General features: G+C 41.2%; 1 protein-coding gene across 2 annotated transcripts; it reads left to right on the forward strand.

The window, feature by feature from the left end:
• Window positions 1-15,168: 15,168 nt before the first annotated feature.
• Window positions 15,169-49,424, forward strand: hs3st1l1 (heparan sulfate (glucosamine) 3-O-sulfotransferase 1-like1). Of its 2 annotated transcripts, XM_052080326.1 has the most exons (3): window positions 15,169-15,409; window positions 43,006-43,186; window positions 48,011-49,424. In XM_052080326.1, exon 3 carries the CDS (start codon window positions 48,196-48,198, stop codon window positions 49,099-49,101), a length of 906 nt encoding a protein of 301 aa, XP_051936286.1. In that variant the 5' UTR covers window positions 15,169-15,409; window positions 43,006-43,186; window positions 48,011-48,195; the 3' UTR covers window positions 49,102-49,424. The 2 variants fall into 2 exon arrangements, with proteins under 2 accessions (XP_051936286.1, XP_051936285.1); XM_052080325.1 differs by lacking the exon at window positions 43,006-43,186.
• The last annotated feature ends 14,095 nt before the right edge of the window (window positions 49,425-63,519 follow it).

Here is a 63,519-nt window from a genome sequence, read left to right on the forward strand (position 1 = left end):
GGTACCTGCTCATTTGATTGTGACTGTGTCAGTGTTTTGCATACGAATAGCCTGCCAGTTTTGCTTGGATTAACGTGCTGTTGTTGTTGTTGTTTCTTTAAAAAAAAATCATGTTGGTTATTTTACAAACCGTGCTCAATGCACATTTCCCCTTTTCAGATTCCCAAATGCAAAAGAGGAACATTTTGCATGAACTTTATTTCTGAGCACAAGATGGAGTATTGTGATTTTGTTTGGAAATGACATCTTTTGACATCCTCCTAGTGTATGCATGAAAGTTCACATTTACATTGTTGTGCCGACTAAGATGCTGGAATAGAAGATAAGTATTTTTACTCCTGCCTGACAGGCAACCACATTGATGTGAAAAAGTATACCTTTGTGAAATCGAAAAAGACAGTGGATCATCTATATCTACAAAAACAGTCATTGAATTTTACAAAAGAAGACCTTGCAGTAAGATAGTATGTTTTTAAAGACGCAAAAGCAACATCGTTGATCAAGAGCATCCAGATGAGGCGGTGTGACTATTTAATCTCTTGATTTAAAAGATGAAGACATGTCATTAGATCATTTACCCATTGTACCAGTACTTCTTTTCATCAAAAGCCTTCTTAGTTCCAGTTTAAATTATGTCCCACTCCACACTGAATTATTTCGTCAGTCCTAAGACTGACGACACTGAATCAGGAACTTTTACATGGAACAAAACCGCTTTGAAGGAACTCTATAGTATGTGTGTTCTCACTTGAAACTGTTCCCTTAGAGCAGGTTCCGCAGCGCCAAAGATGAATACTGTGCAGTTAACGTGAGCTGCTGTCATAGAACCCATTGTCTGCCTGTTGTAATTGTGTTGCTGAGTATATCTTTACAAACAGATAGTGCTTGGATAGTGGTTTAAAAAAGACAGCGGGGAGCAGCATTCCAGATTTTAGCAGGTAAGGAGTTCCAGCAATGGTGGCTTACAGACCCTAAGCAAGGGCTTTATAACCACACAGCCAGCAGAGATGTGTTCCTCGAGCCGGTCCTTGGCCTCAAGGACCGAGGGCCTCAAGGACCGGCTCAAGGACCGAGGGCCTCAAGGACCGGTCATTGGTCCTTGGCCTCAAGGACCGGCTCGAGGACCGAGGGGCGGTCCTTGGCCTCGTAGTCAAGTCCTTGGTCCTTGGCCCGAGGTGCGGTCCTTGGCCTCGTAGTCAAGTCCTTGGTCCTTGGCCTCGTAGTTAAGTCCTTGGTCCTTGGCCTCGTAGTCAAGTCCTTGGTCTCGGGAGTCAAGCCCTTGGCCTTGGATTGCCAGTCCTCGAACACAATGAGGGATTAGAGCCTCGAATCCCTTGCATAAGGACCGCAAAAATCATGAAAGAATCGAATAAATTCCATCGAAGGAAACCCATATTGATCGATTAACTCTGTCGCTTGAAAAGGGGCGGGTCTGTCACTGACTGGTTACAGTTACCGCAACGTGTAAAGAGCGGCATCACCGTTAGTTTCAATCACGGTTTGTTGCGTTCGCGATCGGCAGTTTAAATAGCGTGTAAACCTTTCTGTCACAGTCGTGTCTTTTATTTAGTTATTTTTGCACAGTCGGCACGTTTGTGCGGTCGCACTAGAATGTTTGTTTGAACCAAGTAATTTGCGTTACAGCTGGAGTCAATAATGTCGGCACTTCACTTCCGTTGGCCGTTGGGATTTGGAGTCCTTTTGCTCGATGCCACTTATGTTTGCTGAATGCTTTCTCATGTTTGGAATAATGCATATTGATAATACATAATATAAAATCTTGGTTGATTTAATTATTTATTAGTATTATTATTGTGAAGTTGAAGGTATTAAAGTACAGTGCACTCCGCTTAATAGAACACCATTGGGCCGAAGCGCTTCTGTTCTACTAAGCGGGGTTTCTATTAACCGGAGACACTTTATTAGGTACACCTTCAGACACGTCGACGACCAAGTTATGCACGCAGAAAAACCCCTGCTGACGAGTTAGAAGAGATATTTCGACTGTGGATGTCCATATCTTTAATCAAACAACAAAACAACAACTTTAATCAACTTCAGTCAAACATCTCAAATCACGAGAAAAATTTCGTTACTTTTGTCTGGAAACAGGAGTCCGTAATTTTGCGGTTGACTTCCCTCTCAATGCGCTGGATAAGAGGGAAGTCCTGGAAACCGCGGGCGTACCTTCTGAGAATCCGGCAATGCATCGTATCGTCTGAGTATGTCCTTCTTATCCGCAGGTGATAGCCCTCGTCTCTTGAATGAAGTTGAAGCCATTGTGACGTGCGTGTGTCTATGTGTGGAGTGACGCGTGCTACCTGTTACTGTATACGGCTAGAACTACCGTGTTTTCTCGCGATAGTGGTACAGTATCGCGATAGCTACACTTCGTCTCTCTCTCGTCTCTTACAATGTTCATTGCTTACGGCCTGTTCTATTAAGCGGAGATCTGTTCTACTAAGCGGAGTATCTTTATAGGAAATTGCATTAGGCAAATCCTTTCCAGAGCCTTTTGCTCTACTAAGCGGATTACTCTATTAACCGGTGTTCTATTAAGCGGAGTGCACTGTAGTATTAGTGGTAGTGGTAATAATAGTAGTACTCAGAGAATGGTTAGAGATTCAGCCATCTCGTTACCTCTACATCCCGCTTTCTAGACGCATAATTTTCCCACGGGACGCACAGTTCCAAACAATGTGCGTTTTTTGGGACGCAAGGAAATTTCTCAGGCAAACAAACAAAAAAACTACGGCAAGCCTGAGGATTTCACAGTAACAATTGTTACCGGTAGTGTGTCGTTTCCGTGGCGTCATTTTCACGGTACGAAAAATAGTTTAATTATAAAAGTCACCGCACTTGAATTGACTGTGTGATTCACGCGATTTCACTGCGCCTGTATGTGTGTTTGTGATGTGGTGGGTGAGTGTGTTTCTTCTAATTTTCTTTCGTTTTGTTTTGTTTTCAGTGTTGGGGGGGGGGGGGGGGGGACACAACAGATGACGTTATGTACGCATGCGGGTTGTTATTTTAGTCCGCAAACTGAGGAATCACGCAGATGAAAGTTTGAGATGGCGGCGAAAAAAAACTCTCCAAGGTCTACTAATTACGATACAGTATTTAAGAAATGGGAATGCTTGTCTGATTTTTCGTATGAATCGTCCAAAGGGCGTATCACTAAACTCACCTGTGACGTATGCACAGAACGCGAGAGCGAAATACGACGCGAGGCACGATTACCAGGCAAAAAATACTCTGATGATGCCACATGAGTACAACAGTTTTTGATCCATTTGTTTTTTGGAATAAACCTGGAGTACACAGCTGCTGATGTAATGTTCATTGTTAATGCATCGTTTTCAAACATTGACCCTTGAAACATTATACTTTTGAGTTTCAGAATTCTTGATTACAGTGTATGTACTGTTTCCTGCTTAATAGAACACCGGTTAATAGAGTAATCCGCTTAATAGAGCAAAAGGCTCTGGAACGGATTTGCCTAATGCAATTTCCTATAAACATACTCCGCTTAGTAGAACAGATCTCCGCTTAATAGAACAGGCCGTAAGCAATGAACATTGTAAACTAGTGGTTTTCGAAGTGTAGCTATCGCGATACTGTACCACTATCGCGAGAAAACGCGGTAGTTCTAGCCGTATACAGTAACAGGTACCACGCGTCACTCCACACATAGACACACGCACGTCACAATGGCTTCAACTTCATTCAAGAGACGAGAGAGAGACGAAGTGTAGCTATCGCGATACTGTACCACTATCGCGAGAAAACGCGGTAGTTCTAGCCGTATACAGTAACAGGTAGCACGCGTCACTCCACACATAGACACACGCACGTCACAATGGCTTCAACTTCATTCAAGAGACGAGGGTAGTGATGGGTCCAGCGACACCGATGCATTGACACATGCGCCGGGCTCACAGAGCAAACCACGTGTCGATGCATGTGCTGGCTCATTACGTCACGTGATTGACACGTGAACTGCGTTGACACAGTCCAGGCTTCTAATTGACACACCGGCTGCGTTGACACAGTCCAGGCTGCTAATTGACACATCGACTGTGTTGACACAGTCCAGGCTGCTAATTGACACATCGGCTGCGTTGACACAGTCCAGGCTGCTAATTGACACGTGAACTGCACCTGCATCGGCTGCTTGGCACAGTACAGGCTGCGCCACTTAGTCCAGGGGGCGTCGACTCGGTGCAGAGGGCGTTGACGCAGCAAAAGCCCGCCACCCAGTGTTTATAAGGAACACCTGCCGAAACAAGCCAGACCTCACTCACGCTCGCTTGTCGAAGCTCGTGTCAGTGCAGACTTCGTGTTCGTGCCTTGCCTTCCTTGCCGATTATGGAGCAGAGACGCAAATCATCCGCCGTGTGGGACAATTTTGATGTCCTGGAGAATAAGGTATTATTTATTTATTTATTCAAATCGCCTTCTGTCGCCGAGAGCCTCTCGGCGAGAGGCACTCGCCGAATGCCTCTCAGATTATTGACATGTGTTGTACCATTCTAATCCGAATACATTTCAAGGTAACTCTTAGTTACTTCTTATTCACATTTCATTACAGGTGAAATGTCGAATTTGCCAAGTCAATTCGCCAACAGAAGCACCTCCACCATGTTGAGGCATTATCGGGCCAAGCATGAGAATGAAGTTCGCGATACACCCGGTATTACGCCAGGTATACAAACGTTCACTCATCTTTTCACGGTTGCTATGTTGATGATTAATTGACAATCAGTAATTATTGGTTGACTCTCCACTCCATGTTTGACAATCAAGGTTCCAGGAAGCAGCTGTACTGGAAGGACCAACACACTTCTTTCCCAAACCTCTCCCACCTCGCAAAGGAGTTCCTTTGTACGCCAGCCACATCCATCCCTTGTGAGCGTGTGTTCTTCACAGCAGGAGAAATTGCTTGTAAAAGACTCAACAGGCTGAAGTTTAAAACATTGGAGCATCTTATTTTTCACAATAAACATGTGAAATCAAAGCCCGCAAGCATCCTCATTCAAATGATCTTCACATTATTTGAACACATTGAATGTTGCAAAATGAATGAATGCATGGATGTGAATGATATAGTATACACTTCATCAAATCGATGAATGACCTTATGAAAATGTCTTGGAACAGTTGTAGATGCAAAACCGTGCTGGCAGCTACATAATAGATAATAAAAGAAAAATATCCCAAACCATAGGGATCCTCCCAAAACTAAGGATGTGCTGAATAAGAAATCCTTGTACACACTTTTATTACTTCCATATTTGACCTATTGTGTGGAAATATGGGGAAATGCCAGTAAAACACTGTTCTGATTGCTTTGTATTGTAGTTTTAAAACAATCACTGGGTCCAAATAGACGGAACCCACAAATCCACTGTTTATCAAATTAAACAATGAAATCTCATGACCTGGTTGACTTCAAAATCGCCCAATCAATGTACAAAGCACACAATAACCTCCTTTGCCAAAACATCCAGAAGCTTTTTAAAATTCGAGAAAGTTGTCATAATTTAAGGGGTACTAACCTATACAGAAGAATCCAAAACACGAACAAACATCACGCAAAGGAGTGTATCTGTAATAGGTGTAAATCTGTGGAATGATTCTGAAAAGGACCAGTAAAATGAGTAACTCTCTTGCTGAGATTAAAAATGAATTTGAGAGTAGTACAAGACAACTACACAAATCAGAATTAAGCTAATAAATTCGATACACCCATGAAATATAGCAATACATTGATGAGATTATTTAATATATTAATGAAATGTAGCATCCATTATGAATATGAGAAAATCGACATATACTTGTGCTCCAATGAGTATGTACTGTATATACAAACCTAAAGTTGTAAAAATGTATAAGTACAGCATACATAAGGGTAAAAGCATTTGTTGATATGTAGACTTTCTTTTCTATTTTGAAAAATGATCAATTCATATATAAGAAGGGGTAGGACTCTAGTTTTTTTTTTACTTCTTTCTACTCCTTTGAACACATATTTGTGATGATGACTATTTTCTTTTCCTTTTTTTATATCTTACATTCACTTTTTGCCAATTTATTACCGAATTGTATATTATATTATATGTTCAATATACAAAAAAATTATCAGTCAGTTCAGTCTGTTGAGTGGGTTGGATGCAGGGATCTTGAAGGTCCAGCAGGTGGCAGTGGTCAGTGACACAGTATCAGCACAGTATCAACACAGTGTGTCAGTGTGTCGACACGCCTCATGAGGCCTCATGGACCCATCACTAGACGAGGGCTATCACCTGCGGATAAGAAGGACATACTCAGACGATACGATGCATTGCCGGATTCTCAGAAGGTACGCCCGCGGTTTCCAGGACTTCCCTCTTATCCAGCGCATTGAGAGGGAAGTCAACCGCAAAATTACGGACTCCTGTTTCCAGACAAAAGTAACGAAATTTTTCTCGTGATTGGGGATGTTTGAAGTTGATTAAAGTTGTTGTTTTGTTGTTTGATTAAAGATATGGACGTCCACAGTCGAAATATCTCTTCTAACTCGTCAGCAGGGGTTTTTCTGCGTGCATAACTTGGTCGTCGATGTGTCTGAAGGTGTACCTAATAAAGTGTCTCCAGTTAATAGAAACTCCGCTTAGTAGAACAGAAGCGCTTCGACCCAATGGTGTTCTATTAAGCGGAGTGCACTGTATTAATATCAGTTAAAATAGAAAAATGGGTTCCCATGATGAACGTTTACGGAACCCAACATTTGTAATTGTGGTTTCCCATTGGGTAATCCGACGGAACCGAAAAACGGTTACCATGAATTTCCGAAATCCTCAGGCCGGCTCCTGAATTATTTAAATTTTTGCAGCATTTGTTTATCATTGTATGTATATGTTGTTGTTTGTGTTATTATCATATGCAATTGAATAAGTAGACCCTTTCAGAATTCGAAATTTGGGACTCTCTCAATCCATAATGGCACTCGTACTTTTCTGATCAGAGAGTCCCTGGGACTCGCTGCCGATAAACTGTGAAATTATCACTGAGAGATTACCGCTTTTTCTGCAATCAGTGATTGACTTCTATGCAAAGTCATTTCTCAACTTGTGTTACGTGCCACGTCATGCCTGTTGATTGTTGATTTACTTCATATTAAGAAAACTACTGCACCAAAACATTAATTCATAAATGTATACCATATGATTTTTTCTCAGTATAAATAACACGTACCCTGACTGTTCTACTCTTTGAATAAAAACACTTCATTCAAGCGTTAGGGAGTGCAAAGGGTTATGATGGAGTGGTGTTACAAATCATGAAGACCTGCCAAGTGGTATGATAGCATTGTTTTATACATGTCCTTGGCTAGGCTTTGTTTCAAAATCAGTCCTTGGTCCTTGGCCTTGGCCTCGGAGGCAAGTCCTTGGTCCATGGCCTTGGCCTCGGAAAATTTCTCAAGTCCTTGGCCTCAAAGTCAAGTCCTTGGCCTTGGCCTCGGGTTGCCGGTCCTTGGACACAACACTGACAGCCAGACTTGGGTGTTCGGGATAAAGAGTAGGTCTTCATCCGGGCAGGGCTGTAGGGACATGGACGTATGGTGGTGCATCGGCGTACAGGGTTTTACAAGTCATTCGGTTAAGTTTGACGACACAACTTGAAGGTGGATGAGGGACGGGGGAATTTCCTGCCACAATTTTGAGTAGGTGAGAACCTCATCAACGTTTTAGACATAATTAAGATTTTCCAGGACCTTGCGAGACAGCCCTTGCAGGACTCTACTGCGTCAATCCAGGTGAGAAGTGATTGGGGAATAGAATAGGGTGTCTGCGAAAGAGACCTTGAGTGAGAGTCTGGAAATACTATATTTTTAAGGTAAAAGAAAGCTAACTTCTAAATTAATTAAATGTGGAATTGGAATGATAAATTGGAGAACAGATGAGATCCCCAGGTTGCGGACTTCAGCAAAAGGTTGGATGACACAGCCGTCAATGTTAATGAGATTTCGCGCCGGTACCTTACTTGTGACATATCTCTGACCCCTGGGAATTCCATCAACTACAAATGCCTCTTTACTGCCCTTTCTGTCCATTTTAACAACTTGTGCAGTGTTTGCTGCCATAATGCATCATCACTCTCGCATGATGTCCTTTTTTAGACTCTTATTCTGCACAGATCTGTCAAAACTTTGTCGCACAAATGGATGTGGCACACACCTGGAGCAAAAAAAATTGATTTGAAATGCCTGGGGAAGGGTTCCATCTTGTCTCAAACTCTAGTATGTTCTGTGAGTTGGTCTCGACAAACATTGGCCTTGTGCACCTTCTGGTTGTCGTCAGACAATAGCTTCACCATTGCAGCAAAATATAATAAATACTATTTGCCAGGATGTGACTTTTCTCAAATTATCATCCCCCTTACCCCCAGCTTTAACATTAAAGATGAACAACAACATGTAAATTTCAGACAAAGGATACCCAAGTAAAAATGATAAAATACTGTTTATATTTGTGAAAGAAAAAAATGCAAAACTATCTATCAGTGTGTGAAAAAAGTACTTTCCCTTCCAAACCTCATAACTGGTATTCAAGACAAGTCTGGTCATAAAACAAAAAGTTCGTACAGTATTTGATCCTGAACAGTAATGTCAGCCCCAAAGCTAGCTGTTAAGATCAGACAGTTTTTGGATCCAGGTGGCAGAAAGCGATCCAAGCATCAAACTGATGCAATAGACAAGTTCAAGTAGTATCAGCAGATCAGGTAGACTGGGAAGTTTCAGATGAGCAGGAAAGTCTTTTGGTGAGGGAGCGGGCAAGGTAGTTATCTCCAACCGTCTATTTTGTCCCAGAGCTGGAAGAAACAGAGCAGACTTGAATCGAATTTTGTGAATTCAGCTTGAGCTTGAAGGGGTTTCTGTGACTCTTCATTCACGATGCACTGGCAAACCGCAGTGCGCAGCTCAGTTATTTGTAGTGAAGGTTTACATTGGTGCAGCTGATCATCCTGACTGGCCACCACCAAACCAGCCTGAGGGAGGGAGAAATCAATTCAGACTTGATTGGCAGATCACCACGGTAGCACTGGAATTACAATTGGTGTATTTTAAGGTATTACAACAAATTAGAATTTGAGGAAAGACAGGACACGAACGGCATTTTCATTCATATATTAAACTGTAAGGATAAAACACAACGTGAAATTATTTATCAGCCTACATTGACAACTGTTTCGTATGCAGCGAGACCTTAAGGATGTCCCAACTGCATGTTAATGCATTGTGTTCGTTAATAAGAATGCAACGTGAGGTGCATGGGATTTAAAGATGCAGTTTCAGTAGCATAATTCAGCAAGGACAGATTCTCTACTAAAGCAGGTTAGAATCTGCGTCGACACTACTTAGCATAGCGTTGTGGCTATTTATACTTTAAGACACAATTAAATTCACCATGGGCCACAAAAACACTTGTTGTAGTACTGTACCTCTAATTTTATGAAATAAAATGTAACTTAGTTTTCTATGTGCATGTTTCAGTAACCATCTGCCCTCACGGAGTACACGACGGAGGGCAACGGCGATGGCCCAGTGACTCTGACAGGTCCATTACAGATGTCATATTACTATAAATGAATAAAGCATGAGAAGCTAAATGGCTCCATAGGAGTTCAAGTATAAATATTTAACGGACACAAGCTGTAGTTTTTCAGCAAGTTTCAGCAAGTTTTGTACATAGTGTACAGACCTGATGGGTCAGACCTTGATGGTGAGATGAAGAGATTCCCATGGATATGATTTGAGCGCTGATAACATTGAATAAATACTGTATATTATAAAGTAAAGTTACTTAACCATCCACACACACACGTCAAAATCAATTGGATCAGCCCACTTGCTTCATACTCAGTAAATTTTACATTGCCTAGTGATCTGAAGATCAAAATGCAGGTATGTCATATTGGGACAGAGTGTTGAGTAAATGTGATATGTTAAACCCTTATGCAATATTGTTCGTACTTACTGCATTGACAGCATCAAGTCAGAATCTTTTCCAATGAGGGTTGGATTTGTCCAAGGCTGCCCTTTGTCACAGATTCTGTTGATAATAATTTATGGACCGAATTTCCCGGTACAGCCAAAGTGTTGAGGACAAGAGATTTGAACCACTCCTTCGGTACGAATGTTACTCAGCGCCGGCTGAAGTAACAGCGTAAGAAAAATGCATTTCTTTGTTTCCATTCAAACTCGGCGTACACCAAAACTGTGTTATAACTTTGGTTGTTGTTTAAGTTCTCTATGCAGCAAAAACGGGTGCATTACAAAAAAGGGTTATCATGAACAATGCTGGACTTCCAGCGCAAAATCACCTTTTTGTGGCAATCCTGGCCTTCCAGCAGCCGAAATAATTAGGACTTTGCCGGCATGTAATAACATAAGTCTGTCAATGGCCTCTGCTCTGTATATGCGCTTTTGCATTATGAGATTTAAGCGGCTGTGCTAAATTACAGGCTCTAGGGTGCATGAATGGGTGATGAATGTCCGAGTCCATTTGTAGAAGTCTGTGCTTTCCCATAATCATAGCTTGAATTGAATCCACTGTTGAGCCATGAACGCAGTTATTTGTCAAGTCTTAAAAGCTAATAAATATGCAAACACATGCCCATATTCACAGCATATCCCGAAAAAAAAGCCTTTACAACTCATCAAATATTTGGAGGCATGATTGTGGATTATTTAAACAAACACACAGGTACATGAATCATTGCCAGTCAATATTTATTTCACAATTTCATGAGATGGAAATTAGGACCAGTGATGGATGAATGAATGACCGGAAAGAGAGGCGGGCAGAAATAGTTTCATAAGGTACATATACAATTTTAAAATGGGAAAGTATTAGGTTATTAGAAAAAATATATATACGTTCCCTGCCTATCACAGTGTGTACTATGTGAATAACTTTCATTGATGGGTGAGTAATAACTGGTTGAACTCAGGTCATCTGATAAATGCAGCCATCTATCCATCATTTACACTTCTGAATTGGGTTTGAAGCCTGGTTGTTTGCACTCTTGGCCAGCAGCAGGCAATGAACAGAATAATGAACTCCTACAGCTAGGTCAGATTTCACATAGCAATAAGGTGAGATAGTCCTACACAGAAAGAAAAAAAACTCAATTTTCACATGCCAGACAAACTGCCTATTACGTGCATGTGTTTGACACGGCAATATGTGCCACATTGTCAACTCTGAATGTATGAACAAAACATTGGCATGTCAATGCAGGCAAGTGCTGTTCAGGCAAGTTGAAGGCCATTGTGGAGTCTTGGGGGCCTATTCTTGTTACTGATGCAAATCTAGCGCAAAGTGCAGTCTAACTGTGCACATGAGAGTTTTTTTCTCATCAAATTGTGAGATGGGCTTTGGGGCACGAAAATAAGGCCCAGGGAGGCGTAGCAAGTCTACCCAATTCACAAACACACAGAACCATTGCCCCGGCACGAAACAGAAGATGCGCACAATTTTACGCTGACCGCAGACTACAAAGTACTTTCTGTCACCAAATTAGCAGAAGCGTAGGGGGTGAGGCAGCATCGTGCGCTGGCACTCCCAGGCAGGCACAACTCGGCCTCAAACACACTAGACGCCGGCACGAAAATTAAATTACGTCTGTTTTTACACCATTATGTTTATTTAATATGTATTATTCGTACATCCATCCTTTGTGGAAGTGAAGCCCATCCTAGCTAACTGAGTGAAAGGCGGACTACACTCTAGACTAGTCAGCTGTCAATTGCTGGGTACCAATGGAGAAAGAAAACCATTCACTCACATTCCAACCATTATTTCATAGAAACTGAACCCATGCTGCCTGCACAAAAGTTAATCGCTACCACAGTATGTACAATATTTATTTTGATATTCATTAATTACACCTTTTAGAGCATTGAATAGTCATATGAATAGACAGTTTATCAATCCATCCATCTGTTCTCCGTACAGCCTCTCACTAGAGTCGCGAGTGGACTGAATTCTACCCCAGCTGACTTTGGGCGAGAACAAGGGAGCTTTATTTATACTCGGGTGTTACCACCGGTAGTTTGCAAAAAATATATATTGTCCACACAGTTGGTTTAATAGGATTTATTTTGATATTACAGTGCTCCCATGTGACAACACCTAGCTGGCCTCATGGGATATAGGGGAATCGTTGACCTTTTGATTAAAGTCTGTTTTTGGGCAGGAACACAAACTATTAACATTAATAATGGCCATTTGCTGACACAATAATTGGATTTTACATTTTAAAAAGGTATGTGCCCAAAATGAGGATTTTGGGCAGGGGTGAATAAAACAGTTATTGTTTCTGCTCTCTGAAAATGGTATGTGTTAAGTGTTTAGTCTCACAAACAACACAATGACAGACTACAATGCTTTTGTTGCATTTGTGTTGTATTTTTTCAGGGTTTATTGATTAGTCCACTACTGTAACCAGCAGCAAATAATTAATATAAAAGAAAAGAAAAGAACAAAAGGTTGACACATAACAACACCAAATACAGACATATTTTAGCTTCTGTAAACTGAACTGCCATAGTTTGGACAACATTGGTGTATGTAATGATTACCTTTACAATCAGTCATTAATAAGGACAAATCTGTTATTCTACTCACAAAATATTATTGAAACTCTGAATCTTATCTACTGTATTTTATATTATTAGGCCCTTCTGGATTAATTTAGACAAATAGAGTGAATGCCGTTGCTATTGAAACACTGTAAAAATTACAAAAGAAAAGCACCACAGATGGCAACAGCGTGACACAGTGGTTCTTTGCTGTTGTACGTGAGGCCGTACATGTGTTTGTAAGGACCCTTGGGAGAGGCGTCACTTGTTAAAACATCAGTCGAGTCGCTCATGCACTTGGATGATCAGAATGACTCACCTGTGTTCGACATGGAGGAGGTACACTGACACAGTTGGGTGACATATGCACGTGTGCCGTATGTGATCCGGCCAGTGTGCCAAAGAACTGGTTCTAGGCTTTAGAGGTTAAAATGCAGACTAGGGTAACTCCTACTCATTATGTTCTATGACATATAATTTCATCGGTGAGATGGTGAAAGAACCTCTGGTCAGGTGACACTTTCAATCTTTGGATGGGTGAAGCTGTCGTGTGACCCCTAAGGGGATGTTATAGTGATTGTAATCAGGCTACAGTGTGATGGTCAGTGTAAAAGGGTTGCGGAAAACACAAATTTCAATATCTGCAGTGTCTTAGTACAAATCTCTCCGCTGCACTTAACACAAAACAGAGCTGGTGAATTCCCATGCGGTGTCTCTTGTCTCCCAGCCTTTTGTAGTACTCACAGAGGGGCATCATTGTATTGACAGATAAAGGACGATGACATGCTGTGATGAAGAAGAGTCACTTATTCTTGAAGCAGCATGTCACATATGGTACATGGATACCTTTGGGAGGATCCACTACAAACATATTAGGTTCCCTCAGCTAACAAGACATCCGTCCTCCGTGTGCTTTCGGATTGAACTATCTGTACAAGCTGATGCAAGTTGCCCAGGGATTCGGAAACTATGCTCAGCTTTATCTGCTTCATGAAAATTTCATCATCAGGAGTGTTTTTCTTTTTTCTTTCAATTTACAGGCTGTGATGGGACAAGGCTGAACTGTGTCTATTATGTTGACTAGATTTCAGCCTGTTTGCAATCAGAGTTGTGCCACGCATTGGTGTTGAATATACTGGAACTGTAGTATTAGGATGCTAAAATATATATGAATTTAACAAATAAGGTGCTGGCATCACATATATTACTGAGAAATGGACAAAAGTGTGGATCTGAAGTATGTCAGCAAAGAAAAAAAATCAAGAATTAAAAAAAATATATATTATATTGGTCCTACATGCCTGAGTAGATGAACGATTTGTTTGCACTCTCTCAAATTTTAGGGGCAAGATGCCACCATTTTGGGGCAATCTGGAGCCCTGTTAATTATATTTCATGTAAGAGTCTGTTTGTCAAAGCCGCTCAGTCAGCATGAAAAGTTCATTTTGAGCATGCAGCGAAGGAGCTCATCACTGCAAATGTAAAGCAGGTGTCTGATAGAAGATCGAGCACATGTACATGCAAACTTACTGTTTTTGGTTTCTCATTGTTCTTTTTTTTTGCAATACCCAATTCCACATCATCAAGATATAATTGGCGTTGTCAACCTTCAACAGGCCTTACCAGTACCATGCATTTGTTGGCCATTAGAGATGATCCCTGACTTCCTCGCTGTGTCCGACGGGGCTACTAAAATATAAATGAACCCTTCACTTGCCCTCTATTTGGCTTCTCTTATGTTTTTAGCCATCCATCTGCTGCAACATTTTCAGGCAGGAAGTTATCAGTGTTTTTTATCAGGTTGTTAGATACACACTGACCCGTCATAAGATGCTCTGAGGTATATCAGCACATTCTTTTTTCAGAATCCCATTCTGACATTGTGCACTTTCCCTCTTTCCAAAGTGTGTTCCCAGAGTCGGCATGAGCAGTATATGAGACCACCACGATGCCTGTTTTTGAGCTATTTTCATTGGTCGGAAATAACTGTGAGTTTGAACTGCCTGTTTTCTCAATATTAAAAAATTATTCAATATGTAAATAAGCTGTGCTCTGATTTGGGTCTCTTTTGTCTGGAATTTGATATGGAAGACAGCTCCTATTGATAGCTACCAATATGTATGTGTGCCTTTTTCAGCTGGCCAATGCTTCTAGCTCCAAGGCAAAGCAAGCTTGAGGAAAAATAAAATATTTTTTTCCTCGATTTGTGTTAAGTAAACATACAATATGTAAAAGGTGATTTTCTATTTTTATGTGACTTCCTTGCACTAAAACATGCATGTTGATCTCAGGATTGTGCTTGATCGTCGAGGCATCACCCATAAGTAAAGAGAGCCCCTCGACCTGTCAGGGCTCGCCCCCCTCCAGCCTGACACTTTTTTCTTATTCTTTCTCTCTCTCTCTCTCTCTCTCTCTCTCTCTCTCTCTCTCTCTCTCTCTCTCTCTTTCTCTCTCTCTCTCTCTCTTTCACACACACACACACACTGGTCAGGCTTTCTCTCCCTCTCACTCCCTCTTTCTCTTTCTCTCCCCCCTTCTAGTTCCACACGCGTCTGTGCACACATTCGTCAGAAGGAGCAGTGGTAGCGCCTCGACTCCCTTTCTCAACTGCATTCGTCTACCAATCAGAGAAACGACAGGAGCAACGGACCATTTCTTTTTCTTCCCGTTTTCGTGTGCAAAAGTGCGTTCCATGTTTTGGCATGATCTTCATCCCCATCATCAACATCAACGCCAGAAAGCAAAAAAACTGCCAAGAGACGCCCTGACATCATCACCGAGGTAACCACTTTTTCCACACCTTTCTGGCTTTGTGAAATATACACTGCGCGGTGTCTTTCTTGCACGTGTTTGTGACGACACCCGTGGGTTTAAATTGTTGCCCAACAATCCTCACAGGAGAGTGATTTCCCATTTAGAAGAAAGACAATTCTGAATCGCCTTGAAACAAGCCATTTCTTCAATTACAAAAATGACCCATCATTTATATTTCCTGACTCCATATCAATAAATTCCAAGGAGATCACAGATTCATCTCTGTTACTGTACAGCCGTCGATGTTCCAGGTGAAGTGACCTTGATGCAGTCCTACTTCTTCTTCAGCATCCAGTCTCGGTCTGGTGTTTGACCGAAGTTTTGAAATTGCAACAGCAACTTGTTAACGTCATGAAAGTGAAATTGCCACAGGCTGTGCAATGCACCTTTGATTATAACCATGTGGGTGTTAATTTATGGGAGCAGGTGCCTTGGGAATATTAGGAATTTGTCAAAGGCGAAAAGCTATTTTCTGACTGGAGCAGATTGTATGATGAAATTTCAATGAAATACTGGCTTTTATATATAACAATTATATCCCAATGGCATAATTTGATGGCCATTTTTTTCTTGGTCTCACGCCAATTGCTTCACATTGTTTTAAGCTTCTGAAGGTGGAGCATATGTTATTAATGTTCTGGCGATAGTTGGGCTGCAGACTGCCAATTACGAGAGTTAATATGACTTTCCGTTGGACAAGGGCTGGCTTCAACCTTACAAATGAATACAGTATACTGTAAAAAGGAGCATGTGCACTCAAACCTTTATCCAGGGTAATGATTGAATTCCAATTTGTTTTTATTTCCAAACATTTTTTTTCACAAAGTACTGGTAATAGATTGACAGCACAGTGGACAAGTGATTTCTTATCTTATTTGCTGCCTAACAGTTTTGAAGATCTGAGTTCAATTCCACCGAAGTGCAGTTTGCATGTTTTCCCCATGCTTGTGTCGGTTTTTCACTGGCCACCCCAACCTCCTCCCGTGCACATTCTATTAACAGCATGATGCATGATAGATTAATTGAAGACTCTAAATTGTCCATCGGTGTAAATTTGAATGTGAGTGGTTGTTTGTCTATATTGTTTGTCCCTGTATTGACTTGCAATTTGTGTGGTATGCCTTGCCTCATACTCAACGTCAGCTGCGATCGGCTCCAGCTCACCTGCAACGCTTAATGAGCACACGCTCCATTGAAAACAGAGAGGAAAAATGGAGATACACGGAGGTAGGCAATTTACAACATGTTGCCAGTCCGACATTCATCACTAGCGGCACGGTGGTCTACTACTTAACAGAGCAAAGGTCTGGGGTTCAATTGCTGCTTTCCTATGTGCAGTTTGCATGGGGTTTCTCCTCCGGGTACTCCAGTTTCCTCCCACATTCCGAAAACATGCATGGCAGCTTCATGAAACATTCTAACGTGTCCCTGCGTGTGATTGTGAGTGTGGATTGTTGTTGTTTCTCTTTGTGTGCCCTGTGATTGGCTGGCAGCCAGTTCAGGGTGAACCCATACTGCTCAAATACTGCCGGAATAGGCTCCAGCACACCCGTGACCCTTATGAGTATTAGCGAATTAGAAAATGGATGGATGGATGAGCATCAAGTCCTGCTGTGTGAACGTAGCCCGTCCGACCACTACATCGAGCTGACGAGATGAAAACTACATGTAAATGTAATATTCTGCACCTCTGCACTATTTCCGCAGACTGCTTTCAATTCCATGCAGAGCTTTGAAATGCACGGCAAAATTCCAGATTCCTTAATTTACTGACTCTAGTTTTCAAGAGATATTTTTCTCATTCTTTTGGAAGAAAAATTTTAAATGCAACAAAAACTCAAAGTAAAAGCAGTGGATCCCATGCTTTTAAATTCCATCAGATATGGTGCGGTTGCCATAGCATTAAGCATGACAGCGCTTCAAACTTTAAGGTTTTGTTGGCCTTTCACGTCAACATTTTGGTCAGCTTCTGAACTGTACTATTTAGAGGTCTGTACAAGAATGCGTCTGAAATAAATGAACACATCTACCTATTTTTCCAAAGGGGCTGTGTTTCAGCAGTGTAAAACTGACCAATACATTTAAACGTGGGAACTACAAATATTTCATACACGGGCTGATGAGTAAGTGAAGAAGTTCAAACTGAAAGCGACGTCACTCTCATTAATTTCATACCCGAGTGATTCTCTTGAATAGAGCATCTGTTTATTGGAAGCTAAAATGAGATACTTTGTTTTCACTGTCCTGGTACCAAGTATAATGAGTGATGTTTGAGAGAAAGCAATATTTCCCGACATTAAGCAAAACATCCTGTTGCATGTCATTCCAAACTACTAAAGTTTAGCAAGATAAATAATACCTTCAACACTTTAGGGCACCTCTCCGTATTCTTAACTACCTATAGAGTGGCATCGGACCAAAATGTGGAACTACACACACACTGTAGTCCCAATGGTATCTTAAATTTATCTTCGAAGCACATACCAAAAAGCAAGAAAAACAAAATACATGATCCCCTCCATTGTTTTGTTTACTGTGACACTGTCACACTATTCATCTTGCTCGTTGCAGCTATCTGCAGCTCACCTACACACCCCGTGGTGAAAATTGAAGGCAGATCAAGCTTTCCCATTTGAAATCATAATGCGGCGAACTGAGCTCATCTGCACGGCTTGGTGTAACCTGACTTCAATTTGAACAAGCTTAAAAAAAAAAAAAAAATGCAACTGGCTTAATGGATTAAAATCTTGGGTCAGAGGATGTTACACTCTAAAATGTGAGGAGAGTGTCTCTATGTGGCAAGAATATAGAGAGAAGAGGAGGTAGCAGGAAAATCGGTATTCACTGATTTATTTGCTGTTTATTTGGTGGACTTGATCCAGATGGCTCCACTTCAGCAACGAATGGGCTCAGAGAAGGAAATTAAAAAAACAAAACAACAACAACAATATTCCCTCTCAATGTTTTTCTAATCAAGAGCAATTGAAAATTACAAGGGAATGGGCTTAATATTTGATGAAGCTTTGTTTGTTCAATTAAGGAATGAACACTATTAGCTGCAGTATACAGAGATATTTGTTAAAAATGCTAATTAATTCTGTTGGTTTATTCATCAAGATGGGGGGAAAAAGATTTATCACGGAAGAACAACAAAGGGCCTTTTGCTCAACAATTTGACTCATTTTCAAGGCTTCGTCTTAAAATACAGAAATCTGTGGGATGTTTGAAATGATTTAGATTTTGAGTGTATGAGTTAAATATAATATAAATGAACATTTGTATGCCTTTATAGCGATGTACCGTATAGCCCCGAGGGCCATTTTTCACCTTCTAGCTAGGTGCCTGTTCTGACAAATAATTTGAATCATTTTACATTTCTTGAGTTTGGAATTTTGTGACGTGTATTATATCAAATAACGTCCATTTTCGTATATCGGAAGCTATAAATATTTATAGATGATTATGTTGCTGTGAGTCTTCACAGTCCATTGGCGAGGATTACAGGACGGCGCAGGGGGGGAGGGCATATCATCGGCTAGTGGAGGTCTTCTGCGCAGAAGCATTTTACGAGCTAAGAGCCAATCAGCGTAATAGCATCTTGCATACCTCAAGTGATGGCACAGTCATTCAAATCTTATCGAAAATGCACAATGGCTGTTACTTCTTCACAATCCTAACCACTGCTTTTTAATTACGTTTGTTCCTTCTTGTGTTTTGAATATGTTTAGCATTTTATTTCATGGAACAATGACGCTGATTAGTCTCACATACATTGACTTCTCAGCCATTTAAGCTACTGACTATTTCATAAGAATAGGTGGAGTTGGTAAAAGAGAGTCCTTGGACTGTGGACACATCTTTGATTGATGTGTGGCTTTTTATAGGCAAGTGAAAAGTGAATGACATAATGAAGCAATTTATCAGATACTCTTGGGCATTCTTTTTGTCTTGTGGCCCCAAAATTCTAACCTGTTACAAGGCTCTGCAGCTGCAACAATACTATGAAAATATAATGAATATCTCATCATATTACTTCGCTACTGCCTGAAAGTAATGCATGACAGGAACGCTGTAGGCCAGGGGTGCCCATTGGGTAGATCCTGATCTACCGGTAGATCTAAGACAGGTCCCAAGTAGATCCGAGGAGTGTCGAGGAGGGAAAAAAAAACAACCATTTGTGTGTTTTTGTACATGTTAGTAATATTTTTGTGGTAATGTACGCTGCACCCTAATCATCCTCAGTCTCATTTTCACACCAAAAATAAATAAAATAAAATAAAAAATAAAATAAAGCAGGTAAATCTTGAATTTACGGTGGCGCGTGAATATGTCACCGGAAGTTGTTTGCGCTCAGCAGTCTGCAATTGCAGCTTGTAATCAGAGCTGTTGCACTCTATCTTTTATCGTCATTATTCTCATTCAGAGTTTGATTCATGTACAATTCACAGAGGGCACGGGCAAAGAATAGGAATCTTGGAGGGCCCAGGGAAGCACTTTAAAACTGTACGTGTGAGCTACGATAGTTAACAGGCTGCAAAAGTGCATCCCATGCCTCAGTTTCAGGCTGTTTCTCATCATGGCGTTCATGTGTGCGTGTGTGTGCGCGTGCCGGTAAGGGTAGATCCCGGGAGGTTAGTTGATCGAAAAGTAGATCTTCGGTCCAAAAAGTTTGGGCACCCCTGCTGTAGGCAGTTTTATGGAGTGGCAAAGGGTGGCAGCTGCAAACTTTACCAAATGTTTTTCCACCCTATGTTGGCAATGAATCTATCAATATTATATTAAAATAAATATAATTAATATAATAATTATCTACATTAAATAAAAGTGTGCGCAGCAGTGGACGGCCCCTGCAGTCCACAGGTCGATCTCCAGCTACCAAGTCCTTCGATCGGGGGTCAAGGCTGCCACTCAGTCGGTGTAGTGGTGTGTTGAGCGAGCACGTAATTGGGTAAGGAGGCCATTCGTGGTGCATATTTCTCGAAGTTGCCCCGGAGGCGTACGTGGAGCCCCACGCATTGGCCAAAGAGGCTGCTCACGGTGCTTGTTTTTCGGTGACCCAGCTCAGGGAGTTGCCCCGTAGGCAAACTGAATTGAAAAATTCCCATCGAGCACCGGGCGGAATGGCCTTCGTGTTGCCCCTTTGTCCAGCCGAGCAACACATTGTGGATAAATGTTACATAAAAACTAATACCTCAGTTTAATGTACATTCGTTTTCAGTGTTTTTCTTAATTTCACTTCCTGTTTCATACATTTCTACTTCAGAAGACTGAAATATGTTTGCACATGTTCATTTTTGTATTTCTAAATAGTTTCACAGTTTTCATGGTGCAAGTGAGCACAGTGTATACAGTAGTTTTTGGAACCATTTAAAAAAAAACTCAACCTAAAAATGTTTTGGTCACAGTATTGCCTCTAATTTAAGTTGCACCATCATCAACCTGCAATGTTCAATCAAAATTGAATTTACTATCATCTTAATTGTCTTTTTTTTTTAGTTCGCACGTACCTCAAATAATTCCGACTGCAAGCCAATGATGGCTATGCATGACTCGGTGCATGCTTAGTGTGATATGCTACGATTTAAATACGATGCAATCACTCGACCAAGAGCAGCTGCTGTCGGTGACTAGTCTAATAGCAAAATAATCATTTGTCACAGCCCGTGGTAAGAATTGTTATTGCATAGTCAACAATGACTGGGTTGGTGTGCAAAATCAACCCTTTAACGCACCAATCATGACAACTTCTAACCTGATGACATGATAGCCTGTCCACTGTCGTGACCGCTGTCCCCAAAATGTTGCGCTGTTATTAACGTGACATGCGGAAAATGTGCAAGGGTATGCAGAAAATTCAACCTGAATTAGAAATGTGTTTGTGTGTGCTCATGCATGTGCATTTGTGTGTGTGTGTGTGTGACCTCCACCCTCCCACCTGAACCTCCTGGCACCACCATGCCACCCCAGGTAAAACTGTCTCCAACCATCAGTGAGTAACGTGTTAACCCAATATAGGATATATATAAAATATAGTATAATAGAATGTAATTTCATTTTCTTTTTATAAACATGCTCCCCGTCCCTCCCCAGTTCCGGCATCCCATCTGCTCCCCTGTCACCGTCTGATCATTTGCCATCACCACAATTGGGCCATTGAGACATGAGCTAGTTGCTGTGAATAATGTGGGTCAACGAAGATTGGGTGAGCATGTGCCACGGTGTTAAAATAGAATTGTAAATAAAGAGTACAAGAACAAAGAGTAGGAACTAGACGGAGTAGGAACGAGTGGCGTATTCGGTGGAAGAAGTGTAATAAGACTTCAGCCTGGGGAAAACCTATCAACAAAAGAAGTTCAAAAGATTCTTCTAACATCCATATAATGTAAATTCCAGATGCTGTGCTGACATTCTTTGAAATTTGGGGCAAGTAAAAGGTGATATTTTTTCGCCTTCAAAAGTATAGTGTATTTCTTTTAATATACTGCTAAAATTAACTGCTCCAAAATTAGACAATAAATTTTGCTCTGCTGTTTGCTTGAAAGAACAGTTTTTACTGAAATTCATAAATTTGGACGATGTCGCAGCAGGACAGGCTATTGTTTTCAAGTACATTGTTGCGGGGCGGACATACATACTGTCGACAGAAACTGCAACGAGACAGTGATCATGCCAATGTTGGCTGGGAAATAGTTCTACTTACTGTCATATTACCGGTAGTACTCAACTTTTTGTCAGATTTTCATCCTGAGAACACTAAGTGCCTTAAAAACCAAAACAATCCACTGCGTATGAAAGAAACTCTTTAAATGGACTCAAAACATATTTTTGTACAATAGGGCTGTGCAGATTGATTGAGGCACGACAGGCATGTTGCATACATAGTTTGCTGACTGCCTTGGCTTGAATGTCTCAAAATAGTTGTTGTTTATTTGACTGCCGAGTGCAAACAGGATTCGTGAATTTGAGGCAGAACAACAATTAATTTTGCTGACCCGCCTCTCAAATACGACATATCCATACTCCCCTGGCTTCTTGTTAAACACAAGACATCCGCTGTCATGAGTTTGGTGATTGACTTTTACCACAGCTAATTATAGCTGCAGGGTTTATTTGATTCGGCTTTGAGCCTGCAGCTTGATGTATGATTCCAGCACCGAGCAGCAGCGGACCGACTTCTTGAATTAGCATGTTGACAACCATGACGAGATTTTTTTACAATAGCGCTCAGGTAAAATCAATACCACTGCATTGTGTCATGCAGCAGTACGATTGTGGGGTGTTTCATAAGTTGCCATGTTCTCCATCCTGCCTCCCCGGGCTCGTCACTGATCGCGTTTAACATCAGCCTTGTGGGGGGAAATTAGAGGATTAGCAGAAACTGCACACTTAGGCCCCGTGTATCTTCCAGGCTTCCAAATCCAGTGCAAGCCATTGTTATTTTAAGTCGCTTGGCAATTGAGTGTGGAGCAGGCTCGAATTGTTCCTCTGAGTGGAAAAGAAGCTTGCGATTTGGAGCTACCTCTTCTGCTATTTATGCTCCATCAAGATGTGAAACTGTGCATCTGAGAGAAGCCGACTACCAGGACCTCTCATTCCAATACTCGCTTCATACATAATAAATAAGTCACTATTAGTTACAGTACAGCAGTATAACTAGGCTAATGCCCCGATTTGCATATTTGTGCTGAATTCCATAATTCATGAGAGTGCAGCAGGCAGGAATCCGTGGTGTTAAGGTCTTTGTCCATACGCTGCACATCAGTTGCAGAATCAGATCCACCATGTGCACCAACAGAGCCACATCAAAAGCAGTACCGGTGCTGTCACATACTCTTGGATGCTGCATCTTCATTAACAAACGCCTCCGAGTCTGAACTCAGACTATAGGGCAGAGTCAGACTTAAGCTTTGAACAGCTTGATAGATGACTATTCAAAAAGCAGAGGAACACTCAGGAGAGCACAGAGCTCGACCAAAGCTAAACATCCCCAAAACGTTTGAATGAAAAATAGTGACACTGCAGCACTATCAGCCCTATCAGCTGGCCACCACCCCCTTTAGCCCTGCTGCAAATGAGAATATTTCCTGTTGAGAGAGAGAAATTCTGAGGATTTTGATTATTTCAATTGAAAACAATGGCTCTAAACAATGAATCTTAGATTATCAAAATCGTGGTCGATTAATTAATTACTCGATTAGTTGGGGGTATATTGATTCATCGGTGCACCTTTAGTAGACTGATACCATCTTAAAAAAAAAAAAAAAAGGAGAAAAGGTCAAAGAATACGTCCTTGTGGTTTTCACCTTGCTGGAGGGAATCATGAAAAGAGAATTTGAGTGGACGTAGTGAGACAACAGAAGGCAAGGTCTATGGCTGTAGCATATCACCTCCTCCCCAGATTCTCACTAATGACGATTTTGCAAGCGATACATATGCACACACGCAGACATTCTCGCTTGCCTGCACAACACTTAAGCTGAAACATATCTGAGAGCAAGAGCAGCAGCATGTCAGCCAGGGTGAGAATGATTTTGTAACAAAAAGAGGACTGACAACTCAAACCACGGGAGGGGTTGGAGCTCTACAAAGCCGTGAGTGAAATTATTTGAAAAGTTGTGAACAAAAAGAAAACCTCTGTAGAGTATGATAATGACTGCATTAACATAACATGGGATTGACTGAATTTTGAGGCCGGCTGTAAATAAATCAGCAAGCATGGAGTTTTCCTGCGGGTGAATGACATCAAAATCCATGAGAGAAAAAAAATGACTGTCGCACGCTTGACACATGTTTTGGAAATTCCTTACGTTGCGAATATGTCATCAGCCGCTCCGGACGTGCGCAACACTGTTCCATCTAACTCACTGTAACACTTTAAAGGTGAGCTGTTTTCAAATTCTTGTATCATATAAATCCAACAAAAGCAATTTCATCAGAATTCTGTGCCAATGACTGAATGCACGTTTGGAAGTCGGTTATAAAAATGGAACGTTGGTGGTGACATGCGGCATGAGAGAATTTTGTTCACTTCAGCTTCCATTTCGAGGTTTAATAAAGCTTTACCATCATGCGATGGTAGATTAAGATATTTATTCATTTGTTCTCCAGCTGTCTGCGGTTTTCCTTTTCCGAGCCGTGTCATATTTGGCAGATTAATGGTGGCTGTCCCTTTCAGCGGGCAATCACGACCCCGTCTGGAGGAGAGAGATTTGTTTGGATTCCGAGGCCCCTGCAAGGCTAAGCTGTAAATACCGGTTCCGACTGTGTGGGCATGTGCAGTTTTCATGAAGCTGAGAAAAGCAGATGATGACGACGATGTTATTCATCACACAGATTAAAGTTTGTGAAATGTGGTCTCCATTTGCCCAGTGACCTAATAGGTGAGTGATAAATACATCAATTTATCTTTAACTCTACAAATACATTTTAAAATAAACCTTGGAGATTAAATCGTTGGGAGTTTTAACTGCATTAAGGTGCATTTAGGATGTAATTGTGCATTCAAAGGAGCTCTTCACTAAATCTATAGTTTGCGAAGAAGGGGTTTCGAGAAACATTTGTAAATACAGACTATTAAAACAAAATAAAATAACAAACACACACAGGCTGAATAACAAACACACTCAACTTGGCTTGAGCACAACCCAGGTAAAATTCTGTTCTTGCGTCTTTCAGGTCACAACCCTGAGTCATTCTGTGCAGATAGAGGCTATCACTGAAAAAATAACTGATTGCCAAATTGTGTCGGGCCTTTTACACCTTAACAGCCAGTAAGCACCCAGCAAATTTCCCATCCTAACACACTCAGATGAAGATGTATGAAGGAACCTCCAGAGCGAGATAGCTGAGCTGCATTAATCAGAATCAGAATCATCTTTATTGGCCAAGTATGTAGAACACACAAGGAATTTGTCTCCGTTATAACACGCTGCATTAGTATCATCGTAAACAAAAACATGACAAATGGGTATTCAAGGACATTCCGTAATGTAAGGGTACCATTGTGCGGTGGTACCACTCAATGACAGCTGTGAGACAATGTGCAAAGTATCTAGCAGAGCTAAAGTGATCCGTGGTAGAATATAATACGAAAACAGTTGTGCAGTTGGTGCAGAAAATCATTGCACCATTTTAAAAGTGACTAGTAGCAGTATTTGTAGTACAAGCGTGCAATTATGTAGATGCTTTAAAGTGTCTGGTACTGTGGAATACAGATCAGTGACAGTGGTTCAATGATGTCTCACGCTCACGTTGATTGAGGAACATTTGGAGCATTGTCTCCAGATGTTATGCTTGGGAGCTGTCCCTCGCACTGAAGGAGACTCTTCGTCTTGTTTGAGCTTTGGTGAGATGTAGCCCTCCCAACCGCCACCTCGAAGCTGATTTCAGCCCATCCCAAACTTTAAATTGATTTTTCAAACTTTTCAATTTTCCACCATGGGTAGGCCTTGTTTTACCGTCAGAACCAAAGTTAAATGCTTGTCATACTGTGGAAAATGTATGACATTTCCATTAAAAGCTATGGAGCCTATGATTGTGAGCTTTCTATCTTTTACGTTTCACAAACACTTGAATGTGGCTACTATTTAGTAGTGATCAAGCTCTTGCCATGACAAATTACCGGGATTCAGAAAAATCCTACATTTGGCAACAGAGGAACAAATAGTCTTTGGAAAAAGTGATATCATTTCATATCCTGCAGAAACGTATTGGCATCACTCATTCAGTTATTCGAGGACCAAAAAAAAACCGCAAAAAAAACAATACTCCTCTAGATTCTGAATGTAGACTATATTTGTGGATAAATTATTTGTCCAGCAAATTAGTCTCCTAATTACTTTGCTTTCAAACTATTTTGAAACTTCACGACTGGATGACACAATAACCGCTAACCCCTTAGCGTTGTAATTTTTTTCTTTCCATTAATTATTTTCATGTTCTGATCTTGTAGCAATGAATGCTGATATAATAATTGTTATTGGTTTCTTTGTTACCATGCAAGAGAAGCAAAATTGAATAATTATTTTTTTCAGTGAAATGAAGCAAAACAATTGAGGCACAAATGTTAGCAAGGCCATTTTTTTAAAACTCACAGAAGTGAAAAAAAAATCTAAATCCGCCATTCTTTTATCCTTCCATCTCCCTCTTGGATTGCAAGCATATTGGCATCCTCACATTAATCTCTTAATCATGTTGTTTGGTGTTTGTATAAATCCAAAGTATGTGTGAAGCAGCTGTTCAACACTTTTGTGTTTCTTCTCCTTGGCAAATCATGAGCCGTGGTAATTCTTATCAATTATTGTGATTTTTTGTTTGTATCCTCTTGGCATGCAAGCCATGGTCATGATATCGTATTCCATCTTTTCCTCTGCATTAAGCCTATCACAGTGGTGAACACAGCAATTATGAAACATTAGTAACACACTGGAGCAGTGTGCCGCTTTAACTGTCCTGTGGCACAAATGGGGCGCTTTGAGGCTTTTCTTTTCCAAGGGCACCACAAATCCGAACGTACGCAGCCCCTAAGGCAGGGGTGTCAAACTCTTTTTTTTTTTTTTTTGGTCGCGGGGCACTTTGAAGTTATGGCTTTCCTGGGAGGGCCAATGTGAAATCGAAACGTATTTATTACCCATGACGATTTGAAATTTTGGTCCAGATTTCAGCAAGGATCATGAAAGTTGACACACATGATTTGCTCCCGCGGGCCACATAAAATGACGTGGCAGGCTGGATCTGGCACCTGGGCTTTGACTTTAACACCTGTGCCCTAAGGAGACATGGAAGAAAAAAAAACCTTTGCTTTCCCTCGCAAAACCTTGTATTCCCTTGCAAAGAATGCAAGATATTGTTTTTTTTGTTGTTGTTTTTTTAACTTTTTAAAAAGCGCGATTTTGTACTTCTGGGTCAGCTTGGCTAATGTCCGTTTCACTCTCATGCACGGCTGATTGCGAGACGACAATACTTTGGAAAGCAAAGAATAATAGAGGAGAATCAAGAACAGATTTCATGTCTTTGTATGTCAAGCCAATTATCAAAGTAAAATTCAATGAAACTCACCAACGGGTGAAAACACGCCAAGTTTGTTGTTTTCAGCTACCCAGATGATGACCCGGAAGAACATCAACGCGACCCCCCCCCTGCCCCCCAAAACGCAAAGGTTTGTTTTTTTTTTCTTCCATGTCCCCTTAGGGGCTCCGTAGAACGCCTGGGCAATAGTACTGCATGGGGCGTCGAGCGGGTTATCCTTGAGCGACAGGCAGCCTTGTTGAGGCATTTATGATAACCGTTTGATCAGGGTTATCATAAATGCTTCATTATTCACCGCTACATGTGTAAGCGTGATAGCTGCAGATTCATACTGAAGTCTATTCTCGTCAGGAAAGCAATAAAACAAAACCATCATCATTTTTAGTGGGACACTTTTTCGCACATCTGTCATTGCCAAGCCAACCGACAGTACTTTTTCATTTTACTGGCTTTAATCGTGGTGCTTTGAGAGGCAGCTTGCAAAGCACATTTGCAATTTACAGTACAGTAATGTAATTTCACTTTTCAATTGAGTTTTCAAAGCAGATTCGTCTCCGTGTGATAATCTTATGTGCTGAATAAGACACTATAAGATTACAGCAGGGGTGTCCAAACTTTTTGCCAAGGGGGCCAGATTTTATGTGGTAAAATGTCGGGGGCCGACCTTGGCTGACATTCTTTACATTGAACAACAATATTGTTCAACAAATTTTAGTAAGCCAGTCTGTTTCATATTTCCATTTTTATTTTAATTTCAACAATCTTAAGAATTTCTTTTGGTTCATTTGAAACAGGAATTTGAAATATGACATATCAGTCAATATAAACACGGAGTGATGTCTTGTTAACTCGTGAGTGATGCCCTCTAGTGTCTAAATGCTGTTACTCATTTAGTGAATGCTATTACTCATTTAGCCACTAGAGGGAAGCAGTACTCTATGAAACATCACTCACCAGTCGACGAGACCTCAGTCAATGCAACGCGTGTTCCATTGCGCCCAACCTGCGGGCCAGACGGCACTGACTTTATGACAGGGGCCGAGGGCCGGATGAAATTCGACCGCGGGCCGGATTTGGCCCGCGGGCCGGACTTTGGACATGCCTGGATTACAGGGTCTAAGGTGTTTCAGAGGTTCGCTGTGGAGCAATCAAAGGATTAGGTATGGCTTTTTTGATCGCAAAAGTGTAGAACTTCTGCTATTTCTGAGCTTCCACCGAGAATCACTGAGATTTTGTTTGGTTATTTAAAGCACAGACTAAAACTGTCATCAATTAATAGAAACAAAAGAAGCATGTGTGTCTCACAGACTGGGATTCTGGGTTTGAACCTGCCCGGGCGTGTGTCGGGTTCCCCGGCTAATCTAACACCAACAACAAAAACGCATGCAAGGAAACTTCAGAATTTTCCTTGTAAGTTTAAATGTGAGTCTGAATTGTTATTTGACAGTAAGCGCCCAGCCATTGGCTGGCAACCAGTTCCAGGTGGACCCCGCCTCTCACTCGTGACCTTAATGAGGACAAGCTGAATCAAAAATGATTGGATGGATACATTTTATTTCATAATGAATGTAAATGTTTGAAGTATTTGAGCTCATGCCTCACAGTACTTTTTATTTTGTACTTTCCAGTGCAGCAGTTGCACTGGCCTGTGATTGATTCATTGCAAGACACCCTTCAAAGCGTCAGAGTCATTGCAAAGTCATTGCCGAGGAAATGAAACAATTATCGTTGGAGTTAAATAAGGAAAAGTGACTTGTTAAATGTCTGATTACTCCCTAATAAAGTCATCTAAACAATGACAAGCACTCATTTCCACAAGTAATTTATGCCTCTTTTCAGAACGAGCACAGCAATTACGACCGTCATTTTTCCACTGCCGTCATTTTTCCACTGAGGTATGTTGTATTTAAAAAAAGAAGAAGAAGAAAAACAAATTCACCTGTTTAGATTCAATAAGAGATAAGATAAGATATCCTTTATTCGTCCCACACTAGGGAAATTTACAGATGACGCTGTAACCTTAACAGCACTTTGTATGCAGCGATGGCTGTTTGAAAGTGCTCTATAAATACTGTTGACTTGACTTGACTTGACTTGAAAACATAAAATCTTCATCGTCAAGCCAAACACTTGATGGAAAATGATCTGAGCTTCAGTTTTCCAGCAAGCGATGAAATGCATCTCACTTGTGTGGCAGAAGCGACAGCGATTTTCAATATACAAGCAGGACCACAAAATGTAATCATCAATTTGCACCTTATCTTTGTCTAATACCAATGGAGCTTAATGAGTGTTGCGGGAGTGTATAGTGATAAAATCAACCAGTTTTGTGGTCTGTAATCAAGACAATCTGACGCTTCTTGCTAATCTTAAGTAATAGTTCACATTTGTTGTTGCATGTTTTGGAACAATATACAATATATCCCTTCATCCATCCATCCATCCATCCCATCAACCCATTATCTGAACCGCCTATCATCGCGAGGGTCGCAGGCACGCTGGAGCTCTCCTCTCTTAACATGTTGCCAACCAATCATGGGGCACACACAAACAACCACTCACTCACACATATAGTTTTGAGAGTTCAGCTAACCAACGATGCATATTTTTGGAATGTGGGCAGCTCTCGAAGTGCCCTTAGAAATCCGGCACAGTAAAGCCAGAGCCTAGATTCGAAATCACAACCTCTGCACTGTGAGGAGCATGTGCTAACTAGTCATTGGTGACGGCCCTAATCAATATAATTGTTATAATTGTAGTTATCATGATTTGAACAGCCTGTCAAAAAACGAAGGCTTATACTCTATGCATAGACTCTTGATTTTTCTCTTGGAAAAATGACCATGGTGTTTTTGTTTTAGATTTACAATCGAGTACAAGAGCCTCCTCCCCCAATCTGGAAATTAATGGGTAATTAAATTCCTCATTTTCTCATACAATATGTACAAGATCAAGTTCATGTGATTGTAATTATTCCCAGATCAGGTAAAGTCAGATACAGTAACAGCATTGTTAAATGAAAGCTGAGCTACTTCCATCCCACCACTTCTGACACTTGGTGTGTTCTATCGCACAATGTAACTAACCAGAGGTGGGCGCATCAGGAAATTTTGCCAGTCCATCATGTATCATTCGCCAGCAGCCAGGCCACCTGTTCTTCGTTGCCAGTCCATCATTATTTCGAGACAAACCAAAACTGTAATCATCAGTCCATCACTTCATCATCGTTATTTTAACCGTGCTTCTGTGTTAAATTACAGGCTGTCACCGCTATGTTAGGACCTCCAGCTAGTCCGTCATCGTCAGTCCGTCAAGATTTCAAGCCGAGCAAAAACTGTAATTGTTTGTTTGAGTGTACCAATAATCCTCGGACCGAAATTGAGGAGGCTTAATTCTCCTGGTAGTGTCGCCCATGGCAACCATGTCCCAAGATGAGGGATCCCTTAAGACGATCAAGAAAAGTTGGACACACGGATTACTAAAGCTCTCTGTGCAGTGTGGCCGAGAGGTGGTGCCCAAAGAAGAGAGTCTGGTGGCCAGGACTGCACCCATTGGGCCCAGTTCAGGGTGTACCACCTCTACTGCCATAAGATGGCTGGGATAGGCTACAGCATGACCGTTGACCTTGTGAGGATAAAGCGTTCCAGATAATGGGGATGGAGATATATATACAGTACACACACACTCACAGTAACTTGTTGGTAATTGATTTGTTTTTCAATTTTATTTCTCTATTTGACCCCTGATGCTTGGTTCACAAACTTCTCTAATTAAGAATTCTTCTTCTGCAAATTCACCAGTAAAATGGCTCTTGCTGCAAAAACATCGGGTGATAAAAGGAGTTATTGGACCTGCGACCTCCTTCGCCTCTTATCTCCCATAAACACTTGGGTTGGTTTTACAGGGCCATGGAGACAGAGATGCAGTGACCGATGACATATTCACAAAGAGCTGTGCAACAAAATGGCCGAGAAGTAATCACACTTGAACTAGTGTTGATTAATCTCTGGCATTGGCTTCATACATCATTCTGAAAGAAAAAGAACCCAGTGCATTGCATGTACTTATTTCTTTTGGGAGAAGATAACGCTACACCTTCATTAGCCTTATATAGGTTGCAATAATGGCTTGTGGGTTGAGCATCAGGTCTGCACAGATGATTCTCTCTTATGAAAGTCACCCTGCTGAAACGGCACAATGTTTTATTCCCTCTGCCTCCTCAACCTGGTTCTGTCACATCCGGAGGATGGCAGATGTTCAGACATTGTCATTACTTTCCAGACAGTTACCCCATCCCCCCGCCATCAGATATTACAATTGTTTGGTGGGATTACGTTCAAACTGTCAGAGGTATGCTTGCCAGAAGGAACAAGATAACGCATCGAGTGACAGAGAGTGCTGCTGCAGGTGGTTACTTTTCCTCTAGTACAGAACTCCATGGGTGGTAAAAGTCCTCCCCTTGTGGGAAAGGGAAGCTGCTGGGCGAGCGCTTATTTTTCTCAGTCACAACATTGTGCCTGAAGATCAGAGGCAGGAAAGAACATGATCACTGAGCTACCAAGCATCCGATTACATTGCTCTGATTCCATCCCCGACATAGAGTATTTGCTTAACCAGTTCCCAAGGAGCAGATTTATCTCAGGTTTGCGGCTCCACAATAATGACATTCTATCCAATGACAATTCCTAGTTTTTCTCAAGTATTGTTTTGCCACTTCTCTAAAGCAGCAGTTCTCAAACTGGAACCCGAGGACCCCCAAGGGCCTGTGACCTGAGATTATGTATTTTCAACTAAAAAAATTGCATTCATACATACAGAATGTTGACCATCCCAGCAAAAAGCATGCAACTTAAACAAATTATCCCTCCCTACCTTAGCTTTAGGCCAATTATAAACTCAGAGTCATCACATAGAGTAAATCTGACATTCTTGTTGTTTTTTAATAAAATTTGTATTTTTACCAAAATAAAGTTCCATATTTTTAAAGAACATTATTATTATTACAGTTGTGTAAGGGCTTATATATCCATTTTCCCTCTATAATTTCCTTTGATTCTGCAGCAACCTAATGAGGTGTGCAGTATTCATTTTAAACACCCGCAAGTTTACCACATTGCTTGTTAAAGGAGGTCATTTTCCATCACTGGAATCTACATTCGTCATGTAGAGATCTTGACAGTTGTGATATTGTAATGTTGTTGTCTTTGTTGTCACCATGTAAACAAAGCCAAAGTGAAACTTGCTTGGTAATTGCTTGGAGCGACGATGCCACCGATGGCACTGGGAATGTTGTAATTTATTGATAGGTGCTCAGATAGTGAACAGGAGACTTCTCAGACATTCCTCACCGAGAGGGTCAGCAAAAAAATGTAGCCAGAGATTGTTATCTCAGAAAAACGCTTGCCTGAGATCGTATTTGCCAGGCCAGTAGGAAATTGCAAGCTCCGAAGCTAATAAGTCAAGCATGGAGATAACTGATTCCACTCCCCTGCAGGGCGTTTAAATTCCTCCTTCTATATTCATCTAGGCATCATTTAAGCTGCTGTTGATTTGGAGTGCAATTTATTAAAACCATTACCTAGAAAGCATATTTCTTATCATGCAGAGCTTCCCGTGTCTTTTCCACTTTCCACTCTGTTTTTCTTGAATAGCAGGCGGCAACTTGAATTACTGATGCAGATGAGGTAAAACTTCCTACTTGGTAAAATCAAGGCCATATTTAAAAATGTTGTGACAGTTCAGTTCCAAACCAGATATCTAAATCATTCAAATTCAGGAAGACCTTTAAATGTTATATATGTTTGTGCATTATCTGTTGTTGCAACTCCCTGTCTCCTGTCGCTCATTCTCACCACCTGCCACGCTTTGTTTCTGTTTCACTGTGACTGCATATTCCGTCACGTATACATAGCGCACACATACACACGCGAGCCATACCCCGGCTGTTGTCCCGGCTGCAGAATGACTTCTAACTGACTGTGTGATACTTAAACTCTGATGCGTGCAAAAACAGAAAATGAGCTCCAACGTGAACACATTATTATGTGGTTACTTGCAGTGCAGTGTTGGATCCCATCAGTGCTTGGCAGCCCTCTGTACATATTTGTGATGGCAGGAAAACACTCGCGGATTGCTGATACGAGCCTTCCAGTGGGATGTTTTTGTGCCAAAGCAAGCGAGGCTTTCCAAGTTGATGTTGAAATTTACCCACCAGCTGGAGTTGAGGGAAATTGAACAAGATACAGTTAAATTGAAACATATTCGTACAATGGCAGAGTTTTTAGGATTTTGTCTTTGTACGCCACCACGATGGAAATGAAGCACTCACGATGTGATTGAATTGTGGACTTTGAGAGGTTTTCAAAAAAAAAAAAACGCTATTGTGTCGGTCAGTATTAGGTTTGGAAATAATAGTGTAAAAGCCAAGACCATTCAAAAATTTTCATGTTTGGCTCATCCGGCTCACCTTGGGAACAATTTTCAACATTTCTAAAACTCCAATGTGCCAAAAACTCTCCTTTTCGCCATCATAGTCTACATTTTTCATCCACAATTCGGCACTTGTTCCCAAAACAGTCACGTCATTCCCATTCTATATTCGACATGTTCAGCTTATGTAATTGGGGACCTTTTTCAACCTTCCAAAAAGTACCCACGCATGAAAAAAAAACAAATCACGATTTCCCAACCAAAATCCCCCACGCCCCAAAAAATCCCTAATCATTCTCAATGACACAAAACAGATTCATGTCGTTCCCATTCCAAATTCTAAATGATCAGCCCATTCAATTCACCTAGGGAACAATTTTCAATTTGCCCAAAACAATCAACATTCTCACCATTACAATATCCCCCCCAAAACAAAACAATAACAATATATTTTTTCCAATTCGTTTCACCACAGGTCTTGTGTGTCGTGCACCTGATGAGGTGGCCATATTGTCCGACATAATCGGTCCACCCCGGACAATTGTGTCTAGGTGTCTGCAATGGGGTGGCCATATCTGCGAAAACATTAAGTACAACCTGGATTTCTGTCCCCATTGGGGCGACCATGTTGATTGTGAAGCACTTTGTGTTGCTTTTAAAGTATCAAAGGTGCTATATAAATAAAGGTTTGATTTATTGGTTGATTGATTGAAAAATGTTTACAAGATTTTAAAATATAATCCAAAAATGCTGATTTTCTTTCTTGTTTTACTCCTCTGTTGACATTTTCTTTTGCCTGATTCAAAACTGTCCTACTTTAAACTTTTCAGATTATGCTTTTTTTGCTTTCTTCTCTATTTTCATTTCTTTTCTGAGTGATTCAAACCATTTCAACACATTCAGCTCTTTCAAGCTTTTATAGCATTGTATAGCATTTGATTCACAATTCTGAGACATGAGTTTCTTACCTGCGGCACTGCAAGGATTTCACCTATAAGGGGCCTTCACTCGTTCCAGTATGCCATAAGTACTCTTTTGGATCAAAATCACAATCCACAAAATCAATTTCTGTTAATTTGCCTTGAAAAAGTCACATTTTTCTGATTACAGTACAGTGAGTTTATAGGCTTTGTATGGTAAAACAGTGTCTATGCACACTGTTCAAATTGAGGCTGGAGGCGGCTTACATTCAATGTGCTGTGCATTTCCTGATGTTTAGGAACACTCAAGTTGTACAGTATAGGTTTTACCACATCAACTGAATATTCCACAACAGTGTGCCGATTTCTGTCTGTAATATAGTATCGTGTATGCTGTGCAGTTTTCAGGATGCAGATGGTGCACAGTAAAGGCTCTCCCAAGGTTGAACTTTGTACAAGAGAAGAAGAGTTTTGATTTGATTGGAAAGCCATTTGATTCTATGCTTCCCCTACAATGAATTACAAGACAGTGAGTTACTAAGATCAAAAGCCTTTTGAGACCAACAAAGGCTCAGTAATAATAAGAGTATCTTTAAAATCATCCCTGAGAATTGCTTGCTCCCAGGTTGATGATCAATTTAGTTTCCTTCATCAGCTAAAATGCCTGCGGCGAATCTACACAATGTCAGCTTGATGCTTGAAGAACATCTCACAGCACTGACAAATGCACAAAGTGAAGGAATAAAGGATATGATGAGCTGTAGACATACATTGTGCTTCAACTCGGTTGCTGGAGGGCTTATGTCACGTTGACCCTTGCGGTTTACATCGACACGAGAGTCGTCATCATACAGAAAATTGGGGATTTTGCTGATCATGCTAATTCATATTCTACTGATATAGCTAGGTATGGTATGTTTAGGAGGCACAAGCTATCAGAACACAGTCAGTTCTCTTGTGCACAGCCCACAGTGGGTCGAGGGACTGATAATTAGAAGTGACAGCTTTCCAAGTGAAACCACTTTGCTGCAAGAACGTGCTGAAAAGGCTGCTGCACCGTGAAGGTTTAATTCGACATTTAGCAGATCACAGATAAAACACTATAATTAGTTCATGGGGACACATGTGTCTCTACTAGTGAATGGCAGATCACCCACTCTTTGAGGTCACAACAAAGGCTTCTTCTCATATTTGGGTGTAGATCGGGTTATTGTTGTATACATTTGCTCCTCCTGAAAGAGTCAAATAATACTCTGCATTTGAGTGGAGGTGTTAAAAATGCATCTCCTCTCAGAATAGACTGCGGCATCAGTTTTGACACAATAGCAGAGTTGTTTTTCCTTCAAGGGGTGAAATTGCATCGTGTATGAACTTGACACTTCTCAAGATGAAATGAAGCAAAATCCGTCTAATGTAGACGATAAGTGAGACTAGCACATATGCCTCGCAGTTTTGAGGTTCAGGGTTTGACTCTCCAAATTTTTTTCTGCTCACTCTTTAGTGTGGCTTCTGCTCACATTAAAAAAAAAAGCATCATCAGTTGATTGAGGACAATATTTTTTCGATACATGTGGGTGTGAATGATTGTTCTTTTTCTACATGTGATCTACAATTGGTTGGTGACCAATTCAAGGTCTACTCCACCCCTGAACCTAATGAGGGCCAACGGAATAGAAAATGGACGGATGGACTTTCTATTTGGACAAATACTTACAAATCATGTACATAAGTATTTTTATATGCACTGTCAGAAATTATTTGTATTATTTTATTTACCATATTATAAGGTGCATAGAATAGAAGCTACAATAGTCGATGCGGTTGTGTTATGCATCCGCTAGATGGAGCTACGCTAAAGGGAATACAATACAATACAGTTGTATTGATATAGCGCTTTCACAACCACTGCAGTTGTAACAAAGCACTTTACAGAACATTGAAAAATACTACATCCAAGAAATCAGAATATTGATCCGTATATAAGGCGCATCGGATTATAAATTGCACTGGCGGCTTTTGAGCAGATTGAATGCTTTTAAGTGTGCCTTATAGTGTGGAACATATGGTACTTACGTTGGAAGAAAAAATATTGGCCCATTGGATGGGAGAACATTTTATTATTTAATATTCTGGAAAAAAAAGTTTATATTCTGAGGATTAAGAAGTAGGGGCTTGATCCACAAATCAATCAAATAAACAATATGTACATGTCTAGGTGAACATAATCCCCATTTAAATTTGAGCCCATATTTCCAAATGTAATCGGCAATCCTATTTCTTTTACTTTCTTTATTATTTGCAATTCATGTGCTCTTGGAGTGTGTCTCATTTCACATTTTTTGTTGTTTGTTTTGTTTTGATTTGGGGTTTTTATACCTTGCTAGTGTGTTCCGCTGATATATACAGTATATGAGGTGGCTCTGGAGGAGAGAACATGGGTTTCATGAGTCTTATCTAGAATTTACTTCAAACATGAATATAATTTGCATGATGAGTTGATTCATGTCATCTCTTGTCGTAGATATTTTGGTGTACTACACTTGTGTGGTTTTACATCAAGCCAACCCATGATTTTTGTTGTTGTTGTTTTTTTGTCTGCATATGCATGTGGTCACCCAAATGTTTCCCCCCTCATAAACCTCTGACTTGACCACTATGGTACAATGCTGCTATTGTGGTATGAAAATGACTTAAAGAACCATAAAATAGATGTTGATTTGCTTTTTCTCATTAGCCCGGTGACGGAAGGTGGCAGATTGCTTCGATGTATGGACCACAAAATATCTTCAATAACAGTAAATACTGTGGATGGGTCACAATCAGCGTGCCCATTAATCCTTCACTGTGTGGCAGGCCTCTTAGCAAAGATGTAATTATGGAGGGAGGTCAAAGTGTTGCTTGGTTGTGCATTCTAATGGATATGTGCATTAAGGCTTTCAGCGCTCAACACATTCATTTTTGGATCCGTTGTTTTTTTTGGCGGGGGGAGCGGGGGTGTTGTTTTGTTTTTTTAAAAATATGGTTCTACCTGTAAACCTGATGAATGTGGATGTGACATTGTATACCTAAGGATGAGATTAGAGAAAGTGAGAGCTGATTATGTGACATCGCTCCACATTTGAATTATTTTTGTTATTGTATATGAAATGTTCTGCGAAGCGCTTTGTTACAGCTGCAACTATTGTGAAAGAGCGATAAAAATAAAGATGGATGGGTTTGTATTCCCATAAATTATGCGGGGACAAATAATCACACAGTGCCTGCATCTACATCGTATACATCTAAATGAAAACTCACGCAGTAGGTGGGAGGACAGTTCATATGTTGACTATGTGGGTGGGCAATATATTGTGCTCTTAATTGAGGGCTTGGTAAGGAGGGGGAGCTAAAATGCTCTGCGAAATATTGAGATGCCCATTTTCCTGTGCCACCAAAACTATTGAAAGGCGCTTATAAATGAAATGTATTATTATTATTATTATTATTGCTATTGGCCAGTGAATCAGGAAGAATGGATGCATATCAAAAATAGAGCAGAGTATCCCTGCCCCTATTTAAAATGTATCGCCACCCACAGACTGTAACAATAATCAATCATTGTAACTTTCATCCATGTAAATAGAGCAAAAGCCTACCTCTTTTTAATCAAGCCTCTTTGTTGTGATAGTTATTTTGTTCGAACACTCTTAATGAGCGCCCATTAAAGAAACAAGGCTATGCTGTGCAATACCTGCTGCTCGCCAAACTTAATGGCGGGCGGGGGGCTTAGTGGAATATGAAAGAGGGTTTGTTCTAAAGATGTATAGAACCTGCTGTTTGGGTTAATTAGAGGGAGCCCACCCCCTGTGGCACAGTAAACCTGCGGAGCCTTCCACTTATGTCTGCTGAGATATAATGAAAAGTGCACATCACAAGACTGCCCTTTTCAGTTGGCCCTTTTGCTCTGATGACAGATAACTTTTGAAAGCCTTAATAAAAATGAGCCAAGACTGCTCTGCTGATGGTGCAGTCCTCAACTCAAATAGAAGAGGACAATTAGTTGGATTTGTGATTTCATGACTTTCATAAGGTTCTTTTATATTCACGTAAAAAAAAGTCATAAAATTAAAATATGATACAGCAAGGGGGTCAAACCGTTTTTTGTCACATGACAATTCCTGTCATTCTTCAATCATAAATTTATATATATATATATATATATATATATATATACTGTATATATATATATATATATATATATATATATATATATATATATATATATTATATAGTGGCCCGGTGATCCAGTGGTTAGTGCATCGGCCTCACAGTGCAGAATATATATATATATTATATAGTGGCCCGGTGATCCAGTGGTTAGTGCATCGGCCTCACAGTGCAGAGGTTCAATTCCAGCTCCAACCTCCCTATGTGGAGTTTGCATGTTCTCCCTGGGCCTGCGTGGGTTTTCTCCGGGCACTCCGGTTTCCAGGGTGTCCCCTGCCTACTGCCCGAAGACGGCTGGGATAGGCTCCAGTATCCCCCTTCGACCATTGTGAGGATAAAGTGGAACTGAAAATGGATGGATTGAGGTATAATATATATTATATGATAATAATATGAGGTATAATATATATATATATATATATATATATATATTGGCTCAGACGGCGCCCGGCCAAACAAGGTCTGCGTCAGGTGCTGGGAAACCAGAACACCTTGATGAAAAATGGGCTACTGGAACAAAGCGGAGATGGGCGAGATGCGATAACATGGCTCTGTTGGAATGCTAGTACTCAAGCAACCCTAGTCAGAGGGTTACATGCAGAGAATGTGGGCTAAATAGTCACTTCGAAACCCACAGTCACGGTTGACCACGAAACAACTAGTAGCTCAGTGTTCCAACATCCACAAACGGCAACTGCTGTCACAACTTGAGATTGATGAGGTACAACGCAGGTTCAATGGTGAAGGGCCCCAGGCTGCCAGATCAGAGGAGGAGGTCATACCAGAGATTGGGAGGCAAGCCCCAATGAATGCAGATGATGAGATTGGGAGGCCAGCCCCAATGAATGAAATGCTGAGCGAGGCAGCAACTAACCTGAAAGCTAAGATCATGGCGAGAATGAAAGCTGGGCAACCAAGAACCCGATTACAACGGCTATGTGAAGTACCACCTGAAAGTCTCATGGAAAGTGTGAATGCAGCACTGAGGACGATCCCTACCGTAACGATCATGGAAACCAATGAGCTGATATACGCTTCAGCATCAGTGATCCTTGAGATGCTTGGCTATAGAGCAACCATGGAAGCAATACGTTACCCACCATGGAAAAGACGGTTGGAGGCTAAGATCAAGGCGGCCCGGAAAGATGTGAGTCAATTGACAGAGGCCCAGAGAGGTGTGATGAAAAGGCCGATACCCGAGAGGTACATCCAGATGACCATACCTGAAGCACTCGAAACTGCCAAACAAAGGCTCCAAGCCTTGTCCAGTCGCCTAAAGCGGTACACGAAAGAGAATGAGGCCAGACGAATAAACAGGCTGTTCGCAACACAACCTGCGAAAGTGTACGCTCAGTGGCAGGGATCTAACAACAGAGCTGACCCACCAAGACTGGAAACTGAAAGGTACTGGAAAGGCATATGGGAGAAGGAGGTTGCACATAACAGCAGTGCACAATGGCTGGTGACCCTGAGAGAGGAGCACAGCAACTTCCCTGAACAGAACCCAGTTACCATAACAGTGGCAGACATACAGGAAAGAGTCTCTGATATGAAAATCTGGACAGCACCAGGCCCAGACATGGTCCACACCTACTGGCTAAAGAAACTCACAGCACTCCATGAGCGCCTGGCAGCACAAATGAACCAGCTGCTGAGGTATGGGACTCATGGAGGATCCCTCAAAGGGTGCAGTCCCATCCAACTATCGGCCAATAACCTGTCTCTCCACAACATGGAAGCTCATGTCAGGCATCATTGCGGCTAAGATAAGTGGACACATGGATCAATACATGAGCGAAGCACAGAAGGGCATTGGTAGAGATACCAGAGGAGCCAAACATCAGCTCCTGGTTGACAGAACAGTCGCACAAGACTGCAGGTCCCGACATACCAACCTGTGCACAGCCTGGATTGGTTCCAAGAAAGCCTATGACTCGATGCCACATACATGGATCACTGAATGTTTGGAGTTGTATAAGGTAAACAGGACCCTAAGAGCCTTCGTTGCGCATATATATATATATATATATATATATATATATATATATATATGTGTGTGTGTAGTTTGATAATTTGTCAATGCTGGCACAAGTCTTTGTTGGCAAGACACATTTCTCTGTATAGCACAATTAAGAAATGTACACGTAATTAGTATTTGGACTAATTAAAATGTTTGCGCTAAAATATCAGCTTTACATTCAAGCAAAAGCAACAACAACAAAAATCTAACGGCTATATAAAAACAATGGATTAAAAAAGATGTACAGCAATAAAAGCTAGAAAAAGACAAGAACACACTCGGCAGTTAAGTTACAGTGCAGACTCAGAGGTGATTTAATAAAAGGCAGTGGCAAACAAAGAATTTAAAAGCTGACAATTGCAGCATATCTTCAGTTCTCTGGTGGTTCAGTCTTGATATGTTGGGCATAAAACCTGCAAACTGCTTCTTTCCAATGAGTCCCTAGGGGACATTTGAAGTCTGGAATGTTCATTTCTGTCGACTCGCGCTCCATTTTGGCCCTTTGGCTTTCTCAACCAACATCACCATAGTACCTCAAGACTTTCTCAGGTAGCCATTGTAAAGCTGGACCTCATAGATGATAAAGTGACACCCCTTTTTTTTATTTTTGGTGGCGACTGAACTTGCTGAATCTCTGTGACATCTTTTCGCAACTCATATAAAGACACTATTACAGTAGTTGTACATTAAGATAGATGGTAACTGAACATGTTTGGAAACCTTCAAATCATTTTATTCTTGAAGTCATCCACTTGAAGTTATATTACTGTAGAATTTAGAGTTTGCTGTTTAGGTTTAGCATTTTTGGTCACTTTTTTCTCCCCCATATAGGCTGGCATCAGATTATTTTCTCAAATGCAGTGTAATAGACGAAAGTGACTCTGCTCACTTTGACGTTGACAGCCTGACATAATTTCCATTCCTAGTGATCACTTTTTAATAAACCAACGGATTCAAGCTTGTTGTTTTAGATGACAAAATCACTGCTGTCGTTCTGACATCACTCTGTCTCATAGACCAAAATGATGAGTGATTTGTCTAAAATCTTTAAGAAACTAGTCTCCGGCTAAGTGCAGCTTCATTTTAAGTAAAAATAATGTTCATTATCTATCAATGAAAAGTTCATTAATTCGTGGAAATGTCTTCTGTATTTATAACTGTTCTTTAACCAAGCAGAAATATCTATATTTTTTTACTTTTACCGAATTCAATTGTACTTCAATCGCTGCAGCCCTTTCATTTACATTTGTTTCATTGGCAAAAGATTATTTCGTATGGAAGTGTTTTAGATTATGACCATGTGGTCGTGTGACAAATGAAACTCATATTTCAAGTCACCACTATACCAAAGCATCAGTTGTCTACCTCACGGAACCTACTTTAATAGGGCCACCCGACTGTTGGTCATCCTTCATGAACTAAGTAAGCCTGCTAACTATGTGGTGGCCAATAAACATCATTGCCGCTCACAATAACCTTGCAAACAACTGTGTACTGAGTGTTCCCAGTAACTTTCCAATTCGGCCATGGCGAAATTTCACCTTGCCTTTATATTCTGATGACTGCTGCTCCTCACATATCAGGGGATAAAAATGACACCCATGTAGTGTGACTGAAGGACATTTACGCAACACGCCACTAATGCATAAGTGACCACAGTCGTCACTTGACCCACTGCATATTTTGCTGCGATTTAGACCCGTGTTTCTTTCTATATGTTTCTTGAGGCAAGGCACAAAAAATTATTTTTATTCAAAAAATGTCACAGGACACCGCCAAACCAAAATGGATGGTTGTGAATCAATACCCCATATACACAGTGTGCTCTATGCCACTGAAGGTTATACTGTATGTGTCCGGTGTCCTCCCACTGGCCCACATGTGGCCAGTAGAAATAGACTTGGTAAAGTGATTAAATCAATGAGGGGTAGTGTGTAATGTAAAACAATGACTCCTTCCAGGAGGTGGTGTACTGTGAGAGGAGTGGGATTGGATGCGACAGGAAGCTTGTGAAGCTGCTGAGCTGTTAGCATTGGACTTGGCAGCTCTTGGCCATGGAATGGCTGACAGGCAGGACCGCCTGTCACAGCATATAAAGGCCTCACTGTACTCCCGCTGGTTCTGGAGGGCGGGATGGCTCCTGTGAGTACCTCTCTTAGAGCCAGACCTATTCTAAGGCCATGTGTCAAGGGGATGCATAGGCTATGCCTTTGTTTAATTGGAAAATTCTATTAGGTAAAAGAATGGCCACGAGTGACATTGTGTGACCGGGCCAAAATATATATTAATTACAAATTGTGTTCTTTATGATAATAGGAATTGTAATTTTGCAATCACAAGAAGAGATGTTGCGCAGATTTTCATGTTATTTTGTAAGATTCACTTTTAAAACAATCACTGATGGTGCAGTGGTTCATTCTGCGGAGTTGGGACATTTCCCGGTCAGTGATCGCACATACTGTTGGTGAGGATTCCTGCTTGTCTAACTGTCTGTGTCCTGTGATTGACTCTTTAGTCAACGGTGTACTGCAATTTACCTGATTGCCAAAGTCAGAAGGGATAGAATCCAGCCTCCCAAAACATTGGACAGCATAAAGGATTATTAAAAATGCATGAATGGATATAGTATCACAATATGTATTCATACATTTGACCAAATATATGTGTAAGTAAAGCTAATTTTAGGTCATTTGTATATATCCCCACCACAAATACAAAATATATTTTAGTTATCACATCATGGGACCTATTTTCATGCCGAGTAAAGTGTAGTGTAAAGTGCAGTCCAACTGTTGCATTGGTTTAAGTTTTCTTTTTGTTATGGTATTTTGGCCTTTCTATGTGGAGTTTGCATGGTCTCCCTGTGCCTACCTGGGTTTTCCCCGGGTAGTCCGGTTTCCTCCCACATTCCAAAAACATGGATCGCAGGGTCATGGAACACTCTAAATCGTCCCTAGGTGTTAGTATGACAGTGAATGGTTGTTCATCTATGTGTGCCCTGCGATTGGCTGTCAGCCAGTTCAGGGTGTGCCCGCTTACTGCCCAATGCAGGAGACACTGCTCTCCTTTTTGTAAAACAGCTTTCCTTGGAAAGTCATTTGAACTTAAATGTAAAATGAAGTAAAATTGCTACACAGTAAACATTCTCTTGTACGGACTCGTGTTTGTGCTGTCCAATTTGTCCTGACAACAGAAATTCCTCATTTGGGAAATGAGCATGGTACATGTCCTTTATAAACCTGCAAGTATGTTGACAAAATGCACGTGTAACAACACAATCAGTAAAATACAAAAATATACTTTCCAAAAACTGTTTATATAACAAAAACTGCAATACAGGTGTATCCCCAAAAAATCACAAACCTTAAAATACGTACAGTATTCTAATGTTTATTTTTTTCTGTCTTGGGAAAAAAGTGTATTTTGGATTGTTTTGTTGGATGCATTCTTTGGTTTATGACAATGTTTGCCTGCGTGTCATACAGTTTTCTTGCTAGTTGCAAGTAACTGTCCCATTGATCACTGATGTCTGGTAATTCTTGTGCATACTGAAGGATTTTTGTTGCCATTTGCATTGCTTCCTTCCTGGATGGTGGCTTGTCATCGGGAGTTGAATTGATGCCTTGTTTTTTAAAGTTTAGTAGATTTGCGTCTTTCCGACTCCAAGTATCTGCTGGATCTTTTTAACTTTGTGTCCAGCCTCGCTCAAACGGATGTATTTCACTCGCTCCGCTCCAGTCGTTACAGTTCTTCTACGTTTCAATGCGATGAACTACACGACTTAAGTGAATAAAGTTAAAATCTTTCGCAATTACAGTAAAACGCACGCCAATAAAAAGTCGCTTACCCGTCTTCGTTTTGAATCTGATGATCGAAAAACGCGAAGCGAAAATTTGTTTCGGCATTGTGTATTTTCCGTCGCATCGGGTGGGCGTTACGTGTATTTAAGCTCCCGCGGCATTACACCTCCATCCGGGTTACGGGTAGTGGAATTTCTGCTTACGCAAGTTTCCGTAACACGGAATATCATAGTCAAAATGTTAATGCATAGGTTTTTATTCCGGGTGAAGGATATTCCTTTCCATAGAATTCTGGGGATGGGAATATTTACTGTATTATATATATTATATCATACATACTACAGTATACCATCCCATAATAATGTCACGTAATATTCATAGATGATGCACAATTTGTAATAACTGAAATTTAGAATAAGCTCAGACTTTGAATATGGGAAATAATATGCTTTTTATATATATATATATATATATATGTATGTATGTATGTATGTATGTATGTATGTGTGTGTGTGTGTGTGTGTTATGTTTTTCATCTATTTTTTTTTCAAATCATGGTAATATGATAACTCTACCTAAGACCCGGGTCTTCAGGAATCACGCCATTTCCACCAACACGAAGATCATGGTGTATAAGTCTGTCGTCCTCCCGACCCTTCTCTATGGCGCCGAATGTTGGACCCTCTATCGGAGCAGCATCAAGAGGCTCGAGAGGTTCCACCAAGGACGACTCCGATCTTTCCTCAACGTTTCCTGGGAGGAGAGATTGACTAATAATGAGATCCTCACCCGGGCTGGCCTCACGAGTATCGAGGCCATGATCACCTTGGCCCAACTGTGGTGGGCCAGCCACGTGCAGCGGATGAGCGACGACCGTCTCCCGAAGCAGCTCCTCTACGCGGAGTTGCTGGAGGGTACCCGTCCCCGCGGTGCCCCGAAAGGACGATTCAAAGACCAGCTAAAGGGTCATCTTCAGCGGTGCCGGATTCCCCCGGCACAGTGGGCTGACCTGGCCGCGGATCGGGTGGCCTGGCGTGGGGCCGTGCGGGGCGGGGTCCGGGTCTTCGAGACTCGACGCGTCGCTGCGGAGGAGGACCGGCGAGCGCGGAGGAAGGAGAGGGCCCTGCAACCGCCCGGCCCCCCAACCCACTTCTGTCAAACCTGCGGGCGGGGTTTTCGGGGAAGACTGGGCCTCCACAGTAATTGGAGACACAAGCACAAGGAGCCGTCGCCCTGTCCTGGGGGCCGCATTCCTCGATAACGAGGGCCTTCAACGACCGATAACTACTCTTTTGGATTGTATGCAAGAGAAAAACAATATTGGGAGCGATCATCTTTTGGGTCGGATGCATCAGCACATTTTTAAATGCATTGATTTTTTTATTTTATTTGTTTTACATCTCATCTTTTTAATGATAAAGTTTAGTTTGAACTTCAACTGCAGCATAAATGACTTATGATTAACTTACTATTGGGGAAAGTATACAAAAGACAGAAATGCCGATGTTTCTGAAAGTCTGTTCCCATGCAGCCACTGTCTTACCAGGACATTTGCTGCTTTGTTTGCAAATCTTGCCCCTTTTGTTTTGACTAGCACTGTCAGCAACAACTCGCCCGGCTTGTTTTCCTCAACATGCCTTCTGAAAACATACGGTACCTCTTTTTGGAAATGGACTCGAAGTTATATTCTTTTTGTTTGTGGGGCGGGGTTTTCTAAGAAAAGAGATCATGTTTACAAATTTTCAATGTACCAAGAAAACATTTGATACTGCCTTATGTTGTTTGTATTGTTAAAGGTAAGTTCACTACATAAAAAATAAAAAGAAAATGATGTTCGATTATTTTGCTTTCCCATGGTTTATATGGATTCTCAGCAGTATAATTAATCCGATTTAATGCCAAAAATCAAAAGCTCAATGGCTGGATTCTGATGCCCTACTATTGATCTTTCCTGGCACTTATAGGAAATCAAAGTCAACTGCAAGTGGAAACTCATCGGATTTCCTGCACTAAATATGTCTTTAAATATCTCTGCACCATTGATATGAAGGCGATCTAGGGGAGGGGGGGGGGAGTACTGTATTGATTGTAGTCTTGATTTCTGGCCGGGTAAAAGAAGACAAAGCACTCTGCAGACCCGCTGGCCTTCAGCCACTGTTACATACCTTCAGTTATGTTTCCCTAACGAGCTGCATTGTTGGATATTTTTCAAGTTATTACAGAATCAATAGAAAACAGCTTGATACAGTGAAAAGAGAAAAACGATTGGATGAAGGATGATGAAGGAGGTTCTAGCAAAGATGAATAGATTTCGAGTTGATACACTTACAGGATACATCAGGCATGTCCAAAGTCCGGCCCGCGGGACAAATCCGGCCCGCGGTCGGATTTCATCCGGCCCTCGGCCCCTGTCATAAAATCAGTGCCGTCTGGCCCGCAGGTTGGGCACAATGGAACACGTGTTGCATTGACTGAGGTCTCGTAGACTGGTGAGTGATGTTTCATAGAGTACTGCTTCCCTCTAGTGGCTAAATGAGTAATAGCATTCACTAAATGAGTAATAGCATTTAGACACTAGAGGGCATCACTCACGAGTTAACAAGACATCACTCCGTGTTTATATTGACTGATATGTCATATTTCAAATTATCCCTGCAGTTGTGGATATGTGTATTGCTTGTTCATTTCCCTGTTGTTCGAGTCAAAGGTTTTGTGACTATTGAAAAGTCATGGTGATCCATTTTATGTTTCAAATCAATCAATTTGCACTCAGGAGACTTCTGTTTAAGAAAAAGTCAAGTGACTAAGCAGTTGCATGTGATATACCTGTTTCAAATGAACCAAAAGACATTCTTAAGATTGTTGAAATTAAAATAAAAATGGAAATGTGAAACAGACTGGCTTACTAAAATTTGTTGAACAATATTGTTGTTCAATGTAAAGAATGTCAGCCAAGGTCGGCCCCCCGACATTTTACCACATAAAATCTAGCCCCCTTGGCAAAAAGTTTGGACACCCCTGGGATACATGCATTGTATTTAGGGCTGGATTGCAGTTTGAATGGAATGAGGAAGGTGCTATTTCCATGCAATGCAGACATTCATCCCACACCGCGTACGTCAAATCTAAAAGCGTTTCTCTTTTCTCTTCTTTTTTTACCCTACAGATGTGCTGTGGACTTCCTATCATTTCTTCCCCTGCTGTTCAAATTCCATGGCCGGTAAAACCTGCACTTTTCACTGCTCTTGTTACCACTGAGCCCGGGAAGCCAGATCTGGTTCACAGCTAAATCACAAGTTCCTCTTCTTGGCTCCCCCTCCATCATTATTCTCTACTCTATTGTCAATCACCATGGCATGCTTCCTGGCATCGGCCTTTCTTTTCGTTCTTCAAACATTTGCTGCCCCACCTCAGGCAAGTGTTAGCTTGAACGGAATAAATCTTAACGATGAAGATGGGAACCTGTCTCCTCCACCAGGAACTAGCAAAAGACCCCCACATAGCATTATAATTGGAGTGCGTAAAGGAGGTACAAGAGCCCTGTTGGAAATGCTCGACATCCACCCCGAAGTTGCTGCTGCTGCAACTGAGGTACATTTCTTTGACTGGGATGAGAACTATGCCAAAGGCTTAGAGTGGTACCGTGAGCTGATGCCTTACTCATACCCGCACCAGATAACAGTCGAGAAGACCCCAGGATACTTCACGTCGACTCTTGCCCCCGAACGTATCTGCGCAATGAACTCATCCATAAAACTGCTCCTGATTTTACGCGACCCGGCCGAGCGAGTCGTCTCAGACTACACTCAAGTGTATTTCAACCGTCTCGAGAACCACAAACCAGTTCAAGCTATAGAGAACCTTCTCGTACGAAACGGTGCCCTTAATACAGGCTACAAGGCCATTCAGAGGAGCCTGTATGACATTCACATGCGCAACTGGCTGCGTCATTTCCCTCTGGAACAGATTCATATTGTAGATGGGGATTTGCTTATTCATGACCCCTTGCCAGAACTCCAAAAGGTCGAGCGGTTCCTCAACTTGCCTCCCAGGATAGTTGCCTCCAATTTCTATTTCAATCAGACCAAGGGATTTTACTGCATTCGAAGTGATGGTCGAGAGCGATGTTTGCACGAGTCGAAGGGACGCCCGCACCCTGTGGTCAACAGCACTGTGCTCCAACAACTCCGTTCTTACTTGCAGGAGCACAACAGAACCTTCTTTAGGCTGGTGAAGCGCACCTTCAACTGGCAATAATAAACCACCCGGTACATAAATCGAACTCATAGGAGCCAGTCTGTGAGAAGGTCAAAATGAGGCCCGAAGCACTTTACAGAACTCACATTCAAAGCCTCTCAGTTTCTAGACTTGTCTTCTCTAGTTCTTGCTGACTTGTTATTAACTTATTTTACACAATAAGGCAAAATGGATGATTCTTCAAGTTTGAATTTTTGTTCTTTGCTGCGAGCACATCGCTGATAAAATGAACTTGATGACCCACCCCCGCACCCCAGCCACCTATCCTTCTCTGTCTTGTTTGATATCCTTGTTCTTGATAATAAATTGCTCTTTTAAATGTTTCTGGCATGCCAGTGTGCTATATTTCCCGTTCTCTATATATATTCCTTCTTAACAAAACCTTTTGTTTTAGCAGAGATGATGCTGTGGTGGAAAGTAGATGTTAATGCAAGGAAATGGTCACCCCGGAGCGCAGCTTTTGTCGTACAGGAATCACTAATGGTTTTGGACACTGAAGGTAGCCTGTGCCCACAGCCGAATCAGTTGATTTGAGTCAGCATGCTCAGATCCCAAGAGCTTCCGTGCATTTCACTGTTTGCTCTGCTCATCATCATTCCGGTGTTAGAAATGTGTAAAATGCCTGTAAAACATTTTCTAACCTTGTATGTGTTATTGTCATTTTCTAGCAGAGCATTTCGAGGCCACTTTCCCTGAAACATCATTTCATGCTCTACACAGCACGGGTCATGTTTCCTTTCATTGATTCAGTTCTGAACAACGGCCAAAATTGCGACTCTACTGGGAGCTGATAAAAATGTAGCCTCTTTGCTGTCTGCAGGACTTGGTGTCATAACTGTCTCCCAAGAAAATGTGTATTGATGTTAACCATGTGGGCGCAACTAGAGCGTATATCGTGCTGAACAGATACATCAGACCAATGGTTAACACAATAGTAGAAAGTATTTCACCACAAGGATATTTTTAGTTCTAAAAATATCATATTTATCCATTTTCAAATTTACTGTAAAGATAAAAATATATATTACTTATTGATTAAGATGAAACTGTACAGGTCGTTATTTATTTGGATTAATTTTAAGATTAAGATATCATTTTTTTGTCCCACACTGGGGAAATTTACAGTCTACAGCAGCAAGATTGTGGGTAGAAAGAAGTAAAAAACAAACACCGTTCAATTCAGTGCAATATAAATACAAAATGGATAAGTAAGTTTTTGCACATCATTTAATTATTATTATTTTTATTCAGCAAGCTGACAGTAGTCGGTAGGAACGAGCGGCGGTATCTCTCCTTGCAGCGCGGGTGTAACAGTCTCTGGCTGAAGGAGCTACCTAGTGCTGTCAGGGCGGGCTGGAGGGGGTGGGAGGGACTGTCCATCATAGCTTTTATCTTAGTTAGCATCCTCCTGTTGCCCACCTCCTCCAGAGTGTCGAGGGAGCAGCCTAGGACAGAACTGGCCTTCCTGACCAGTCGCTCCGGTCTCTTTCTGTCCCGGGCCGAGATGCTGCCTGACCAGCAGTCAATGCCATAATGGATGGCCGAGGCCACCACCGAGTTATGGAAGGTCTTAAGGAGTGACCCCTGAACCCCAAAAGACCTCAGTTTCCTGAGTAGGAAGAGTCGGCTCTGTCCTTTGCTAATCAGGGTGTCCGAGTTCGTGGACCAGTCCAGTTTGTTGTTCAGAAGAACACTTAGGTACTTGTAGGAGTTCACCCTCTCTATGTCCATACCCTGGATGTTCATCGGTGCTGGTGAGGACTGTTTCCTGCAGAAATCCACAACCAACTCCTTAGTTTTCCTAGGGTTGATCTGGAGGAGATTCTGCTGGCACCAGTCCACAAGGTCCCTCGTCAGTCCCTTTTTTGTTTCTTTTTTATTTTATTTTTATTTCTGGAAAAAAAAAGTTTTAGCATTACCCAATCTCAAATTTGCCGAAGAATACAATACAAAGAAGTCTATTTCAGTTAAAATTCCTTGTTCCTCCTCACAATGGTAAAACTTTGTGTGCGCTGAAATTGACATTTAGGGACTTAACAATGCTGGATGGTCTTTACATGTGTTAAACAACATACTGTGCATCATCCTGAATCTCATTGTTCACTTTACCGAGAGAGTTTGGACAATTCTATACTAACCTTTTTGTGTCAGGTACAATAGACACAAAAGTCCCCAAACTTGTCCTTATTCACACAAATACAGTGCCTTGAAAAACAATCCATCTAATTTGATTTACTTTACCCTCTGGAATTATTGATGTATTTTTACTTGTAATGTTGCATTGCATCCTTCCTGTGTGGAGTCTGCTTGTTCTCTCCGTACCTGCGTGGGTTTTCTTCAGGTACTTTGGTTATCAAAAACATGTGTAGTAGGTTGATTGAACGCTCTAATTGTCTTCAATGGTTGTTTGTTTGTTTGGGGTTGACTTCCCCTTTAATGTTTGATGATATTCACCGGTCCATTTCTCACATACAAACACACACTGGTATGCCACTTCGGCCATTGGATGGTAAATTGAAGATGATCACACATTAATGTGTGTGTGGGCCCCCGCGTCGCAAGAGCATTATTATTATTATTATTAATGTGAAAGTGCAAAATGTTAAGCCAAGTTTGAATGCATGAGTCAGCTTACAGAGCATTGCCATGTGATGTGCATTTACAGTACTTTGCCATGATATGACGAGATTAGTGCTCATTTCGTTAACGAAAGTTAAACGAAGATATTTTTGACAGAGCATATTTTTGATCAAGTTCTCACGTGATTCACCGGAAACTAACGCTAGGTGGTGAGGTTTTGCTCCATTCACGGCAAAATAACTCAAAGTGGCAAGTTGCTGGTCACGTCAAATATTCGCCCAATAGAAGTTAAGCATTCATGGCCATGCTTTGCACGGGGCCCAGGAGAAAGAGAAGGTGTGATATATGGACACATTTTTGTTCCATTGAAGTGGAAAAAATCATTATGCAAGTACAAGAATGAGCTAATCGAGAAGCTTCAAGCGAACTGCAGTTCCTGCTTATCACCTGGGCAGCTAGACACGGATTCTAACTAAAAACTAAAATGTACTCAAACAATTCATCTCCATAAAATAAAGTATTACATCACACATACTTCAAAACAAATTTAGCCTTAATTTTTATCCATAAGTATGAACATGAAAATATTCAATATTATCTTCTGACATAAAAAAATGGTGAAAGGGTAAAATAATTGTCCTGACTGAAACTAGACTAAAATTTTGACAGTTCTTGCTGACTAGGCTTATAAAATGATGCTTTCTGGGACAAAAACAAAGACAAAAATGCTGGACTTACTGTATAATCAATTAAAACTCAACTCAATAAAAGTGCAATGAGGTTGACTAATTGTGTTTGAAACTAACAAGCACGGATGCAAGGAGACTAAATTATGACAAAATTTTAAAATGGTTGATAAAATTAACACGAGACCAGACCATATGATATGCTGTTTTTCTGATTTTGTTATTTTATTTTATTTCTTTAATCTTGAGCTTGCTGATTTATATACTGTAGATATGTTTGGATTTAGTTTAGTTAGTTTTTTTTATTGTTGTTTTTTTTTAATGGCAAGTTTACCATGAAAAGACGACATTGCATGAGGCTTAGGTACAACGGACACAGGAACTCATTTGGAGGTCTTGCCCGCGAATGCTTTTACAGCCCAAACATGCACGCACACACACACACACACACACACACACACTGGCCACCAACTTGACGCAGCCAAACAATATGTGTTTTACATGAATATGGATGGATGGACATGTGTACTCTGTTCTATTTGATGGGAGACCAAAAAAAGTCTTGCACACGGAATTCTCCCTTTTGCTCACCAGGGGGCACTTGCACACAAGAATAACTCGGGGCTGAAGTTCAACCAGCTAAATTTTAGCTGGTAAACTGTAGTAGAAGTACTGTCATCTTTTCAAAGTCCCTTTTTATACAAAGGCAAACTATTTGTGGCACGGAACTGCATGCAATGACCCTGACTGATATGTGCATGTCTTCCCAATCACACAATAAAAACACAATTCGTCCCATCACCTTTTTATTTCCCTGTGAATATTATAATTGAACAGCTCAGCATTTATGTTGGGAATTCACAAAAGTGCCACAGTTGCTCATAAAATGAGAGCACAGAGAGAATAAATTCACGTTTGTGGCATCCATTTCCTTGTTCCAAACTAGCTGTGCTTGCTGGAAGACACTGACTGATTTGTAGATGTGTAGCCTTTGTGTCAAACTGGGCTAAGAGAAACTTTCCAGAGTAACTATTCAGCATACATTGCTTCGGGTCAGAGACCCTGAACTTTAACATAAGTCATTTCAAGACACTGACACATAGCCACAATTGATTGAGTCGCTTGTCATTGCAGGTCTTTGATAAATGCCTGTCTGAAGTGTAATTAAACTTTTGAGGGGTGAACCAGAGCAATCTGCAGTCGATGTTTTCGCTGGTCTTGTCATTCACAGACACTCTAATGATCGCTCTGGATTGTGATTGATGAAGTACTCCATCAGATCCAAGTGCAAGGAACACTCTCTGCTTGCTAAGCAGAACATAGTCTTCAGTAAGGCTGGACGGACATGCACGAAACAACAGTATGTGCTCTATTTTCAACACATTGCATGCGGGTTGACGTCCTTGATAATGATCCAATTCCTCCTAAGCATGTATCCCACTTTTTTATTGTCCTTTGTGATTAACAAATAATTCATGTGTTTGTTGCTCTTTGTCGCATCACCTCAGGTACAGAGGGTGTATGTTTGATGAATGATGACATCCCGTGGCACTCGAAGGGAGGAAGGCTGCCGCAGCATCCGGCTCGGGGAACTGAATAAGAACGTGCCAGCTTATTTTCACAGCATTATGACTATCTCGGATTCATCTTTTGTGGTTATGAAAAAGATATTAGCAAATGTAGAGGAGTGATTAGAGTTCATGGCGCTGACAAAAAATGTGAGAGGGTTTGCAAAATGTTGCACAGATACTACATCCTGATGTTTTGGTAACACAGTAGTTGGTGTTTGGCAGAGATTGAGGTGGAGGAGGAGCCCGGAGTGAAAACAAAGCATCCCATTCTTACCAGCATGATTCTGAGCTGCCCCCCCCCCACACACACACACACAAAAAAAGAAAATCAGCCTGTGGAAAATGAATGTTTATAAAAATAATAGCAACTAACTGTTCAGATAACAGACTTGAACCTGCCAGCATTCACTTTTCCCATTTTGGTGCTTTCAGTGCTTTTATACTGAGGCCTTCCACTATGAACTGTTCCCAGAGCCCAATATACTCACAAGCATCTTTTACAAACAAGGCCAGTAAATCTCGCATTGCTTTATAGGCTCATTGATCTGTACATAATGCACAGAGCTGGAGAAGATCTCAATGCAGGAGATTCTGCAACACTTTTGTCGAAATTACTCTTGACTCGTTTACAAGACAGTCTAACAACAGCTTTATACTGTATAGCATTTTACTTTTTTGTCTCTGAGATTAAAAAAAAAAGTCTTCACCTCAACCCACTGGAGTTAATTCACAAAAATTCTGCAAATAGGCTCCTGAGAAAAGTGGAAACTAAACAGCTGCTGGACAGAGTATTTGACATTATGAGCCGGATTTTCATGTCTAGCGCAAGTCTCGGGCAGGGTTGGGCAAACCTTTTGACTTGCGGGCCATAGCCCGAGAGAAAGAGAGTCCGGGCCAGGGACTTTTGGAGAAAGTGTTTGGGCCAGATATACTAAAGTGTTGTGTGTCATGTGCAAACCTCATAATACAGGAAGCAAACTCAAATAAATGAACGAGCTAAATTACTAACCGTGGGCACTGAGGACTACGGCATTCAAATGTGCAAAATAGCTCTCATCCAGGTTGGGTGTTTAGGTCAATGAATATGCAAATGTAGCGTTTCCACACTCTTTGGCACAATTTGAATGAAAAGACCACACTCACACATAACGTGATCTATCAAACCCGGAGATTGGATCTGTTTTTAATGAGTTTCAATTGAAGACGCAAAGTTAAAGAAATCAACATTTGTTGAAAAAAGATGAATGATATCACTTTCAACATTCAAAACATATTATTACCAAACAAAATACACAGTCTCAAACATCTCTACGCTGATCATTTTCTGTTCTGCTGCTGTGCGTGAATGCATGCTTAATTGAAAGCGCACTTTCCAGATTTTCTGTGAATTTTTTTTCATAACACGGCAGCAAAAAAAAAAAAAAAAAAAACTGTGGGAACAGTGTTGGTGCTGTTCCTTTTTTTTTGTCAGTGCATCATAGTCTGGAGTTAGTTTTGTAGTGACAGTTCTCAGGATTGTGCTAGGTCACTTAACTTGGGGGCTTTGTTCATGTTCATAACGCCGAATGTCTGCTCACACACGTAGGTCGAGCCAACAACACCAGCATCTTCTGTGCCATCCTCCAAAACACGGCGTCATCAAGGGAAGCGTAAGTCATTCGGTTTCACTGACTTCAACTACTTGGAGCTGGAGATTGATCAATTCCAATTGCAGCTCCCGCGGTGATGTTTCAGGGTTTTGTGACAGGTGGGCAAGACACCATCTGATTAATTCTCTGTGCAGCTTGTCTAGTGATTTGCAGTATTTCTTCGTGTTTCGGGTGGCGTCTTTCTTCACTGCTCTTGTGGAAAAATGAGCACTGTCCCCTCTCTTATTCTTGGGTCACCTCATTTTTACAGGAGCGCTTAAATGACAACGGGTAACTGAAAGTGAATTCAACATCAACATTTTTATACAAGGGAAAGCCGACGTTAAAGAAGCAAGTCTCAAAGTGGACGTGAAATAAGTTAAGTCAAGTCAAGTCAACAGTATTTATAGAGCACTCTCAAACAGCCATTGCTGCATACAAAGTGCTGTACATGGAGCGATTTAACATACACAATAAACAGTAAGACGAAATGGTAATAAAGGCGGTAGAAAGCACCAAGCAGTAAAATCATGCTGAGTCGAACACCAAAGAATACAAGTGGGTTTTGAGGAGGGCTTTAAAGATGGGCAGCGAGGAGGCTTGCCGAATGTTCAGTGGGAGGTCATTCCAGAGAGAGGGACCAGCAACAGAAAAGGCTCGATCCTCAGTTTAGCTCTAGGTACTTCTAACAAACACAACACTCGGGAGAACCTCCTGAAAGAAACTTGGGGGAAGAGAGTCGCAAGGGGAGCCAGATGGCTTCGTCTGGCGAACTACATCCTCCAAAAGCGCCAAGGACACAGTATCAAAAGAATTAAGTACAGCTGAACATGGAACATGGACAGAGGGGTCAGATGCGGTATTTGAGACCGGAGTCCTAGCTGTAGAGACCTTATCAATGAAAAACTGAAGGAATCTGTTGCACATCTCGGGTGAAGAATCCGAGCAAGTACCGGTACCACCGCAGACGAGTTAAGATTGACCATGAAGAATACGTCACTTCAAAAAAACTGATTTGATTACCCGGGCAAACTTCTCTCATGACATTGTGTACTCCAAATCCAGAAGAGGAACATTACACGAGGGTACAGATTCACAAGAAGGCATTTTTCATTGATGATCAAGATTTGTGTCTTGTGGCACACATAAAAAACAACAAAATACAAACAGAATATACTTTGGTGTCAGCTTAACTTTCAGCTGTCATAGTGGCCCACACATGGCTGTAAACTGTCTTATTTATACAGTAAGATCCCCCGCACTCCCTGCTGTGGTGTGTGTGCGTGCGTGCGTGCGTGCGTGCGTGCGTGCGTGCGTGCGTGCGTGTGTGTGCATGTGTTTGTGAGTGCTGATAGAGCACCCGCAAACATGGCGTCTGTTCTTAAGGCCTCAGCCACCTCACTTTCTCAGCCTCCTTTATCCCTCAATTCTCCCCGACAGCTCATGTCTATTCAAATCAAGTGCCGGCGGAACTGTGACAGAACGTATTTTCGCTGTGGAATATGAAGTCTCAGTTCCTTTGGGTGTACAGTCAAGCCCAGAGTCCCTGCTCTGATTCCTCCACTGCCAAACAACAACAAAAGTATGAGCGCACAGCCATGGCAGCGAGAATCCCATTTATAGCAATGCTGGCCCACAGGAGGCCAATGTCACATTTTGCTATTTACAGGCCTTGCAGAAAGGGGCAAAAGCAAGCTTGCGAAAGCGAGAATATCTCACTTTAAGTCTGTCAGCCTTTATTTTTTTTTCCCTCCGTCAGATGGGATTCTGGCTTGTGTTGGATACTTCTTGACACATCTTCTTCTGGGCTTTTTTTTTCATAATGTCATCCATCACCACTGCCTGATTTTTTATTTATTTTTTGGAATGGCTCCTCCGCAGCGTAAATATGGTTCTTAAACTAATAACATTTCTTTTTCTGTAACAAATGAAGCATGTGACTCACCTTGCTATTGCTACTTTACTTCCGAACAGCGTGTGTGTGTGTGTACAGACAAATTAAGATGTGTTGAAAAGAGACTTTGGCGGAAACGATAACATCATGCTCAGCCACCCTGTAGTATTGAAAAGAAAAGTAGCACATGTGCTAATCCACCTGCCTGAAGGCCACATTTCAGAAGAGCAGTGAAGCAAGAAGAAACAAGCAATCTTAATCAATTCACTTAACGGTAACCCGTAACACAAGATCATTTTGAAAATGTGGTTTCAAATGTTATACTACACATCCATCCATCCATTTTCTGATCCACTTCACTTCACAAGGGTCATGAGACGTGCTGTAGCCTATCACAGCTATCTTTGGGCAGTAGGTGAGGTACACCCTAAACTGGCTGCCAGACAATCGCAGGGCGCACATAGACGAATAACCATCTGCACCTACCCTAACTACTAGGGACAATTTTGAGTGTTCCATGAACCTGCCAAGCATGTTTTTGACATGTGGGAGGAACCCGGAGAAAACCCATGCAGGCACGGGAAGAACATGCAAACTCCACACAGGAAGGCCAGAGCCGAAAATCGAACCCCGCACCTTTACACTGTGAGGCAGACGTGCTAACCGGTCGACTAGGGTGCCGCCTGCAGAGGGGAGTAGTTGTATTACATTGAGGAGAAGCCCACACACAACTGTAATCTGTCTTTTTTATTTATAGTTATGGCAGTACAGTCTCAAGAGATTAGCATGTCTGCCTCACAGATCTGAGGTTCTGGGTTTAAATCGTTCCTTTCTGTGTGGGATTTGTATGTTCTCCGGGTGTTTGCGTGGGGGTTTTCTCTTGGGACTTTGTCCCACATTCTCAAAACATGAAGGTTATTGTCAATGTGTATTTGTCTGTATGTCTCCTGTGAATAGCTGGCAACCACTGTGGGGTGTGTACCTTGCCTCTTGTTTAAAGTCAGCTAGGATAGGCTCCAGCACACCTGTCTGCCGAAATATCAATATAGGAAACGGATATTCATTCATCCATTTTGCTCTTTTTTTTTAGGGTGGGAGTCAGCCGAACTCGAGCCCAACTGATTTACAGCAACAACAAAAAAAAAGTACACACTGAACTGGTTGATAGTCAACCGCATGATACATGAAGAAGGATAACGTTGCCTTCACATTCCCACAAGTCATTATCAAGTGGCCAAATCATCTTTTTAATTCTTTCTATTCAACATTTGGCATTAACATACCATATGCAACCCCTCACAAATGATTATATATCCTCACATTTGGACATATATTTACTGTATGTGAGTGAAGACAACAAGCATTGAAAAGGCACACTGCAGCTGGTCGCTTTGTTCACACGCATACACACATACACACACACACACACACACACACAGAACGTCCAATCAAAGACGCCCATTGGTTGTTTCTCCTGGGAACGGTTTCTCCTTGAATCTGTATTAATTTGATTGCGCCCATGAAGAATGTCAGCAAAGGATTTCACAGGAGTGAGTTTGTGCAATTCTGCTCTCTTGAATTTGACATCTAACCCCTTTGCTGCTATTTAAACATTCGAACCGCCTCTCATCTCAGAAGAGTTCTTAAATGTCTGAACGCATCCTTTTTTTAAACAGTGTGAGTGTTGATGTGCACTACAACACTTACCCTTCACTGAGATTTCTCCCAGGCTGTGGTGTTAATTTGTGATGTTGTGAATTTCAAGATTAACATGATGTTTTTCATATTTTATGATTATATTTTTCATTTACAGTAGAATGAAACTACGCTGCATCGTACTGAGAGCTGTTTCTAATATATCAGCCATAACTGAATACGATAGGCATCATCTTAGAAACACACTTCTGTCGAGATGAGAAGTTCTGCATTATTGCCAAGCATCCACTATAATAAACATACCTGATCTAACCTGGGTGCATTACCTTTGAAAAGTCTTTATTTCAATATAATGCTTGTAATAGTGTGGTTGTTGTCCTTTTTTTTGTGACTTTTACCAAATGTGTCTCATAAGTGCATCGCGGCAAGACAAAAGTAAACCTTTTGGGCCCATGTAGAATCGTGTAGTGAGCTTATTTAAAAAAAAAACACACACTTTCTAACCAAACAATCAATATGTCAGCTTTTCAGAAAAGCTCCACGCCCTGGGAGCCTCATCACCTCAAAAAAACAACAAAAAAAAAAACGAATTCATTTCATTTCTGTCCTTCCTGCCAACAATCGTCTGCCTGTTTGATCGTTGGTCCTCCCAGACCTACAAAAACTGACAAGTGGAAAGAGAGAAACAACTAAAATGAAGTATCAGCTGTGTTTGCTGGACTGTGCATTTGTACAGCGAGTTTGCACCTTATTTTTTTGGGGTGGGGATTTTGGCATATAGTGCACAAGTCAAATAATGCTCTGTGTAAACAAATAATCATTAGCTGCCGTTTAACTTACGTACCTCCTAAGGCTGCATCCTTAAACCAACATAACTGCTGAAGATCCATTATGTTAGCCGTGATCCTCAAAGTGGTCACTCGACAAAGTAGACATTTTTTTTCAGTCCATTTGGGTTTAATTCAGAATCAGAATCATCTTTATTGGCAAAGTATGTAGAACACATAAGGAATTTGTCTCCGGTAGGACAGGTTACATGATCACCTTTCATAACCCCCGAACTTTGGCTTGACTGAGAGCCTTATGGTGACTATCTGCCATCGTGAATTAGTTCTGTTGCAGTCACTGCGCACAGATAAGAGCCAACTCCTCCAGAGCAGACACGGATACTTAGTAGCAGCTAAACAGCTAATGGCATGTCTGCAGCTTGTGTAAACTCGTATCATCATGCTTTCCACATTATTACTTGGGTGCTACTTGTTCAAATGATTCAACGAGATTGATATATTGCCCGTTTCTGAGAACTTGGGGCACAGTTCTGTCAGAGGAGTTTTAGCTTGGGAAGATCAGGTCAAGTCATGACTGTCTATCAGCTGCGCATTCACCTATACACTCGTTTATGTCTTTGAATTGGTGGTTTTACAAGGTGGCAAAATGTGGCAGCTGCCACCTTTACCAAATGATTTACCACCCCAGGTGCCACCCGTTAGCAATGAATCCATTAACACTAAATTCTAAATTTTGGCCACAAATGTGGTGGTGGAGGAGCCCAAAAAGCAGGCCAGAGGAAGCAGCAGGGTTAACTTGACAAAATGTATTAATCACTTTCTTAACACTAAGGAAACTAAATCCAAAACAAACACAAAGTCCTACAAACAACAAAAATCCAAAGGAGCAAACAAAAACCCATGCCAGATGGAAAAACAAGGTGAAAGTAATACAAACACAAATCCATGGCAGTAATGCGCAAACACTGTCGGAAACAATGACCCGACCCTGAATGGTAAGGCAAGAAGTCCTTTTAACAAAAAAAATAACTGCTAATGACATAATGACCAACAGGTGTGCCGCTGCAAGAAGACCCCTACAGTGCCACCTGTTGTTCACAAACAGATCTATGACAATAATAAATGTTCCTTACATTGTCTCTGTACTTCATTTACTTTCAAGAAGAAATGATTATGTCCTAAAACAAAAAAACACCCAAAAAAACACCAAACAACAAAAAAAGTCAAGTGCATTTTAATTTAATCATCCCAGGCGGACCACAGACATTCAGGTAAGCAATCATGTATTCACGTTTGCTCTATTCTGTGTGTAACATCTTCAGACAGTCTGTCAAGCGTGCCAACTTGTGAGGTATGAGTTAGCAGTAGGATTTTTCTTAATAGGGATTTATTGAGACGCAGCGGCACTGCTCTCGAGCTTACATCTAGTCTTGCTCTCTGGCTAAGTTAAATGATATTTTGTAAACAATACACTGGAATGTCTCCCAATATTAATAGATACATACTACATGATCTGATATCACTGTAGTGTGAACTTTTTACATTTCACCTGAAATCCAAATAGAGTAGTTTGTGTGTGTGCGTGTGTGTTTGTCTGTCATTGAGCCCAATTAAAACCTGGCCTCCACAGCAGGAAGTGTGTTTATCGAATAATGAGTGATACACGGGATGCACCCTCACTCCCTCCTGCAATGCTTCCTGATAACCGGCATTCATGCCTCGCTCACCTCTTTTCCAGTCTCACAGCAAGTCAACTTTCACTGAAGCAATAACTCTGTCCTACCCTTAAACACCCCATAAATCAAACACTGGTCATTTCATTGACAACCTATTTCCCAACCCTTAGCACATGACACAGAGGTCAAGTTGAATCAAGGGATAATGTCCCAATGGTGGTAACATTGGGCTTTTCAGAGTAATTTCACAGATTCCTATTTTTAGCCTTTTCAAATATCTTCGCACTGCCTGGTGCCTACAACCTAAATATAGTTTGTGTGCAAACACATTCATCAAAAGTCAAGAATTAACTTAGTCCTTCGAGATGGTTTAAATATTTTTACCGGTACCTTATTTAGTTCCATGAGCACGGAACACTCTCATGATGATGCTATTTTAGACATTCCTTGCTGAGAATAATTCACTTTCTGTCCCTAATGAAATGTCCTGTGAAAATACTCACACATTTTTCACTATAAGTCATGGGGAAGTCTATGCGAGGGGCGTCTCTGCTGCGTAAAAATACATTTAAAAGGAAAATGATCGACTTTGGTGATCCTACAAAGTCTGTGCATGGGCCAAGGCTAAATGAACCAGGTCATCTTGACAAGAGTCACTGTGTGATTAATTATTTTGCTCTCCAGCTGTCGCGCCACCACATCATCTCCAAGGTTGTGACAGACGGGTACTTTAACAATGGAAATTATATTTTGTGAAGACCCTACGTGGTTGCAAAAAACTCTGTGAATGTTGCACGGCAAAAATTCCTTGCTAATCTATGAATTCAAGCTCAGATGAATACACAGATACAGACACGCACAACCTTGTGTGCAACAGTATCAGTGGTTGGAGTACTCCCTGTTCTCTGTAGGACTCCCGGAAGCCACCCTGCTACACACCTTATCTCTGAGTTCCCACCACTAGCAGAAAGGGAGGTCTTTAATTCGACTCTTATCATGCTAGAGAGGGATTTGAGATGAAATAAAGGGAATGTGTTTATTTGCCGGAGGAGGTCAGAGCCCCTACTGCACAATGCCAGAGGCCCACAGCGCCACTTTCCCATGCCTACGTTTGATCATTCGTATACACATACACATGTGATCACACAGTACATGTGGATGTAAAAAAAGAAACAAAACACCTGCTTGGATTTGTGCATCTTAAGTGAGAGTATTTAGATTTCAAGTCAATCCATTTAAAGTTTGAATGATTGCAAAGTTGGAGGCATTAAAGGAATATATCATTTAGTCACAAAGTTAAATGTTAACATGAAACAATTAGTCATGACACGATATGGGCATGACTAGTGGCCCATGTAAAAGAACTGAAAATTGAATGGGGGGGGGGGGGGGATTTTTGTGTTTCTCCTATTAGTCACAATACCATCGTCGACACTTGTGTGAAGACTTTCTAAAAGATGTTGAAGGCTGTCTGTGAGAATTTATGTCCATTCCTCCAAAGGAGTGTGGTCAGTGGCCACTGATGAGAAAGCTTGGCTCAAAGCCCCCGTTCTCATTTGTCCCAAAACTGTTTTGCTGCCTTAAGGTCAATGATTAAAAAAAATAAAAATATAAATAATAAACCCCGCTACTATTAAAAAATGAAATAAATCATGCACAACTCTCTCAACACACTAGATTTGCACTCAAAATGAAACTTTCTTTGGAGTGGAGTTGCTGACTCCCACTTTGATTTGCGCAACGTACTGCAATATATGTCCTTAATGAATCTTGAAATTAAGATTGGTGTTTTCATCCCACCTATTTCCAGTCTTATTTCCATCCATCGATTTTCTAATACGCTTATCCTCATGAGGGATGCGGGCGTGCTGGAGCTTATCCCACCCTGAAGTGGTTGCCAGCCAATCACAGGGCACACATCGATGAACATTGACACTCA

This window comes from Hippocampus zosterae, chromosome 11 (genome assembly GCF_025434085.1).
Source record: "Hippocampus zosterae strain Florida chromosome 11, ASM2543408v3, whole genome shotgun sequence".
NCBI classification, from domain to species: domain Eukaryota; kingdom Metazoa; phylum Chordata; class Actinopteri; order Syngnathiformes; family Syngnathidae; genus Hippocampus; species Hippocampus zosterae.

Bases quoted from the DNA above. Each gene is read 5' to 3' on its own strand.
- hs3st1l1 (XM_052080326.1), top strand. From the start codon at position 48,196: ATGGCATGCTTCCTGGCATCGGCCTTTCTTTTCGTTCTTCAAACATTT.